The sequence below is a fragment of the Ascaphus truei genome, chromosome 8, assembly GCF_040206685.1.
Source record: "Ascaphus truei isolate aAscTru1 chromosome 8, aAscTru1.hap1, whole genome shotgun sequence".
In the NCBI taxonomy this organism is placed as follows: domain Eukaryota; kingdom Metazoa; phylum Chordata; class Amphibia; order Anura; family Ascaphidae; genus Ascaphus; species Ascaphus truei.
The window spans coordinates 74428678-74500766 of record NC_134490.1 but is presented as its reverse complement, the minus strand read 5'-3'; the positions used below and the strand labels follow the sequence as shown (position 1 = coordinate 74500766).

Genomic DNA, 72089 nt, shown 5'->3' with positions numbered 1-72089 from the left:
CAGGACAGGAAATATCTCCTTCTGCAGGCGAGCGCGCGTTGGACCGAGGAGCGCGGAAGCTGGCGCGTTCCTCTAGGGACGCAGCCTGTACATTATTTTAGCGCTGTTTATGTACAATACAAATGAAAGTGCTTAGGCTCTGTTTCCTATACGGTTTCATATACTGTTCCACAAGTGAGTCTTGCAATATCTCTGCTACAATTAACACTTCGAAAAGCTGTGCTCCTGACACAATGACAAACACGACCCTTACAGCAAAAATGATAATAGATTATAATTGATTATCAACAAGCTGCTCTTATTAAACTACTTACCTGTAGGTCACCATTAGTCAGTACAAGGTTCAGGACCACCTGGTTTGACTCTTTTGTGCTAATAAGTACTCTATACAGTTTAAGTTGTTATAAATTAAAGTTTCCCAGATATAATGGTGCCAACAGCACCCACATAAACAAGAAAAAAATACATGGAAATCATTTTCACCCCTTTTCCCCCACAAATCTGGTAGTGATTTTTTTAACTGGGTTTGCAGCTGAGAGATTTTGATAAATAGTCTCCCCTCAATAGTAAACAACAAGATTAATTTTCTGTTTCATTTTAAGGTTAAAAGAAGACATTTATGTGTTGCTTTTCTGATGTGATTCATTGTTGCAGGGCTTGTGTTCAGATTACTGCTCAATGACTGGACATGAGCTCCCTCTACTGAACATCAGCAGGTACTGCAATCATTTTGTTGCAGATTTCATTTGCTATAATTGACAGTTAATTTAAAAATGGACTAAATAGTAATGTACTTATCAAGAAGCCTGGAAATGCAAAATTACAGTGGTGTGAAAAAGAAAGTACACCCTCTTTGAATTCTATGGTTTTACATATCAGGACATAATAACAATCATCTGTTCCTTAGCAGGTCTTAAAATTAGGTAAATACAACCTCAGATGAACAACAACACATGACAAATGACACCGTGTCAAAATGGAGAAGCCTTTTTATGAAAAACTAAGTATACCTTATGATTCAATAGCTTGTAGAACCACCTTTAGCAGCAATAACTTGAAGTAATCGTTTTCTGTATGACTTTATCAGTGTCTCACATTGTTGTGGAGGAATTTTGGCCCACTCTTCTTTACAATGTTGCTTCAGTTCATTGAGGTTTGTGGGCATTTGTTTATGCACTGCTCTCTTAAGGTCCCGCCACAACATTTCAATCGGGTTGAGGTCTGGATCATTGCAACACCTTGATTCTTTTCTTTTTCAGCCACACTGTTGTAGATTTGCTGGTGTGCTTGGGATCGTTGTCCTGTTGCATGACCCAATTTCGGCCATGCTTTAGCTGTCGGACAGATGGCCTCACATTTGACTCTAGAATACTTTGGTATACAGAGGAGTTCATGGTCGACTCAATGACTGCAAGGTTCCCAGGTCCTGTGGCTGCAAAACAAGCCCAAATCATCACCCCTCCACCACCGTGCTTGACTGTTGGTATGAGGTGTTTGTGCTGATATGCTATGTTTGGTTTTCGCCAAACGTGGCGCTGTACATTATGGCCAAACATCTCCACATTGGTCTCGTCTGTCCAAAGGACATTGTTCCAGAAGTCTTGTGGTTTGTTCAAATGCAACTTTGCAAACCTAAGCTGTGCTGCCATGTTCTTTTTAGAGAGAAGAGGCTTTCTCCTGGCAACCCTTCCAAACAATATCAGCTTGTAGGTGTCCTGTATGTTTTACAATCCTTCTTCAGCTGGTCTTGGCTGATTGGAGGGTGGCTCCTCCTTCCTAGTTTGAAGCTCACCCCCTCCCACTTTCAAATGGTTAAAAGCTCACTCCATTGCATCTCCCTCTCTCAGGGGAACTTGCTTGCTTACAGTGTGATTGTGACAATTCTATTACAGAGTGCTTTTCCTGGTAATGTACAGGTTAATAAAAGCTTCAATCAGACTTAGAACTTTGCAACTAATTTTGACAGATTTATTATAAATCATTCTTCCTGGTAATGCACAGGTTATTAAGAATTTATATTAGTGTTAGGTACCCTTGAGATGTGGTCTGCCGTGTAAGGGCTCAAGGGCTTACAACACTTTGGCCAAAGAGTTAAACTAAAAGACCATTTTATTCAAAAGATATATATATATATATTTAGGCCCTGTATAAGTTTCATTGGATGTAGCACTGAGCTCTGTCTGTGTTTCATGTTCTGTCTCTGGTTTTAAATATATATTGCCATGCTCAGTAGCACTCCTCTATGACACTTCTACACTAATATATATGTTGTGGATATTTTGGGGGTTCAATATGAGCTTGTAGGTGTCCTGTATGTTTTACAACCCTTCCAAACAAACTATACTTGTTCAGTCTTTTTCTAATTGTACTGTCATGAACGTTAACATTTAACATGCTAACTGAGGTCTGTATAGTCTGAGATGTAACTCTTTTTTTTGCAATTTCTCTGAGCATTGCACGGTCTGACCTTGGGGTGAATTTGCTGGGACGTCCACTCTTGGGAAGATTGGCAACTGTCTTGAATGTTTTCCACTTTTTAATAAATCTTTCTCACTGTAGAATGATGGACTTTAAATTGTTTGGAAATGGCCCTATAACCCTTCCCAGATTGATGGGCAGCAACAATTGCTTCTCTAAGATCATTGCTGATGTCTTTCCTCCTTGGCATTGTATTAACACACCTGAATGCTCCAGGCCAGCAAACTGCTAAAACTTTGGCTTTTATAGAGGTGGTCACACTTGCTGATGATCAATTAATCAAGGGCATTTGATTAACAGCACCTGTCTGCTACTTAGCATCTTAATTCCTATGAAAGCAGTAAGGGTGTACTTAGTTTTTCACACATGGCTTCTCCATTTTGGCTTTATTTTTGTTAAATAAATCATGACAGTGTAATATGTCATGTGTTGTTGTTCATCTGAGGTTGTATTTACCTCATTTTAAGATTGTTATTATGTCCTGATATGTAAAACCATAGAATTCAAAGAGGGTGTACTTTCTTTTTCACACAACTGTGTCTGTTTCTAAACAACAATGTGCACTTGTTTTTTTAAAGAAAATATGCTGGGCTCGTCTAAAAGAGAACCAGCACTCAAATATAACGGATAATGCTTTGTGTGTTTAGCTATTCATCCATATAAAGCATTTTAATGTAACATTTCTGAACAATAAAAACAGAGCAAAATGCAATTTTCCCAACACTACAAGAAACAATCAGAATAGCAATATTATTTCAAGACGTGCAGCCAGCACTTTGTTTGCTTTATATTATAACTAAGCCCTGATGAGGTACAACACATTTTTATTGCCCATTTTAATGAGATTCTATGAATTAATTAATTAATGGTACACAGGGAGCCTTACAAATCCCCACCAACACACAAACACTGCTATAAAGTCCTGCAATAATTAAACTATCTCTTTTTTATGGTTTAAGTGCCAGTGCTGAATTTTAAATATTATGTCCAGCATTGTGTTCCCAATGTGGCAGCTACCAATTAAAAAGCAGCGTTTCAGTGGTTCATTAGATTAGTCACTCGTTTGGAACTGTCGAAACAATGTGAAGGGCTGTGGCAGAATAGCTTCGCAATACTGTACATAACTGGTCCACTCAGCATTGATGGAGTCCCACATAATAGAATCACATTGCACCTGCATTAACATTACGGGCTTGCTTACGTTCTGTATGCCGTATACCAACAATGAGTAAAACAGGCAGTAATAACCTACCATAAATCACGGAGACACTGATTTATCTGTATATAGATATTTGTTTTTATTCAAGATCTCTCTAAACGCCTGTCACAAAGATGTCACCCAGTAAAAGAGTGTCCAGGCCAATAGTGTTTAACAACCTAGAATCAATGCAGAACAGCAATTCATTAGACCCACAGTTGATGCCCAGAAGGATGTAATATGCAATAGACCATGCTGTATGAATGATGATAGCATAACAAAGAGGGTGAAGTTATTTTTAGAAGTCAACGTGTCCTTTTAAATCAAAGCCTTTTGAAAATTGGGCTAGAGTCCTAAACAAATGAACACTTGCATGCCCAGTTTAAAGCACAGAGCTCCCTTGTGTTGCAGCTAAACAGTTAATGATATACACGTTTAAATATTTTAGTGTGAAGGGCTGAAAATTAAAAAATAAATTAGACGTAAGAGCATGCTATTAGGGTATTTAAATTCAAATTAAATATAGATCACATTATGCAAATCTATTCTTAATATTTTATGCTCAAATGATTTAATAATACCTTAAGAAAAATGCTTGGTTACCTTGTGGCAATGGTGTGGTTAAGCAAGGTTAGAGGAAGTTTAACGACAGAAAAACCTTAATTATACTTATTTAATAATTGTATAGCTGTAGAAATGTTGGGGGAAAGGTATTTTGCGCTTTCATACATATTTTGTCAAATTGGAGGATGGAAGAATAAATATCCTATAAAACTGTTACATTTCTTGATGCCTCAGGGGCACTTTATGCTTTTCTCATTTTTTAGTGTGATCCCAGCTCTCCAGTATTTATTCTGGTGAAGCCCAGGGGGACAATAAAATACATTTGCACTAAACATTTTTTTGTGGCGTCTTCTCCAACCAGTTAATGTTTACAATGGTGTAATACATTGGGGTTTGTACATTAATTTGCGTACTCAGATGTTTTATGACTGTTCCACCTCTTGACATTCCCGTATGATGAGATCATTTGCTACTTTGATTCCAGGTATTCCTGTTGTTGCTAGTGTATATAAGTGAGGCAATGAAGGCATTTGGTTACAGTGTATAGTACAGGTCCAAATTGCGGGGGAAACCGTTTCAGGCGAGGAGAATCCGGCTTGTGCAGCCAACACAACACAGACAAACACATTCCTCAAAATGTAGGTCTCCTCCAGGACAAGTTCATAATGCGATTCTTCATTTATTGTAGAGAAGGAACAACGTCACAGGTCCCATATGGATCTTTCATCAGGTGTTCTTGGCTGTCACAATAAATGAAGAATCGCATTATGAACCTGTGAGTAGAGCTCTATTTTGTACCTCCGTCCTAAGGAGAACTTCATTGTTTGGTTACAGTGTATTGAATTACAGGTAGTCCTCATTATCCAACGTTTCACTTTACAATGAGTGGCGCATCCAACGCTTTACAATGCAACCCTATGGGACGTTTTTCGACGCCTGAATGCGTTATCCAACGCTCACCGCCACTGATTAACATGGAACTCACTTTACAGCGGTTTCACTATCCAACGCTACTCCCAGAACCGGTTCCGTTGGATAACCGAGGACTGCCTGTAGTTAGTTATGGCCTTTCTATTACAGGCAGTCCTCGGTTATCCGACACAATGCGTTACTCAAAATGGCGTTGTAAAGCGAAACGTTGTAAAGCGAAACACGTTTTCCCATAGGAACACTGTTTAAGTGAAAGGTTCCGTTCCTGAAGGCATTTTTAACACTAAAATACACCAAATATTTTATGCAGGCAATAAGATATGCAGCACCCACATAAATTATATAGTGTATATACTGTATTATATATATAATATAACATAATAAATAATATATTATATAGTATAATATAATATTATATAGTATAATATTATATATATATACGCTCTTACGACGCTTTGCAACGTTGTTAATGTGAATGTGTATATTATATACACATACACAACGTTGCAAAGCGTCGTAAGAGCGTTGGATAAGCCATTTTGGCGTTGTAAAAATGAATATAGGTATGCATTGCACAGCGTTGGATAAGCCATTCGTTGTAAAGCGAAGCGTTGTAAAACGAGGACTGCCTGTACATACATAGGTTTATAAAGGAATGTCTATACAAAAAAAAAACAATGCGACGAGGAGTTGAGTGCAGAGTAACCTTCCAATGTGCCTCACTGGTGTGAATCCTGTACATCTTTCTTTTAGATTTGTAATAAATACATATTGGCCAAAATTCACTTATACAGTAGCATGAAGCTGGGGTTACTCATAGCCAGGACACAGTGAGAGAAAGGGGAAGCTAGAGGAATAAAGAGTATTACTACATCCCAATAAATACAGTGACAAGTGGTTCATATTATTTGTTATACTATGTATTATTATATTATTTCTATTACAATATTTATAACACGTAGGTTATATTAATTATATTATAACATTTGTATCATTTATATTTTAATATTTATATCTGATTATTTCTATTACAATATTTATATTATGTAGGTTATATTAATTATGTCATATTTATATTCTATTGTTTGTAGTATATTTAAATCATACATAAATAATATTATTTATATGATATTTATTATATCGTGTTATTTATATTACTTATATTAGGCTATTTATAATTATATTATAGTATATTAGAAATATAAAACATATACATCTAAAAAATATATAATATAATTTAAATAATATAAAATAATATAATTTAAATGACATCATATACATTATATATGAAAAATATAAATAATATGGATGAATATGAATAAGAAAAATGTAAATAATATAATATGGATAAATATAAATAATAGGCAACATATAAACAATCCAGTATAAATAATATAACATACAGATGTAGCCAACGGTATATATGTATATCTTTAGTTATATAGCGCCAATAGTTTGCTCAGCGCATTATAAAGACAATACAGTACAGGGAATTATCTTAATATATAAAATCGAAAGGTTGGTACTAGCTGCGGTGAATCCGATTGGTCCTCAGCCTCTGGCCAATCAGATTGGTGGCTCTATGACGTCACCCGGCTCTATGACGTCACCCAACTCTCTCTCTCTCTCCCCCTCCCTCCTCCCCACCGGCTCCCAGACGGAGGTGAAGCGCGGCGCGGCCCTCCTGCCCCAACCGCCAATGCTCACTTCCCTCCCCGGCGGGGGGACAGGCAGTGGGCAGGCAGCCTCCGGAAGAACCCCCTTCCTCCTGCAGCTGCCCCGGCAAGATGGCGACGCACAGCGGACAGGCGGGGGGTGGTATTCAGTCAGGGGAGAGGGGGGGGGGGTTAGTCAAGAGAGAGGGGGGGGTTGGTCAGGCGAGAGGGGGGGAGGGAGTCAGGAGAGAGGGGGGGAGAGAGTGAGTCAGGAGAGAGGGGGGAGAGAGAGGGAGTCAGGAGAGAGGGTGGAGAGAGGGAGTCAGGAGAGAGGGGGGGAGAGGGAGTCAGGAGAGAGGGGGGAGAGAGGGAGTCAGAAGAGAGGGGGGGAGAGGGAGTCAGGAGAGGGGGGGAGAGAGGGAGTCAGGAGAGAGAGGTGGGGGAGGGAGTCAGGAGAGAAGGGGGGAAGCCTGAACAGCTGTGAAGAGGGGGTGAAGGGAGTTGAGAGGGAGGATGGGGGAGGCAGAACATTACATCACGGGCAACGCCGGGTATATCAGCTAGTAATAAATATAATCATCGCAGCAAAGTCAGACAGCAGGAAAGGAAATCCCTGCCCCGAAGAGCTTACAATCTAAGAGGTATGTTGGGAGACTTACAGAGACAGCAGGTGAGGGAATAAGTGCAGTAGATGGCAGTGCTTGGCCACAATGGTTAGTAGGAGTGACTGTGGGTGTGAGACAGTAGCCATGAGACCAGGCTATTGGGATGCTTCTTTTCCGAGGCGAGTTTTAGGGTTGGTCGGTAATAAATTAAAGGTTAACACCATTAGGGAAAGAGGTGGGAGGGAGGCGTGGGTGAGAGCAGCTGTGTATTATTATATTATTGCAAATCTAAATGCGCAAAATAATGCTGTAGTACAGGGACGGCCAACTCCAGTCCTCAAGGGCCACCAACAGGTCCGGTTTTAAGGATATTGTATTGTTTGTCTTTATTTATATAGCGCCATTAATGTACATAGCGCTTCACAGCAGTAATACACTTGGTAATTAAATTAATAACAGATAATATAAAGAGGTCATGGGAATAAGTGCTTCAGACATAAAAGTAACATTAAGGAAGAGGAGTCCCTGCCCCGAGGAGCTTACAGTCTAATTGGTAGGTAGGGAGAACGTACAGAGACAGTAGGAGGGAGTTCTGGTAAGTGCGTCTGCAGGGGGCCAAGCTTTATGTATCACTAGCTGATATACCCGGCGTTGCCCGTGATGTAATGTTCTGCCTCCCCCATCCTCCCTCTCAACTCCCTTCCCCCCCTCTTCACAGCTGTTCAGGCTTCCCCCCCTCTCTCCTGACTCCCCCCCCCCCTCTCTCCTGACTCCCACTCCCCCCCACTCTCCTGACTCCCTCTCTCCCCCCTCTCTCCTAACACCCTCTCTCCCCCCCTCTCTCCTGACTCCCTTCCCCCCTCTCTCCTGACTAACTCCCCCCCCCTCTCTCCTGACTGAATACCACCCCCCGCCTGTCCGCTGTGCGCCGCCATCTTACCGGGGGCATCTGCAGGAGGAAGGGGGTCCTTCCAGAGGCTGCCTGCCCACTGCTTGTCCCCCCGCCGGGGAGGGAGGGAAGTGATCGTTGGCGGCTGGGGCAGGCAGGCCGTGCCGCGCTTCCCCTCCGTCCGGGAGCCGGTGGGGGAGAGAGAGAGAAAGAGAGTTGGGTGACGTCATAGAGCCAGGTGACGTCATAGAGCCACCAATCTGATTGGCCAGAGGCTGAGGACCAATCAGATTCACCGCAGCTAGTACCAACCTTTCGATTTTATATATTAAGATGTGTTCAGTATTATCCACAGTGCTATTCATATGCTTGTTCAAGCAAGTTGTGAAGCAAGATATCCCTGCTTCAGCACAGGTGGCTCAATAAGAATGACTGTATATACTGTATTTGATACATATACGTGTGTGTGTGTGTGTGTGTGTGTGTGTGTGTGTGTGTGTGTGTGTGTGTGTGTGTGTGTGTGTGTGTGTGTCTGTGTGTGTGTATAAAACCGTATGTACACCTTTACATATTTGGTATCGATGTACTAAGGAGACGCAGACAAATAACATTTTGTATTTGTGTGTAAGATTACACTAAGCAGGTTAGAGGAATTTTTTGCAAAGTTTTAAGTTGGTGTTTTTTGAGATTATCCTCATACATTTACATTGTTTTCTCCCCGTCTCTCCAGTACAAACAAATTGGGAACTAAGGCTTGCCCAGTTGGGGTTAGGACAACAGTTTCAACAAATTGGGCTCCCGCTCCTACAAGGCTCTCTGCTCTCCTCCTCACAGCAGTTATCTTTGTCCTACCAGTCAAGGGGGTAGGTTCCCTCCTCACAAGTGCTCCTCAGGGGAAAAGAAGACTTGCCCGAAGTTCCCAAATGCCATGATACGCTCATTTGGCCAGTGGGAAGCAAGCAGGTGTGAGTTTACCCATGGCCCTAGCCATGGTGCTATTCAGGGACAAGATTGCCCTCCTGTTTACCTGAAGAGTCTCTCACTGAAGTCGGAAGATTTCGCTACTGTCTTTTAATGCTTCTCCTGTGCGGAGTTTAAGGGCGGTGAGTATGGAGTCAGGCAGTATACTCTTCGCTACAGTTCCATCTGCAGTGCTAGATGGACCGTAAATTGGGGGAAGAAGGTTAACCCCTTCACGCAGGATAGCCCATATTAACTGGTCACTTGGAGCATACGGCAGAGGAGAAGCTCCACTAGATCTAGTCATCAATATCCAAGCACCGAGTAGTGGGATAAAAGCTAGCTCTTTTCCTCAAAAGGGTAAAATGTCAGGCGCTAATATGCAATATGTGCCCGAGTTTCCAAATTCTAAAATTACTCCAAGTTACAATGCCCCTTGTTAAGTGGATAAGGAGTAGAAGATCTAAACAAAGAAAGGACAAGCTCTTAAGAACGATCGCCTCCAGACACATGCAGGGCACAAAGGCACAATGGTATGCATGAAAAGTTTCAAGTTCAGGTTTAAAATATTTTCAGCAGGGATGGTTGGTTTCATGCGGCCCCCCACAGTTAGGGAGCTTGGGCTCTACTTGTGGTGCAGGCAGCAGAGGTCGTAACACAGCGGGAGCCCACCCATGCAGTCCTAGCACGAAAGTTAGGACCAACCAGAAGTCGGGCTCAACTTCCGTAATCACCACCTGGATGGGCCCCAGCTGCCCCGTAAGGACCCGTGTCCGGCCGGGATGGAGGGAGAAGAGTGAGAGAGAAGGGGAGTGAGGGGGGGGGGGGTAGAAGTGTTAGAGAGAGGATCTGGGGAAGAATAAGAGAGGAGAACAGAGATGGGGAGGATTAAAAGAGGAGGAGAGTGAAAAAGAAGGGGGAAAATGAGAGAAAGGGAGACGGAGAGAGGGCTAAGAGTGAATGAAAAGAGAAAGGGTAAGGGAGGTGCAGGGAGAAACTAGGGAGGGTAGCATGTTGGGGTGTAGATTCTACATAAGTGTGAGGCCTGCAAAGCTTACGAAAACTTGTCAAGTGACCCTCCAGCCCAAATAATTGCTCACTCCTGGCTCAGAGAGTGCTAGATACTGAAGGGTTATGAATAGGGCGGCATATTAGGATTAGTGTAAACAAGTTTTGTATTTACCCGGCTGCCAGTACATGAGACCCAACTAGTCCCATTTTTTCCTGCTGCTGATTAAATACGGCTGAACAAGTGCGTGATAAATGTGGCTGGCCGGGTAAATGGCCTCTACCATAGGATAAATGGCCTCTACCATAGGATAAATGGCCTCTACCATAGGATAAATGGCCTCTAACATAGGATAAATGGCCTCTAACATAGGATAAATGGCCTCTACCATAGGATAAATGGCCTCTACAATAGGATAAATGGCCTCTACCATAGGATAAATGGCCTCTAACATAAGATAAATGGCCTCTACCATAGGATAAATGGCCTCTAACATAGGATAAATGGCCTCTAACATAGGATAAATGGCCTCTACCATAGGATAAATGGCCTCTACCATAGGATAAATGGCCTCTAACATAGGATAAATGGCCTCTAACATAGGATAAATGGCCTCTAACATAGGATAAATGGCCTCTACCATAGGATAAATGTGGCTGGCCGGGTAAATGGCCTCTACCATAGGATAAATGGCCTCTACCATAGGATAAATGGCCTCTAACATAGGATAAATGGCCTCTAACATAGGATAAATTGCCTCTAACATAGGATAAATGGCCTCTACCATAGGATAAATGGCCTCTACCATAGGATAAATGGCCTCTAACATAGGATAAATGGCCTCTACCATAGGATAAATGGCCTCTACCATAGGATAAATGGCCTCTACCATAGGATAAATGGCCTCTACCATAGGATAAATGGCCTCTAACATAGGATAAATGGCCTCTCCCATAGGATAAATGGCCTCTACCATAGGATAAATAGCCTCTAACATAGGATAAATGGCCTCTAACATAGGATAAATGGCCTCTACCATAGGATAAATGGCCTCTAACATAGGATAAATGGCCTCTACCATAGGATAAATGGCCTCTAACATAGGATAAATAGCCTCTAACATAGGATAAATGGCCTCTAACATAGGATAAATGGCCTCTAACATAGGATAAATGGCCTCTACCATAGGATAAATAGCCTCTAACATAGGATAAATGGCCTCTAACATAGGATAAATGGCCTCTACCATAGGATAAATAGCCTCTAACATAGGATAAATGGCCTCTAACATAGGATAAATGGCCTCTACCATAGGATAAATGCACAATCGCAAAACTATACACAAATGAATAAAACATTTTCCAAAATTGCAATACAAAGGGAAACACAATCACAAACTAAGAAATGTCCCATTCACGTGAACTAACATCAGATCCGCAAGGTGAAATAGTCCTGCCGGGGGACGTTCCAGCACAACGCGGCGTCTTCACGTTCACGGAAACTGCGAAATGATTTTATTTACTTTCCTGTTGTAGACCACGCCAAGACGAGTCGGTAAAAAAAAAAATCTACAGTACAGTAATAAATCTTATTTTCAATAAAATAATTGTAGAAAGTGAGGGATTTTATTAAACGTTGGGGATAAAATACTCACAATGAAATATAGCATTGCAGACTTCTATTACAGTGTAAAATAACTCCGTTTATATTCCAGCGCCTGGTTTGTTTGTTTCTTCAGTTTTTTTTATATTCAGCAGCTCAAACGGGGAGAGAATGAAACCCACCCACCCATGGATATTTATATTGTATATGTTTATATTCATACACATCCCACAGTGTGCAAACACATCCCTGCATCTGGCGGAGCACAAGCAGTTTATATCTCCAATCCCTATAATAACAATGACTATTTACATGGCTGCCGGGAAATGTTGTGCTGTGTGTCACTGGTGAGATGGAGCCGCCATTTCTCCGGCCACGGCTCTCCGGTGCGGCGGCGGCTGAGCCGCTCAGTGACCCTCTGATCTTGTGATATCAGTATGTCTCTGCTTCTCTCTCTCTGTAATATCTTTGGCTGCAGGTTTATCCCAGGTACTGCTGTGTATAAAACCCCGTGTCTGCTCCCGGCTGCTCTCAGAAGATGTGTTGGGAGCACTGAGTGTATTCAGCACAGGAACTGCTGAGTGAGACATAAAATGCCTGCTGTGTCTCCTGCTGCCGCAGGAGAAGTGTTGAGTGTCCTTAGTGCCGGGGCCACAGTGCAAGGTGCATGTGGCTAGTCACTTCTCCAGTCTGCTCCCTCGTTCACATCAGTGGACAGGGGTGCCCAAACTGGGGGGCACGAGATTTTTCTGGGGGGCGTGTGACTGTTGCAGAGGCCCCCCGCTCTTCCCTATGGCATTTACATTAAATGCCGGGGGACCGCACGAGGCCCCAGCAACTCAACTTCCCAAGATTCAGCCGACTTCGGGACGCATCTCCATGGCAACGCAGCCGCGGGGTCATTTCAAATGACGCTGCGGGGCACGTGAAGTGATATGACCCCACGGCATCCTTTGAGGCCTCACTAAGGTATTAGGAGGGAGGGGGCGTGAGCACCAGGGGGCAAAGCCGGCAGGGGGGCGCAGCAACAAAAGTTTGTACACCCCAGGGAAAAGGCTCCTGTGTCTGTGTGGGCTTTCTAACTACTCAGAAATTCATGCGGCGATAGAATAGACATGACAGGGAACTCGCACAACCTGTAACAAGTGTCATCTGAGCTTCAATTTCCTTCTTTATGTCCATCTCATTACTTCCTTCAATATAAAAATAGAGAGACCTATTTTCCTTGAGTTGGAAGTGATAGATATAGATTTAGATATAGATATCCCCTCATACCAACGTTCAAACAACACGGGGAGAGACACCTAGGCTCAAAAAGGTGCAGACCTGGGATACATGTGTAACGGGTTTTGTGAACTGGCCTGACCCCCCCCCCCAATCTCATATTGGCCCCTGTGGTCTAACCAGTCCCCATTACAGTGTGGTTGTATCTGGTGGTGCACCTGTTGGCTACAGGACTCCTGAGTCTCCCGCATGATGGTGTATGGGGAGGACCCGTCCAGACAGGCAGCTGAGGTAGTGTGCTGAGTCCTACCTAGATCCAGTGCAGCACCTCCACCTCATCAGGGTCCCTGCGTCCGCATGGGGATGGTCCTGGTGAGGAACTCCTCTGTGGTGCTCCTCTCTGTGCAATTACTCCACACATGCACACGAGAGGGTTGGTAATCAAGAGCATCTTTATTGCTTGAGGTGGGCTAGCTGCCCCTCGCAGTAGTCTCTTTAGCCACACATAATCATTAGTGCTTCCCTTTGAAAGGTATGTCCTTGTCTTAATTGGTGGGTTCCCTATCTCCCCTTCATGGAGATATCCCTGTGCCAGGTCCCTGGTCACAGTCTTATAAGCTGTCTCCTCCCAAGCCTGCACTCAGACTTGCTCCTTGTCTCATAGTTCTTACATCAGCCACCAACAGCTTTTCTCTGTCTGCTTTGTGCTGCCAGACTCACAGCTCTGCATCAGACTACCGCAACAATGTTGCAGACCTCCATGTGCCTCTTACTGACAGAGGCAACACAGCAACAGGAATTCACTCTAACAACTCAGCAACCACCCACTTTTGATCAGTGCTGTGCCTTATGTATACTCTGGAGGCTGACACACCTCTGACATCACTAACCATGGAGTCAGAGCCTGTGACCACTCCCATCCATACATAGGGCACCTCACCAGGGTGTGAGGGCAAACCTCCATAATTACTGCTGGCATGCCCACAACTTACCAGGCCTTACTGTCAGCAGGAGAGATGACTGCAGCCATTTTACATGCCCGCTACATTCTCCCCCTGGTGAATCCCACCGTCCCCGGCTGGGACCTAAATTTGAACATCTTCCATCAGGAAGCACTGTGAAACAAAACACACATTAGTCACAACACTATAGTACATATAATAGCCGATACATCCTAACCTAGACGTAACACAACAAGGATTACTCGGTTATAGAGTATCCATTAGAGGTACTACCATACCCTTTAAGGTGGCCTACGCACAGCATGGTCCACTGGGCTTAAAGCAGCAATGCCGTAACCCTCTGGTTGACACTTCTCATCTAACCCGCCAGGATCCCAATCTTCTTCCCCTGATCCTTCCTCCTCATCAGTGCCATATCCCCTATCCTCACCAGTGGAACCCATTTTAAACTCAATTTCTCCCTCCATGAGGGGTTCAGGGACATACAGGTTCTCCAACCCGTGGGACGCCTTGTATTTGGCAATAATGGCCCTCTCGGCCCGGCTACACCGGGTTAGCTCAGCATTCCCTGCCCGTCTGGGCAGCACCCATGATAGGGGCTCATCAGGGTCTACTGGGTCTGACAGGATTTCAGGACCCATGGGCTCTATTTCCTTGCACTCAATTTTGAACCACCTCTCTTGCAGCTCCCTTTCCCTCTGCGCGGTTGTGAACTCTCCTACTGCCAAATCGGTTACATTAGGCACCCACCGGTCCACCGATGCCATACCCAGTTGCCCTCCACCCCTGGAACCCCCCTCTGAAGTGTAACTGTTCAGTCTCTCCCCAGTCCGTTCCTCACCGGTTCCCTGGGACCCTCCCGACATTCCCAAACTGGACGTGGACCCACGGGAAAAGGTGACTGGGACAGGGGCTTTATCTAGGGCACGGGGTTGGGCATAGGGACAGGAAATGGGCATCCGCGGGGTTCCGACCCGCTCTCTGCCTTCGGATAGTCCCATATCATTGTGCGGACGTGCCGCTGGTTGGGCCTCACCAGTCTCAGCTCTCCTCGCAGCCTGCCAGATCTTTGTTGTCACAGGTGATCGTTGTGGTGAGCGTTGTGGTTCTCTCTCTGGTCGTTCCGCTACCTCCGCCGGAAGTGACGTCATCACCGGAACCGGATACTCCGCCATCTTGCGATGGATCCCCATGCGGGATCTCTTCCTCCACAACGACATCCGCCGCCGGAAGTGATGGTTCTGCTCTCCGCTGCGCTCGGGCCTGGGCTAGGCCTTCCTCCGCCGCTGCCACCACCGGCGCCTGGGGAGGGTAAGGATGTATCTCACCGCTCCGTCGGCTCAGGATGGAATCTTCTCCTCCTTCCGCGCTGTAAGTCACCACGGCCGTGGGACTCCGCCGCTCCGGTTGTCTCCGCACAGGCGATCTCGGCACCTCGAGACTCCGCTCCGCTGCGACATAGGTAAGTGCTGGTTCTTTTGCAGCACCGCTGTAGTGGTCCGCCGGTAGGCGCATCACCACCGATGTCGGGCTTGCCTGCTCCTCGTCCGATGAAGCAGACTCCGACACTAGTAGTGGCACTTCCACAGGGGACCGACAGTGAGGTTCCGGGTTCTCACCGTGGTTGTAGACCCCTTTCTCTCTAGGCTCCGTTGCGATCATTAGAAGCGATCCCCATTCTCCGGGATCAACTGGTTCGGTGCAGGCCGCACGCGGGACTTCAGCCGTCAGCATGGCTGTGTCCGCTCCCGACTTGACTACCAGGGAGCCTCCTGGCAACAAATAGGGATATACCCCAATGTCCATCTCGCTCTTTGTTGTGCTGGTTACGGGAGACACTTTGCACAATGGTCTCTCCTGTTCACCAGCTCGCAACTGTGGGCCAGGAAGCTCACATCCAGCTCCTCCCTCAGACAACTCGGGTCTTGCCTGGCAGAGATAGAGACCCCTCCCCCTGGTGAATATTTGGGGAGGGTCCCACAAGTTAATTGGATGCCCCGGCACAGGGGCTGAACTTTTCACAGTCCTGGGGGGCGTGGCTTCAGGTTTCGCGCCATACCTCCCCGCAGGGTGGAATTTTTCTTTTGGCGCCAATCCCGGACAACTTTCTGCAAGTTTTGCATTTGCAGCATTTTCTGCAACTGGCCCACGCGGTCTCCCCGGGTAGCGGGAACCGCCATTTTGGATCGCTCTGCCATCCATATTCGCAGCAGCTGCAACTTCATATTCCTCTATCTCACCCAATAGCCTCCCTAAGGACAGGGGGTCACCCCGCATCCAGGAGCACCGCATCTTAGCCACGACAGGATGGTCAGGTCTCGCTCCTCTCAGAATTTGATCACTAAAGTACGCCTCCACCTCAGTGGCCTTAATATAATCCCCCTTTCGCATCTCCCGTAAGGCGATTCCAATCCGCAGGAGGAACCCAGGTAGATCCTCTCCGTCTTTCTGACGAAGACTGAAGTACCGCTTCATCAATTGTCCCATGTCCTCATCACACACAACGGACTGATTGCGCATTACTACTGACTCCAACGCCGTCGCCATCTTGCGTTGCGGTGTTTGTTCTGCTTGTATATGGGGCTCCGCTCTGCGGGGCAGCCACCACACCGATACAATAAAGATTGCCCTGATGCACCACCTTGTGTACCTAATGTAGGCTGGACTCATGTTGCACTACCTCAGGCTAGGCTCACTCTCTCAGTGTCTGCTGTATCTCCTTCCTCCCAGTCTGTGCTCCCTACGGTAAGAGGTCTGGAATGGGCTAGAGTACTCTGGGGCTTCCATGCAGTACTTGGGGCGTCTACCTGTCTTGGTCAGCCTAGCGCAGACCCTCTCCAGGATTCCTGACCACGTTAACAGGCTATCCCTTCTGGCATCCTACCAACTAGCGCTACCTCAAGGTGACTAGGACAGCTATAGCCCGGCTCCAAACCCCCAACTCCTTTCAGGCCCCTAGGTCGTCCCTGCGAACTGACAATACCCTGTCAGCCCCTGACCACCCCTAGGTCCGTCCCAACGCAGCACAGAGTGGCAGCAGACACTCTCCCTGTTTCCCAGTGTGCCTAGCTAGAGCCTGTCCTGTTGACAGATCTGATCTCAGCAGCTCGCCTCCAAATGTAACGGGTTTTGTGAACTGGCCTGAACCCCCCCAATCTCATATTGGCCCCTGTGGTCTAACCAGTCCCCATTACAGTGTGATTGTATCTGGTGGTGCACCTGTTGGCTACAGGACTCCTGAGTCTCCCGCATGATGGTGTATGGGGAGGACCCGTCCAGACAGGCAGCTGAGGTAGTGTGCTGAGTCCTACCTAGATCCAGTGCAGCACCTCCACCTCATCAGGGTCCCTGCGTCCGCATGGGGATGGTCCTGGTGAGGAACTCCTCTGTGGTGCTCCTCTCTGTGCAATTACTCCACACATGCACACGAGAGGGTTGGTAATCAAGAGCATCTTTATTGCTTGAGGTGGGCTAGCTGCCCCTCGCAGTAGTCTCTTTAGCCACACATAATCATTAGTGCTTCCCTTTGAAAGGTATGTCCTTGTCTTAATTGGTGGGTTCCCTATCTCCCCTTCATGGAGATATCCCTGTGCCAGGTCCCTGGTCACAGTCTTATAAGCTGTCTCCTCCCAAGCCTGCACTCAGACTTGCTCCTTGTCTCATAGTTCTTACATCAGCCACCAACAGCTTTTCTCTGTCTGCTTTGTGCTGCCAGACTCACAGCTCTGCATCAGACTACCGCAACAATGTTGCAGACCTCCATGTGCCTCTTACTGACAGAGGCAACACAGCAACAGGAACTCACTCTAACAACTCAGCAACCACCCACTTTTGATCAGTGCTGTGCCTTATGTATACTCTGGAGGCTGACACACCTCTGACATCACTAACCATGGAGTCAGAGCCTGTGACCACTCCCATCCATACATAGGGCACCTCACCAGGGTGTGAGGGCAAACCTCCATAATTACTGCTGGCATGCCCACAACTTACCAGGCCTTACTGTCAGCAGGAGAGATGACTGCAGCCATTTTACATGACCGCTACACATGCTAATAGCTCAAGTCTATTTTAATGGCTCCTATTAGCATATAGATCACGTACCCCAGGTGCACTCCTATGTGAGCACGGGTGTCTCTCACACTCTGTCTGAAGGTTGGTGTTTAGGGGATATATATCACTTGGGACTCCCTCCCCCAAAGAGTGCGAATGTCACTTTTTAAACCCAAGCCATGAATATCCGTGTCTGCAAAGAAATGCAACATTCGCAGCGATTTCGCTACTCCGCCCATCTCTACTCTTTTTCCCCCATTATTTCCCCCTCATTTTTCTGTTTCCTTCTTGTCTCGCTCTCCCTCTCCCACAGAGACTCAGCAAATCATTGTAGTATTCTGCAGTTACATCCCAGGCTTCTGATTGGCCACAATTCAAGGTCTTCCATTTGCTGCCGCCCTGGGAAGCAGCAAAGGTTATGATTAGCTGGTTTGGGCTCTTTATCCTGACCCTGCGGTATAATTGTATCCAGTACCATGAAGACAAGCTAGAAAAGTCTTACCTTCTATCTGCCTTCAAGATCTGTTATTTCCTCTATCTATCTATCCTCTAGCATAAGGGTTTTCTTGTCTATCTACCTCTAGCTTTCTCTGGTATTTCATGTCTGTCTACATTCAGTTCTCTACGGCAGAGGTTCGGAACTTCAGTCCTAAAGGACCACTAATAGTGCAGGTTTTAAGGATATCCTCTCATTAGCACAGATGGTCCAATCATTTTTATGGAACCACCTGTGCTCAATCACGGGCATCATTAAAGCACTGTTAGTGCTCCTTGAAGACTGGAGTTGGGAACATCTGGTCTGCGGTATTTCCTGTCTGTCTACTCCAGTCTCCATTATATTTCCTTTTCTGTTCATAAAGTAGTCTCTATGGTTCTCTGTTCTATCTATCCACACAGAACGATCTTTGGTACTTGATGGTTACCATGGGTACACAGCTGTCTGTGCTTCCTATTGTGCAGATTCAACACTATAAACATCAGATAACAGATTAATAAAAGGAGAATTATTACAGATATTATTGACTTTAAAAAAATAGTTAATACAGATTGAATAAAGAATTATTAGGAAGTTGAGAATATTGTAGTCAATTAATACAAAGTTAACTGATAATTAATAGGACATTAATAGTAAATAGAGAATGTAAGTGTTTATTAAAAATAGAAATAAATAAATTGTTTAAAATTTAAGAGCATTCATGGGTATTATCAAGTACTTTAAGTGTTTTTCAACCAGGGTTCCCCAGGCATCCCTAAAGGCTTCCCTGCAATTGTGAGGTCATTTGAAAATACCATATAGAGAAGAATTTACAATGCATCTGATCACAGACGCATTATTAGAGAGGGTTGGGGTTCCTTACAATGTATCTGATCTCAGACGCGCTATTAGAGAGGGCTGGGGTTCCTTACAATGCATCTGATCTCAGATGCGCTATTAGAGAGGGTTGGAGTTCCTTACAATGCATCTGATCTCAGACACGCTATTAGAGAGGGTTGGGAATTTCACAATATAATTATAGAGTTTCTGAACCAAAAACAAAGTTTGAAACCACTGACCTACTGTAGATATCACCACCACCACATATGACATTGTAATAAAACAATACACATTGCACCCGCAGTACCTGAATATTACCACCAGATGGGATATTGGAATAATAAAATAAATGTTGCCTACAGTACCCCTGTATTACCACAAGATGGCGGATAGTATATGTGTGTGTATATACAGTGTGTGTATATACAGTGTGTGTATATACAGTGTGTGTATATACAGTGTGTGTATATACAGTGTGTGTATATACAGTGTGTGTGTGTGTGTGTGTGTGTGTGTGTGTGTGTGTGTGTGTGTGTGTGTGTGTGTGTGTGTGTGTGTGTGTGTGTGTGTGTGTGTGTGTGTGTGTGTGTGTGTGTGTGTGTGTGTGTGTGTGTGTGTGTGTGTGTGTGTGTGTGTGCTGAGTTAAGTTATGGTGAGTAAAAAAAGTGACAAAAACCCTCCACAGCAAAGCAAATATGCAAATGTAAATACAACTGTATGCTCATCTGCATGTCTTAGACAGGTCTGCAACCCCGCCTTTCCCCATTATCACCCAGCACACAGCACTTCCACTGCAGCAAGGGATTCTGGGAAATGACATGCAAATGAGCACACAGTGCCACTTTTTGCTTCAAAAACCATTTTATACATGGTTCCCTATAGGCTTAAGCTTGCTGCATGGTCATTTCATGTAAACCCCCAAATATTACATAGAGGAGGGAATCCGGCTAAATGTATACATAATACATACTAACTAATTAACTTGAGTGATCTGTATTAACCCTTTAATCTTTTAAGCAGATATGCTTTTAAGTATATATGTTTCAAGTATTTATGAAGTTTAAAAAGGAAGTTCAAAAAGAAGTGGAAAAGTGGACATCACCTACTGCTTCTGATTCCTGCTTTTGATCTACGTTGGAAAGGAGGATATCATCTATCTAAGACTGCACATCTCAACACTTAACTATTGCTGTGATGCCGCCTTTATTTTTTATATTTGCTGCAACCGCACTTATTTTCAAATTATGCACTTCCTTCCACCAGTCTCCTTATGTCTCTAACTCTATTCATATATCTCCATCTCTCCTTTCTTCCCCACTTCTCAGTTCACATGAACTCCTTTCTTACCTGCGCCCTCTGTCACCACACCGCTATACCCCTGCACTAAAACACACCCCTACAAATCAGCCTCACATATTCTCTTTCTTTCCATGCTTCTCCTCCTTGCTTCTGGGGATATCTCTCCCAATCCTGGTCCCTGCCTTATTTCTACTTGCTCTCGTCCTCGCCTCCCACATACAACTTCTACTCCTTCTGGTGTTAACCCCTCCAACCTCATACCCATCCCCTGCCACCCTCCCTCCTCTCTCCCTTTCTCCTGTGCCCTTTGGAATGCTCGCTCCCTCTCTAACAAGTTCCTCTCTGTGCATGACTTCTTTCTCTCTCACTCCCTGCTTCTCTTTGCTATAACTGAGACCTGGCTCACTCAGTCGGACTCTGCTCTGGAAGCTGCCCTCTCTTATGGTGGCCTTTCCTTCTCCCACACTCCGCGCCTTGATGGCAGGGGTGGAGGTGTGGGGCTCCTGCTCTCATCTCTCTGCCGTTACCGAACTATTCCTATTCCCCCCTCTCTTGCCTTTCCCTCCTTTGAGGTTCACACTGTCCAGATCTTCTCTCCTCTCCCTGTTCATGTGGCGGTCATGTATCGCCCACCTACCTCTACTCATCCCCCTTCTGCCTTTCTCTCTCACTTTGAATCCTGGCTCTCTTTCTTCCTCTCTTCAGACTCCCCTGTTCTTCTCCTTGGGGACTTCAATTGCCACATTGATGACCCCTCTCTCCCTTGGGCTTCCCGCTTTCTTTCTCTAACCTCTTCTTTTGGCCTTCAACAGTGGACTGCAGCCAGCACCCACAAGGATGGCCACTACTTAGACCTGGTTTTCACTAAAAATTTCTCTCTCTCTGATTTCTCCATTTCCCCTTTTCCTCTCTCTGACCATCACCTCATCTCATTCTCTCTATCTCGCTTCTCAACTTCTCCACCTCCATCTACACCCCGGTTCTGCAGAAACCTGCGCTCTATTCACTTACCTGACTTTGAGTCCACGTTACACTCCTCCCTCTCCTCTCTTAGATCTGCTACAGACCCTGACAAACTGGTCAGGAACTACAACTCTGCCTTGTCCTCCTCTCTTGATCTACATGCCCCGCTTTCTCTCTGCCGCACTCGCCCTTTTAACCCTAGACCCTGGCTAAATTCCCACACGCGCATGCTGCGTTCCTCCACTCGTTCCTCTGAACGCCTCTGGAGGAAATCTCATACTCTCGCAGACTTCCTTCACTACAAATTTATGCTATCCTGTTTCAACTCTGCCCTCTCGCAAGCTAAACAAGCCTACTTTTCTTCACTAATCAACATGCACAAGTCTAACCCACGCCGACTGTTCTCTGTCTTTGATACTCTACTCAAACCACCCTCCGCTGCCTCTCCTTCCTCCATCTCCGCTCAGGACTTTGCTGACTATTTTAAGGAAAAGGTGGAATCCATACGTCAGAACATCCCCTCTGTTTCTTCCTCCCATCCTACACCTCTTCCTAACTCTCCTCCTGCCTTCCTTGACTCTTTTTCCACTGTCTCAGAGGAGGATGTGTCGCTGTTGATCGCCTCTTCTCCCTCTACCACTTGCCCTCTTGACCCCATTCCCTCCCATCTCCTAAAACCTCTTGCTCCTACTATAATCCCTACGCTAACGCACATTTTTAACTCCTCCCTCTGCTCTGGAACCTTTCCATCCTCCTTCAAACATGCAACAGTCATACCATTACTCAAAAACAGCAAGCTTGACCCTACCTGTCTTTCTAACTATCGGCCTGTCTCCCTCCTGCCTTTTGCCTCTAAACTCCTTGAACGTCTTGTATTCGCTCGCTTGCTCCATTTTCTCAACACCTATTCTCTCCTAGACCCTCTACAATCTGGCTTCCGTACTGCTCACTCCACGGAAACAGCCCTCACTAAAATAACTGACGACCTCCATGCTGCCAAAGACAGAGGTCATTACACTCTGCTCATATTACTCGACCTCTCTGCAGCATTTGACACCGTGGACCACCCTCTTCTCCTTCACATTCTCCATACTCTTGGCATTCGGAACAAAGCTCTATCCTGGATCTCATCCTACCTCTCCCATCGTACTTTCAGTGTCTCTTCTGCTAATACCTCCTCCTCCTCTATTGATCTCTCTGTGGGGGTACCCCAGGGCTCTGTCCTGGGACCTCTTCTCTTTTCTCTGTATACACTCTCTCTAGGTGACCTAATAACATCTTTTGGGTTTAATTATCACCTCTATGCTGACGACACACAAATATATTTCTCAACACCCGACCTTACACCTACTGTACAAACCAAAGTTTCTGAATGTCTCTCTGCTATATCATCCTGGATGGCCCTCCGCCGCCTTAAACTCAACATGGCTAAAACAGAGCTCCTCATACTTCCTCCCAAACCTGGCCCTACTACCTCCTTCCACATTACTGTTGGAACTACGATCATTCACCCAGTAGCCCAAGCACGCTGCCTTGGGGTCACACTCGACTCCTCTCTCACATTTGCCCCTCACATTCAAAACATTTCTAAAACCTGTCGCTTTTTCCTCCGCAATATAACAAAGATACGCCCTTTCCTCTGTTGCTCGACTGCTAAAACTCTGACTCAGGCCCTCAATCTCTCCCGTCTTGATTACTGTAACCTCCTGCTGTCCGGCCTTCCTGCCTCTCACCTGTCTCCCCTACAATCTATCCTAAACGCTGCTGCCAGAATCACTCTACTCTTTCCTAGATCTGTCTCAGCATCTCCCCTCATGAAATCCCTCTCCTGGCTTCCGATCAAATCCCGCATCTCACACTCCATTCTTCTCCTCACTTTTAAAGCTTTACACTCTTCTGCCCCTCCTTACATCTCAGCCCTAATTTCTCGTTATGCACCATCCAGACTCTTGCGTTCTTCTCAAGGATGTCTTCTTTCTACCCCCTTTGTATCTAAAGCCCTCTCCCGCCTTAAACCTTTTTCATTGACTGCCCTCACCTCTGGAATGCCCTTCCCCTCAGTACCCGACTAGCACCCTCTCTATCCACCTTTAAGACCCACCTTAAGACACACTTGCTTAAAGAAGCATATGAATAGGACTGTGGCTATTCTGAACACATGGCACTTAAAGCTTGGCCCCCTGCAGATGCACTTACCAGAACTCCCTCCTACTGTCTCTGTACGTTCTCCCTACCTACCAATTAGACTGTAAGCTCCTCGGAGCAGGGACTCCTCTTCCTTAATGTCTAAAGCACTTATTCCCATGATCTGTTATTTATATTATCTGTTATTTATTGGATTACCACATGTATTACTGCTGTGAAGCGCTATGTACATTAATGGCGCTATATAAATAAAGACATACAATACAATACAATCTATTCTCGTTCTTATGTACATAATTGGTATATTTCCTTGAACGAGAATTTGTCTGCATGATCTGACCACCAACACGAGGAGGGCTCTAGTGGACATCTACCCCCATCAGGCTGCTATATATCTATAGCCATGCATAATAATGGTATATTGCTTTCCACTCTGTTGGCAGTAAGTCCTGGTAAGAACAGGTATGCCAGCAGTAGTTATGGAGGTTTTCCCTCACACCATGGTGAGGTGCCCTATGTATGAAGGGGAGTGGCTGTATGCTCTGAGTCCCTGGATAGTGACATCAGGGATGCGCCTGCCTCCTGAAGTATATAAGGCACAACACAGTTAGTTTCAGTGTGTTCCAGCAGCTGTGGAAAGCTGTTGGGAAGTTGTATTGTCCTGCATAAGGGATTGTATGAACACTTTGTGACCCTAGTGACGTAACTAGAGGTCCAGATTGACCAATCAGCCTGTCTAAAGCCACTCTGTGTCCAGGGACCTGGCACAGATAGGATCTCCCTAGGAGAAGAGGGAATCCCACTCCAATTTGGGAGGGCGTACCTGGCAAAGGGACAGCACGGAGAGATGTGCGGCTAGAGCCGGCAGCTGCATGGGGCAGTCTGCTACATCACCGTCTACAATAAAGATGGCCTTGTTAACGATACCCCCACTGTGTGAGTGTGAAGTTACTCCGCAGTGGCAGTCACCACCAAGAAGGAATTCCTCACCAGGACCATCTCCCTGCGGATGCACAGACCCTGATGAGGTGGAGGCGCTGCACATGATGTAAGTTGAACTCGCACCCACTACCTCAGCTACCTATCCTGTTGGATATCCCCTAATACCATCAAGCGGGAGACTCAGGAGTTCTGTTGCCTACAGGTGCACCACCAAACACACGTAATGGGGGTTGGTTATTAAAGTACCCGGGCCAATGTGAGATTGGGGGGGGGGGGGAAACCCGTTACATATCCTTTTTTGGTGATCCCCTATTTGTCATCTCCTGGGGCCCAGCGCCATTGATATAACATATCTTGCATCTGTCTCTTCTGACCGTGGGTGTCAGAGTTATATCTCAGGCTGCGGGCCATTACCAGGTTATTTTATTAGCACTACCTTTTTTGTTTTGTTTGGAAAGGATGGGGTTTACCATACTGAGTTAAGTTATGGTGAACCCCATCTTTTCGCTTCATTGCATAGCGTGTTAACCAACCCCACACTGATGAGACCCATTAAGGTCGAAACAGCTGTCTGTGGGTGGCTTTTCTGGCGATGCATCTTAACCCTGGCTGTGCTCAAAGCTGTGACCATGCAGCAAGCTTAAGCCTATAGGGAGCCATGTATAAAATGGTTTTTGAAGCAAAAAGTGGCACTGTGTGCTCATTTGCATGTCATTTCCCAGAATCCCTTGCTGCAGTGAAAGTGCTGTGTGCTGGGCGATAATGGTGAAAGGCGGGGTTGCAGACCTGCCTAAGACATGCAAATGAGCATACAGTATATTTACATTTGCGATATATATATATATACAGTGTTCGACAAACCTATACATTTGCACGCCCCGGGCGAGTGGATTTAACATTGTGGCGAGCTCCTATTGGCCCAAGCAGCACACGTGTGGTACTAGGTGGCGAGTAGATTTTTTTGTTCAGCGAGTAGATTTTTTGGTGATTTGTCGACCACTGTGTATATATATATATATATATATATATATATATATATATATATATATATATATATATATATATATATATATATATATATGATAGAAAATCACTGGCACTCCTATATAAATGTTAATGATTACCTGGTGTACATCCCATAAAGTCAAATAGAGGTATACATTACCAGAAGCGGCAAGGAGGCGACAGCACTCAGAGGGTGAATATCAAAACTTATGTATTAAACATAGCACAAAACTCCAGCGTTTCGATCTCTCTGGGGGGATCTTCCTCAGGGGTGGTGCAGAGAACAAGTGACTGTCAGTGACCTTAAATACCCATCACCCCTTTGACATAAACCACACCTACTAATTAAAAACATCATTCTCACGAGCAGATACAGGTGGAAAAACACATAATCAGGGAGAATCAGCTGAATCCATGCTGCCCGATTCCTATAGGTCTAGTCCGATCCCCTGACCCTGTTCCAAGAGAGATCTCCGTCACTGGTAGGCTTCCCCCGGTGTTCCGTATGATGTCCTCGGTTGACATTTATTGCTGTCCATGGTCCTAACATATTTGTGACCTAGTCTCCTTGGGGGCCGTTATGTGTATCTTTAAATACTCCATTCTCTTGCATGATTGGACTCTATTATGCCTCACTACTGCTGTTATACAATGTTTATTAGCAGCTTCACATGAGCTCTTTTCATGCAGCACACTATTTGTGAATGGAGGTGCAGGGATCATTAGAGCAGCAATACACGAAGAATGCAGGATTACGTCATGCGCATGCGCCGTTGCCTTGACGATCGCGGACGCCGTGTGAAGCCCTAGAGCGGTGGATTGGACTCACGCGCATGCGCGGTTGCCATGTCAACCGAGGAAATCATACGGAACACAGGGGGGGGCCTACCAGTGATATGGACTATTCATCGCAGTTAAAAATGTGACATGTCTGTCCGTTTACTTTAATTGTATTTTTGCGTTAATTGTTCTATCCATCCTGTCCATTGCTTCCCTCTTTTATTTATTTATTAGTCACTCATGATGTGTTATGATTATGTTTTTATTTTTCTCTTTGGTTGGGGTACTGCTGTTTACTTTGTTAGTCAATATTTTTGGATATGCAGTTGGAGAGTTTAATGACATCGATTGAACCAAGCTTGGAGATGGTTTGTCCACTCCTTACTTTCAGCTGAGGGTTGTTTAGTAATTAAGGGTAGCATATGCTAATGGGTGATGTATACACGGGCTCTGATTGGCTGTATAGTTAAGCATCAGTATATACACAGCTGCTGGGTGTTTGCAATCTTGTTCTCTATGGTTGTTCTTCCTATATATTCCACTTTCTTGTCATTGACAATACAGAGCTTGAGAAAAGACCTTGTGGTCAGAAACGTACGTCGCCCTGCTGGAGTGTCTGTGACTGCCTGATGTATATCGTGGATTAAACAACTTTTCATTTTGAGTGTGCTGCGGATTCTATCGTTTTGTTACTATTTGTATGAGTATAGTTCCTTTCTTGTGTGCACCCAGCTTCAGTGTGTATGTGTATGTATGTATATATATATATATATATATATATATATATATTAATATATATATTAAATAGTATGTCTTGTGTGTGAGCAGTAACACAGTTAATTACAGTATCTGTCTATTAGACCAGGGGAGCAAAATCTTTTTCCCCTGCACCCCCCGGCCGGCTGTCCTCCTCTCTGTGCGCCCCCCTTCTTCCTCCTTACCTTGGTTCCCTGCGTCTGGGCATCATGACGTCACGCCATAGCAACGCAACGTCACATGACCCTGTGGCATCATTTGACGCCGCGTTGCCATGACGACACGTCTCCAGATGTCGGCAGAACCCCGGTAAGATTTACAGAGGCCTTCGCCGCTTTCCGGCACTTCATTTAAGTGCCTTCAGGAAGCGCGCGGGGCCTCTGTAAACCCCCCGCCCCCCGCAGTTAATCTCGCGCCCCCCATTTTGCGCACCGGTGTATTAGACTATAAAGAGGTACTGTGTATGTGTGAGCAGTAACGCTGATCATTACAGGATCAATGTGATATTAGACTATAAATAGTTGGGGGGGGGGGGTGTGTGTGTGTGTGTGTGTGTGTGTGTGTGTGTGTGTGTGTGTGTGTGTGTGTGTGTGTGTGTGTGTGTGAGCAGTAACACTGATCATTACAGGATCAACGTGATATTAAACTATGAATAGTTGAGGGGGGGGGGGGGGTGTTTCCCTTCCTGCATTTCCCTTTGGGGTTTGCTTCCCCATTTGATCTGTGAATCTCACTAAAGAGCACAGACAAGGTCAATCCGCTGCAGCTGGAGGGTCTCTCAGCAGGATGTGGAGGGTCTCTCAGCAGGATGTGGACGACACAGAAAGAAAAGGGGATTTTACATGTGAAGTTGGTCGGTTACAGAGAGAACTAATTTCTGAGCAGGGACATTGTGATCAGAGGAATGTAACAGAACCTATTAATCGGTTTATTCCCGGTGTTTGGGGAAACCGAGTTGTCCTGCACTGGGGCTTTTCAGCTGGGAACTGTAAACACCTTTTTTAAGCGAATCAGTTTAGTTGATAGGAGGAAGGAGCGGTTGTGGGGTCCTGAATCAGACCTATACAGAAGGGGATGAAGGAGTTGCTCTCGAAATGCTTTTGGGTCTCCAAGGCCCAGATCCACAACAGGGTGCTATAACTTTAGTGCGCCTTTTGTGGGTTTGGACCTCAGTGTGATCATTCATTTCCTAACTGTGAAACATATTACTTGGTGTGTTTTTATAGCAATAACAATGAAATAACAAACTGTGCATATGTAATACCCGTTCCTTACATTAATCACAATTAAGTTTTGTTTCTTGTAGAAAAATTACTTTAGAAAAGTTTTCTTAGGGGCCCAAAACAATCCGGTCGAGTAGGGCCCGAAAAACTGGGATATGTCTCACGAGCTGACATACGGTACTGTCTATAGCGGAGATTAACACTAAAAATGAATGTAATGTATACTGTATTCTGTATCACTTGTTTGGAAAAATGCAATAAAATCTAAGTTACAAAAAAAAGAAAAGTTTTCTTACGTTGCTCCTCCAGGTGAGTATTATATCATAAACTCAAAGAGCGGGAGTATCGAGAAATACATTTTCAGCTAATTATGAGGAAAATTCCCTTATGAAAGCCACAGGGCACTTGGAATCTCTCCATCTCTACCTTTTTGGAGGCCTGACTGGTTTCTGGGGAATTGGAGCCAGAAAGGTATTGGAAAGTTACCAGGTAGAGAGTCGCTCGCTCTCCGGGGTGAGCCTAATTTAGAGGATTTTTAATGATAAATAAGGGATTGAGGCAGTGTGTGGGGGGTCACTTCACTTACCTGAGAGTCGTCCTGCAAGGTATCCCCCGAACCTCCCTGTACATTTTGCTTGTGTTGTATCGCTGTGCATTATATTGCAACTCTCCCTACCCGGCTCCTACGGCATTTACATCAGTGTCTCTTATAGTGGCTACTCAGGAGGCGTTGCCTTACTCGGGGTGCAGGCTCCGTGCTGCTGGGTGATGAGGTACCAAATGCAGAAATGATGGGCGCCATGAACTTTTGTAGTACAAACAACACTCTATATTTGCCCTCTTTTACCAGGGCTCTTTTCATGCATACACAGGGCACATAGTTACTGATGTGATCAGTTCCATTTGGTTTGCTTGTACTCTTGACTATTGCATCCCCGGGTGCCCTCATTTAACACACTGAGGTGGTGTGGACACTTGTCTGGTTTCTGACTAACTAACCTGTTCCGTTCTGCATAACGTTCGTTACGCTCTGTCACTAGGGGCCCCTTCCCAGGTCCTGGCCGACTCAATATGGATAACGGATCTACAGCCTGCTCTGAACTATCCCTCCTAGACAGACTATGACTGAGGCCTGTGCGGACCTGCCTGTAGAGCTGGTCCAAGTACACCCTGCTGCCTCCCTCATGGGGACCTCTGTAGAGTGCATACTGTTCTGTGAGCCACTGAGTTCACCTTGGCCATATTTTGGGACCTTATCTGAAGGGGCACTGTCCCTAACTAGAACATAACAAACTGGGACTGGTCCTTCCTATATACTCAGGAACATACTTCTTAACTATATACACTGAGGCTGCTCCACTCGCACCCCCCCAGGAACCTAAATTCTAGAACCTTCTTCATATATATCTCCTGTATCGTCCGTCTCCAGGCAACACTGAGCGGGGCTTAGCATCTGCTGACCCGCCCCCAGTCCCATGTAATAGAAAAAGGCTTCACTCTCTCTGTAGGTCCGCACTCGTACACTTCCCATGCGTTGGTGAGTGTACTGTACAAATAAATACTTCAGTATTAGGTGATACCTTATTTATTTGGACTAACAATTGTACAAATAACAAAGCATCTGACATTTTTTGTTAGTATGCAGATATTTGACAGATTTTTTTTAATTAACTTTCAGTTTAGGTGATTTATTTTTTATTTTTAAGCATATATATAGCATGTTATGTACTTTATGATCATTATGCATCACAGCCAACATTATTCAATGTGTATAAAAATAAATTGTCACTGGCATTCAATGGAAGAACCACACAAATTACTGTACACCGTATATTAAATTTTTATATCATATTAAATGTTGTCTGCATTAGCCAACTCTCACCACCATATGGCACACATTATAATAACACTAATGTACAGTAAATGTTATGTCTGCAGTACATGAATAACAGCACCAGATGGCACATTATAAGAACTATAAAATACATTCAATACAATGTTTTTAATCACCTAAATATCACCACCAGGTGGCAACCATACATGTTTTATTCTGCACATAGGGTTTCCAGTTCTAATTTCTAACCGCAAATGACCGGAAAAACACGACCAACAAATAAAGACCAGAAATCACGTGTCATTTCCTGTTGCGCTTCACTTCCTGTAACATTTACAGCCCAGAGCCAGAGGCAGGAAACCGTAAACACAAAATCCAGGAAAACTTCCCAGATAAACACTGAATTCAAATGTCTCCATTTTTTTGATGAATTCAAAAGGAACACCCACATGAATTCAGCTGTAATCTGCTACATGAGCTCAGACCTCCACAGAAAGCTGTGTTCGGATGAGAAAAGCAATAGCTGGCACTCCAGAAGACTTCGTATAAACGTGAAGGTTTATTGTGGGACACCATAAACCTTCAAGTTTATATCAAGTCCTCTGGAGTGCCGGCTTTTGCTTTTCTCATCCATTTAATTATTGACACATATCTATATATATTTTTCTCCAAGGATGTCTGCACATCCTTCGTGTTGGGCTGTCACTCACCCAGCGACAGCAAATAAGACTGCACATCTCTCCCCCTCTGTGTTAGACTGAGTGGCCTCTTACTCATCCAGGAAACACTGGGGGAGGGGATTTTAATGGCAGTGGGGTACAGAGGGAGAGGGACAGGTGTTAATGTCCTAATTAATGTAATCTATATATCTAAGGATGTCCGCACATCCTTCTGTGATAGGCTGAACAGCCTGTCACTCACCCAGGGACAGCCAATGAGACTGCACATCCTGTGTAATGAGACTGCCCATTGGCAGTGTAACATATGAAGTGCCTGTGGAGTTCACATTGGAAGTGAAGAATACAAGAACTGGAGTTTTCACTTTGGGTAGGGATTTCTTTTCCTACTGTCTGACTTTGCTGCACTTGTATTATAATTCTCTGTACAGTATTGTCTTTGTAAAGCGCGGAGTACACTGTGGGCTATATAAAGATATACATACATCCCGCTCTGTGTAGATTGAGTGGCCTCTCACTCACCCAGAAAAAACTTCTGTGGGAGAGGATTTTAATGGCAATGGAGACAGCAAGAAGAGACAGATGAGAAGTAGGAGAGGGAGTGTAGTGTGCACAGAGAGGGGCAGACACAGTAAGAGAGGGAGGGAGTGCACAGAGAGGGGAGGAGAGAGTGCAAAGAGGAGCCGGGCATGATGGAGGAGACAGTAAGGTGAGGAAGAGGAGACGAGAGAGCACGGCATTACAGGGAGGGGTGAAAACAAAGCGCAATGTTTCATTAATAAACTTTCAGATCCCCTAGATCGGCGTATGTTTGCTGGGTACAGCTAGTATATTTTTAAAACAAGAGGGAAACAGTGGGGGGGAAATAAATATATATTGTGACAAGTCAGCCACTTTGCAGGGTATTTTCTCTCAGATGAAAGGCAGGAAACCTAGGGTTCGCGTATCAGGTTTATTATCAACATGACACAAAACACAAACAAGAACAAAACAAAATACCTAGCCCCTCTCTGGAGCACGAACACTTTGTTAACGATTATCTACAAGCTGGAGAGCTCTTTACCAACACAGAGCCCTGTACCTGTGTAAGCAGCAGCAGCAGCACCTGAAGTTCTCTCGCTGTCCAGAAAACAGCAGGGAGAAGGGAGCTGCTTGATCTGCAGCCCATTAACTAGCACCCAGGCGAGGAGAAAGGTGCACTTCACCTTTGGCCACATCTATCTATTTATATATCTATTTCCCCCAAAACACAAACCAATACATGCTGATTGTATCAGTAAAAGCTTCGTTTATTAAGCAGGAAATAGAAAAGAAGTTTATTCACCCGATGACACAATACTGAGAGACTAGTACAGATGTACTGACACGTTAGCACAAAGTAGTTTCACGGTCTTATTTCAGTAAATGTTTCGTGTTTTTTTTAATGAAATTTTTTTAGTAATCGCATGTGAAACAAAGTCAGGAAGCCGAGGAGAAGCCTCCAGTAACACCCGGGCTGTTACCTTTCCCCTCCACACACACATTGCACATATTACTTTATTTTTTTTTATAAAACTCTATTGTTTTGGCGCGACTACAAAACACAAAACGGACTCTCCGAACTGAAACACACATTCGTTGTTAAAGCCCCGTAGTGCGTTTACAGATATAGGTCCTGTATTTTTTGTAACACAACGACCGGTGGGGCAGGTCATTCCAATACACTCAACCCCCAACAACATCGCTCCCAGCGGTCAATACAATGAGTACCCAACATTTAGCCATTATTTCTCTAACCCAATACTAACAACACATATCCGTCAAGCCATCCAGACACACAAGATGAACAGTACAAAATGCTGATACACACACACACACACACACACACACACACACACACACACATTCTCTATAACTAAGAAGCAAATGCATATTTTCACGGTAACATGTGATTCTGGGATACAGATGTGCACACAGTGAGGGATTCTGGGAGTTACAAGCACTCCTGGATCTTCTCTATACACCCCCCCAACTCCATGTCCCTCAACACTCTGCAAACCAAGTCCTTTGTGGCCCCTGAGGGACCAACACGGAGCATCCAGACGCGTAGCATGTCATACTGAGCATCTCGGTAACGTTTGTTCTCCTGTTCAGAATTCTCAATGTCATTGTCACTAAGACCCAGACGCCTGACAAACTCCTTCCAGCGGCCTAACGGGATGCTCTCTATGAGGGTATAAAGCTCTGCTGGGTCTGAGAAAAGAAAGATGTACAATGTGATACAATACAGAGACTGAGATATAGATATATATATATACATACATACACACACACACACACACACACACACACACACAGTGACACACACACACACAGTGTCACACACACACACAGTGTCACACACACACACACACACACACACACACACACACACACACACACACACACACACACACACACACACACACACACACACACACACACACACACACAGTAAACCCTTTGCTTGCTTTATTCATTGTAACATCGCCGGAAGAAGAGATCAGTGTATCTCGAAAGCTCGCACAAATAAAAGCATTTCGTTAGCCACAGAACAGTATCATCTATTTATTTTTGATTATATATCTATATATCTGGGGAGAGACATTGAAAAGATAGCATGTGAAGGACAGATAGTATAGTAAAGTATGGATACATATACACAGGATCATAGACAGATATAAAGACAGTGGTGTTAACACCGGGACATCCCGAGGACAGACATAGAAAAAGGCCACTCGTCAAAACACCTACCCGACCCCCTTCTAGTGCTCCATGTAACCCTTTAAAATAATGCATTTTAAAACTCCATATAAAAGCTCCCTATAAATCCTCCCTGTGCTCCATATAACAGCTCCCTATAACTCCCATTATTCATATAATCTCTTCCTATAACTCCTATTGTTTCATATAACCGCTCCCTATAACTCCTATCGCTCCATATAACCCCTCCTTATAACTCCTCCTATTGCCCCATATAACCCCTCCCTACAACTCCTCCTATTGCCCCATATAACCTCTCCCTATTGCCCATATAACCCCTCCCTATAACTCCTATTGCTCCATATAACCTCTTTTGGCTCCATATAACCTCTCCCTATAACTCCTCCTATGGCTCCATATAACACCTCCCTATATCTCCTCCTATGGCTCCATATAACCCCTCCCTATATCTCCTCCTATGGCTCCATATGACCCCTCCCTATATCTCCTCCTATGGCTCCATATAACCCCTCCCTATATCTCCTCCTATGGCTCCATATAACACCTCCCTATATCTCCTCCTATGGCTCCATATAACCCCTCCCTATATCTCCTCCTATGGCTCCATATAACCGCTCCCTATCTGTGACACAGAATGAGCGCTAGGTCTGCGCCTGTCTATTTTAACTCACTGTGCATCCTCTGGGCTCGTGGTTCAGATATGACGCAGTCCGGTAATGGAAGGCCCCCACCTAGTGGCACTAGATCTGTGTGGGTATCGCATGATGCAGGGACCACGTGCCCTGGGAGGGGAATCAGGGACCGTAAAGTCTCGGACGGAGACATCTAGGGAGAATATCACACAGATTGTAAGTACGTTCACCGAGTATGCAAATGAGGAGCCTAGTGAGCAATGCGACATATATTGGGGCCGTCTTTACTGTGCGCTTCAGATTACTGGGGGTGTCCCACCATTTAACACATTTGCAGGGAAAAAAGGCTTTAACTATGCAAAAGGAATCACAGAGTAACAAGGGGAGAGCAGCAACGTGTGTGTGTGTGTGTGTGTGTGTGTGTGTGTGTGTGTGTGTGTGTGTGTGTGTGTGTGTGTGTGTGTGTGTTCCTTGATAAAACCCAAAGCATTTGTTCCCATCATGCCTTCCTTACGATCTTTGTTTTCATCTCATACAGTGATTGTTATTTTTTTATTTGGTTTAGTGATTTGTGTATGTGCAGTGTGTTATATATCGAAGAGAGAATGCCATACTACACTGGGCCGTGAGAATATATAGCAGGTATAATGCCATACTAGACTATGCAGTGTGTATTTATAGCAGGTATAATAGTGAGTATATATAGCAGGTATAATAGTGAGTATATATAGCAGGTATAATAGTGAGTATATATAGCAGGTATAACAGTGAGTATATATAGCAGGTATAATAGTGAGTATATATAGCAGGTATAATAGTGAGAATATATAGCAGGTATAATGCCATACTAGACTATGCAGTGTGTATTTATAGCAGGTATAATAGTGAGTCTATATAGCAGGTATAATGCCATACTAGACTATGCAGTGTGTACTTATAGCAGGTATAATAGTGAATATATATAGCAGGTATAATAGTAAGTATATATAGCAGGTATAATGGGATACTAGACTAGGTAATGAATACTGTATATATTGAAGAGATAATGGGAAATTAGACTATGCAGTGAGTACTGTTTATATGGCAGTGTTAATATGCATTGAGTATATATTATTAATAACGACTTACATTTTTCTATTGAAAATTCAGCCATTACCTTCTATCCCTGGCTATACCCCCAAAATAAAGCCTCCATTTTGATAAAGAAGACCTGCTTAGACTCAACGTGGTATGTCTCATGTATCTGTATCGTGGTTGTTTATCATTCTTTTACTCCAATTGCAGCTTTAAGTGAAAGTGATAATTGACGAACGCCTCTTTAGGGGGCACATTAAACCAGGGGGTCTCCCAAAGCAGTCACATAAATGAGACTACGTTATTACTCACCAAGGGAGTTTTCTGTGGCAGAGCCTCTGCAAGAGATTAAAGAAAAAGACAGTCAGATATATCTCTTATAGCGTTTTTTGTTATGGTGTTTAATATCTATTGTGTTCCCATGATAACATCTCACGGGAACGTTGTGTGTGAAATGCAATAAGATGAGTTATATGAAGTATTATTATCGTTGATTTATAAAGTGCCACATATTCCAACAGTGCGGAAAGTGAGCATTACAGAAAGATGCAGGTAGTGGGAAGTCCCTTGGGACGAAAGTCACTGTGATATGTTTGTGCAGTGAGGTTCCAGCATTAGCCCTCACTCTGATTACTTGTGTCATGTGACACCGGGTTACCATGGCGACGCGTCGCCGAAGACAAGGTAGGCGAAAGTCACAGAGGCCTCGCGCAGTCCCCCGGCATTTAATTTAAATGCCTTGGGGGAGAGCGCGGGACCTCTGTAACTACCGCGTCCCCCCTGGAAAATCTCACGCCCCCCAGTTTGTGCACCCCTGCTCTAAAATATAGCACTCTCAGTACTTTAAAAACCCGAACCCTCCTTCCTACTTCAATTTCGTAGCCATGCATTCACATCTATAAGATCCAGCTGCCTCCCTGGGATAGCGTATGGCACCGGTAGTAATTTTGCCAATACTCCTTTGGAGGTCCTTGCCTTATGCATGCTGCTTCGATCCCTGAAATCCCTGTGTGGGACCTTCCACCTTCCTCTAACTTTGTCATTGGTGCCAACATGTACTGTACCAAGACCGCCGTGTCATACCCAGCCCCTCCCAACCACCTATCCACACGCTCCATAATATGCCGAACCTGAGCACCAGAGAGACAAACTGGTTCTCGTGGTCACAGCAGAAGATTGTCCTCTCTGCCCTTGTAATGATTGAGACGCCCTCACCACAACCTGCATAGCTCTCGGAGTATCCCAAGTCCCCTCTGTGCTGGAGGGACTATTCCCTTGGCTGCTAGAGGAATCAGTCTGCCCCAGTCTTCCCTTTCCTGCCCTGACTCCCCCAATACTTTCATTCAATCCGGCAAATCTATTGAAATAGGCCAGCTCAGAACCTTCCTCTTGTTACCAAGCTGCCCATCTGTGCCACCTCCTCTGCCACAGTTGTACCCGCCGTACAAATAGTCCCAGCCAGGCCCTGCTAAGTGAACAATAAGCCCCTTTTGAGATGGTTAAGAGCGCTGTTGCTTCTCCAGATCAACAATCTCCAAATAAGTCACCTGCTCACAGAGGTACAGCGGACTCCCAGGATCGGCTACACATACTGTACATGTCGCACAATGTGCATTCTTAATTCTGCTTAAACCCTCTATCTGTGCACTCAGGTTGTGTAACATGTAACGTTGAAGCGATTAAAAGCACGTCTAATTTAAACCCAGAAAAAACATGAAAATAAAAAGGTTTGGAGACATACAGTAATGTTAAAAGAATTACAAACACCCTTTTACGTTGTGATTTACAACTTTATCAAAGAAAAAGCACATTAATACCACATTTGCTATTTACTATATTTTAAGGACCAGTATTTAGTATGTTTGCCTTTAATTGTTTCGTTGTAGAAGTGATATGTTTGACATTTGTTATATTTAATGTACAGCAGTTCATAAATGCTAATATTACAGTAACATTTGTATTTATTGAATGTTTTATTCTTGCGCAGGTTACTACAGTATTTTGCAAAAATGAAAATAATTTCTGTGCAGCCTGACCCTCCCCTCCTCTGTGCAGTCTGACCCTCCCCTCCTCTGTGCAGTCTGACCCTCCCCTCCTCTGTGCAGTCTGACCCTCCCCTCCTCTGTGCAGTCTGACCCTCCCCTCCTCTGTGCAGCCTGACCCTCCCCTCCTCTGTGCAGTCTGACCCTCCCCTCCTCTGTGCAGCCTGACCCTCCCCTCCTCTGTGCAGTCTGACCCTCCCCTCCTCTGTGCAGTCTGACCCTCCCCTCCTCTGTGCAGCCTGACCCTCCCCTCCTCTGTGCAGCCTGACCCTCCCCTCCTCTGTGCAGTCTGACCCTCCCCTCCTCTGTGCAGCCTGACCCTCCCCTCCTCTGTGCAGCCTGACCCTCCCCTCCTCTGTGCAGCCTGACCCTCCCCTCCTCTGTGCAGCCTGACCCTCCCCTCCTCTGTGCAGCCTGACCCTCCCCTCCTCTGTGCAGCCTGACCCTCCCCTCCTCTGTGCAGCCTGACCCTCCCCTCCTCTGTGCAGCCTGACCCTCCCCTCCTCTGTGCAGCCTGACCCTCCCCTCCTCTGTGCAGCCTGACCCTCCCCTCCTCTGTGCAGCCTGACCCTCCCCTCCTCTGTGCAGTCTGACCCTCCCCTCCTCTGTGCAGTCTGACCCTCCCCTCCTCTGTGCAGCCTGACCCTCCCCTCCTCTGTGCAGCCTGACCCTCCCCTCCTCTGTGCAGCCTGACCCTCCCCTCCTCTGTGCAGTCTGACCCTCCCCTCCTCTGTGCAGTCTGACCCTCCCCTCCTCTGTGCAGCCTGACCCTCCCCTCCTCTGTGCAGCCTGACCCTCCCCTCCTCTGTGCAGCCGGACCCTCCCCTCCTCTGTGCAGCCGGACCCTCCCCTCCTCTGTGCAGTCTGACCCTCCCCTCCTCTGTGCAGTCTGACCCTCCCCTCCTCTGTGCAGTCTGACCCTCCCCTCCTCTGTGCAGTCTGACCCTCCCCTCCTCTGTGCAGCCTGACCCTCCCCTCCTCTGTGCAACCTGACCCTCCCCTCCTCTGTGCAACCTGACCCTCCCCTCCTCTGTGCAGTCTGACCCTCCCCTCCTCTGTGCAGTCTGACCCTCCCCTCCTCTGTGCAGCCTGACCCTCCCCTCCTATGTGCAGTCTGACCCTCCCCCCTCTGTGCAGTCTGACCCTCCCCTCCTCTGTGCAGTCTGACCCTCCCCTCCTCTGTGCAGCCTGACCCTCCCCTCCTCTGTGCAGCCTGACCCTCCCCTCCTCTGTGCAACCTGACCCTCCCCTCCTCTGTGCAGTCTGACCCTCCCCTCCTCTGTGCAGTCTGACCCTCCCCTCCTCTGTGCAGCCTGACCCTCCCCTCCTATGTGCAGTCTGACCCTCCCCCCTCTGTGCAGTCTGACCCTCCCCTCCTCTGTGCAGTCTGACCCTCCCCCCTCTGTGCAGTCTGACCCTCCCCTCCTCTGTGCAGCCTGACCCTCCCCTCCTATGTGCAGTCTGACCCTCCCCCCTCTGTGCAGTCTGACCCTCCCCTCCTCTGTGCAGCTTGACCCTCCCCTCCTCTGTGCAGCTTGACCCTCCCCTCCTCTGTGCAGCCTGACCCTCCCCTCCTCTGTGCAGTCTGACCCTCCCCTCCTCTGTGCAGCCTGACCCCCCCCTCCTCTGTGCAGCCTGACCCTCCCCTCCTCTGTGCAGCCTGACCCTCCCCTCCTCTGTGCAGCCTGACCCCCCCCTCCTCTGTGCAGCCTGACCCTCCCCTCCTCTGTGTAGCCTGACCCTCCCCTCCTCTGTGCAGCCTGACCCTCCCCTCCTCTGTGCAACCTGACCCTCCCCTCCTCTGTGCAGTCTGACCCTCCCCTCCTCTGTGCAGCCTGACCCTCCCCTCCTATGTGCAGTCTGACCCTCCCCCCTCTGTGCAGTCTGACCCTCCCCTCCTATGTGCAGTCTGACCCTCCCCCCTCTGTGCAGTCTGACCCTCCCCTCCTCTGTGCAGCCTGACCCTCCCCTCCTCTGTGCAGCTTGACCCTCCCCTCCTCTGTGCAGCTTGACCCTCCCCTCCTCTGTGCAGCCTGACCCTCCCCTCCTCTGTGCAGTCTGACCCTCCCCTCCTCTGTGCAGCCTGACCCCCCCCTCCTCTGTGCAGCCTGACCCTCCCCTCCTCTGTGCAGCCTGACCCTCCCCTCCTCTGTGCAGTCTGACCCTCCCCTCCTCTGTGCAGCCTGACCCTCCCCTCCTCTGTGCAGCTTGACCCTCCCCTCCTCTGTGCAGCTTGACCCTCCCCTCCTCTGTGCAGCTTGACCCTCCCCTCCTCTGTGCAGCCTGACCCTCCCCTCCTCTGTGCAGTCTGACCCTCCCCTCCTCTGTGCAGCCTGACCCTCCCCTCCTCTGTGCAGCCTGACCCCCCCCTCCTCTGTGCAGCCTGACCCTCCCCTCCTCTGTGTAGCCTGACCCTCCCCTCCTCTGTGCAGCCTGACCCTCCCCTCCTCTGTGCAACCTGACCCTCCCCTCCTCTGTGCAGTCTGACCCTCCCCTCCTCTGTGCAGTCTGACCCTCCCCTCCTCTGTGCAGTCTGACCCTCCCCTCCTCTGTGCAGTCTGACCCTCCCCCCTCTGTGCAGTCTGACCCTCCCCCCTCTGTGCAGCCTGACCCTCCCCCCTGGAACTTTTATCTTGCAATCGCACGGTTACACCGTACATCCCCCCTTGCAATCGCACGGTTACACCTGACGTCCCCCCTTGCAATCGCATGGTTACACCTGACGTCCCCCCTTGCAATCGCACGGTTACACCGGACATCCCCCCTTGCAATCGCACGGTTACACCTGACGTCCCCCCTTGCAATCGCATGGTTACACCTGACGTCCCCCCTTGCAATCGCACGGTTACACCTGACGTCCCCCCTTGCAATCGCATGGTTACACCTGACGTCCCCCCTTGCAATGCCTTATTGAACCTTACCTGATTCATCACGGGAAACTATGCGTTTCTTGCGAAATTTCCAGACAACCCCAATCCCAACCAATAGCACAAAAACCGCTATCAACCCAATGAACACAAAGAGCAGGGGGCTTTGTCCTGTAATGACACATTGTTACATTCTTATTATTTATTTACAAACGCCAACATATTCCGCAGCGTAGTACAATGGAGTCAGACAGCAACATTCACATATCACCATGAACATACTCGTGTACAGCAGGTAATGAGAGCCCCGCTGCCAGGAGCTCACAGACTAGAAGGACAAGAGAATGGAAACAGAGGGCAGCGGGGCGAGAGGGGTGGTGTGTCTCTAAAAGGTACTTTCTCACCACTGAGCGGTACAAGTAGGAAAGTAGGAGATGGCAAGTGATGGACCTCCCAGGGCGGCCAACTACAGTACTCAAGAGCCCCGTGTTTCCAATATATCCCTGCTTCAGTCGAGGACTGAGAAACTGATTGAGCAACCTGTGCTGGCCCCTTGGTGGCCCTGAGGACTGGAGGTGGCCGCCCGTGCACTAGTGTTTCTATAGTGATATTGAGGGGAGGGAGAGCTCAGTGTGTAGTATGAGGGGAGGGAGAGCTCAGTGTGTAGTATGAGGGGAGGGAGAGCTCAGTGTGTAGTATGAGGGGAGGGAGAGCTCAGTGTGTAGTATGAGGGGAGGGAGAGCTCGGTGTGTAGTATGAGGGGAGGGAGAGCTCAGTGTGTAGTGTGAGGGGAGGGAGAGCTCAGTGTGTAGTATGAGGGGAGGGAGAGCTCAGTGTGTAGTGTGAGGGGAGGGAGAGCTCAGTGTGTAGTATGAGGGGAGGGAGAGCTCAGTGTGTAGTATGAGGGGAGGGAGAGCTCAGTGTGTAGTATGAGGGGAGGGAGAGCTCAGTGTGTAGTATGAGGGGAGGGAGAGCTCAGTGTGTAGTATGAGGGGAGGCAGAGCTCAGTGTGTAGTATGAGGGGAGGGAGAGCTCAGTGTGTAGTATGAGGGGAGGGAGAACTCATTGTGTAGTATGAGGGGAGGCAGAGCTCAGTGTGTAGTATGAGGGGAGGGAGAGCTCAGTGTGTAGTGTGAGGGGAGGGAGAGCTCAGTGTGTAGTGAGAGGGGAGGGAGAGCTCAGTGTGTAGTGTGAGGGGAGGGAGAGCTCAGTGTGTAGTGTGAGGGGAGGGAGAGCTCAGTGTGTAGTGTGAGGGGAGGGAGAGCTCAGTGTGTAGTATGAGGGGAGGCAGAGCTCAGTGTGTAGTATGAGGGGAGGGAGAGCTCAGTGTGTAGTATGAGGGGAGGGAGAACACATTGTGTAGTATGAGGGGAGGCAGAGCTCAGTGTGTAGTATGAGGGGAGGGAGAGCTCAGTGTGTAGTGTGAGGGGAGGGGGAGCTCAGTGTGTAGTATGAGGGGAGGGAGAGCTCAGTGTGTAGTATGAGGGGAGGGAGAGCTCCGTGTGTAGTATGAGGGGAGGGAGAGCTCAGTGAGTAGTATGAGGGGAGGGAGAGATGTGTTCTTGGGATATTCTTGATATGAGAGAGCCGGAGTTGTGAGGCAGGGCAGTGAGAGCAGGGGAATCAGATTATGGAGGGGGAAAGGCTTCATTATACATTCATAACACGATAACATCAGGAACAGCAAGGAATGGCAGCAAAAGGCAGCACCCTTGGGACTTGATTATACCCGGTCCGGCAGTGCGCGCCCGCTCCCTCGTGACGTCACAAGGCGATGCGCAGCACCTGAAACCTGCACTGCAGACAGGAGGCAGCGGGAGGCGTCAGGGAGGCGTGGCCATGAGTGGTTCACCCTCATAGGCTGAACCGCTCACGTGACGCGGCGAGCCAAAATCTAAATTGGAAATCTGCTTGGGAAAAGCATGGGCGGTCGCTCTGCAGCGCTCGCGAAGTATGTGCTGCTGCATTGGAGAACATTCATTTGTTCCGGCGGCGAGCGGTTTGCATGTCCTTAGTCTGCTGCCTTTCTGCTGTCAATCCTAAGGAAGTCTGAGGTCAAGTGAAAACCGCTAAACAGCAATCAGACACCCAAAACACATTGGTGCAGGGGAGGAGGGAGAGGGAGATTCTCAGGTCTTCAAAGCCATGCCTACTTTTTCCTAATGTTAACCCTGTCCACATTGGGTTGGTGGACAGGAGCAGGAAGAGTGAAGATGAAGGTGAGGCGCTGGTGTTAATTCTAAGAGGTGGTAGTTGTGTGTAAACATTTTATTTACACAACCACACAGCAGAACCTCAAGAATGTAAAGCATCAATAATCTACAACAAAAACACAATGATGGTCTCTGTAAGAACACAACTCCAATTCTGTATACTCAAGGACCCGCATTCTGGGCTCATTACACCACAAATACTACCCGTACACTAAGAAATTAGGAACAAAACAACCCCTACGAACAAAAGAACGTTGCTTACACATTAATGACGCAAATACACGATCACACAGAACACGGAAGAGAAGCCTTCGGAACAAGACTTACCCTGCAACTCTAATGGATTTTGAGAGAGTCCGGTGGGAGGACAGTGATCACGACAACGGGAATGGTCACACCTAGAAGAAACAAAAATGATAGTGTTAAGTATACACAAATGGTCTCCCAATGTATTTATCTGCTAAAAAATACGGAGGGGAGATGGCCTGTGCATCTACAGCCTCCTTATAACAGAGAGAGGAACAATCTGCAGGTCACTATCACAGACAGACAGATCTGCATATAGTTATTACATTATAATACAGACTAAAGGGGAGTAGTCACTTGAATTGACAATAGGAAGAGGGAATCAGTTCTCCAAAGGACTAGTCATTGAAGTGGTATGTTGCAGAACATGCAGGGTTGATGTAACAATGTAACAGCATCAGGAATATCAGTGCATAGAGGGCGAGTAAGCGGATTCCCGGGGTAGTTCATGTTTTCCAGGCAATTTAAATGGCGATCTTTATATATAAGTGTTTAGGAGCATTGCTAGGACGGAACTTTTCAGACCGTTAGTCCTCCTTGTGCTGGAGAAGACCTTGGTTTCATTGGCCACCCCTGGCCTTGGCTGTTCGTACAGGCTGTTTCTCCATGTATGTGAGGTGTGCGGATGTTTGCTGGTAATGTGTGAGATCACATAAGGTCTGGAAAGAGGGATACGTGTTTGAAGCGTGGGGGAGGGGTTGTCCTACATGGAATGTTGCTAAAGGGGATATACTACGGACATACCACTGACATGCAGTACGGACATACCACTGATATGCAGTACGGACATACCACTGATATGCAGTACGGACATACCACTGACATGCAGTACGGACATACCACTGATATGCAGTACGGACATACCACTGACATGCAGTACGGACATACCACTGACATGCAGTACGGACATACCACTGATATGCAGTACGGACATACCACTGACATGCAGTACGGACATACCACTGATATGCAGTACGGACATACCACTGACATGCAGTACGGACATACCACTGATATGCAGTACGGACATACCACTGACATGCAGTACGGACATACCACTGACATGCAGTACGGACATACCACTGATATGCAGTACGGACATACCACTGACATGCAGTACGGACATACCACTGATATGCAGTACGGACATACCACTGACATGCAGTACGGACATACCACTGATATGCAGTACGGACATACCACTGACATGCAGTACGGACATACCACTGATATGCAGTACGGACATACCACTGACATGCAGTACGTGACCCAGGGTTCAGATCTGGTGCTTAAGTACTTTCATTTGGTTTGCAAAATATTCCTTTCCACGAGACCATGAACATGAGGTCCGGAACCAGAGGGACTTGCAGATGCCTCTCACCATGACACCACAATATTGATCGTCTCGCAGACAAGGAAGTGGCCAATTCCAAACCTGAGCAATTAAAATAGCTCGAATATCAGAGAGAGCTGTCACAGGTTTAATCTGGAGAGCCCTGGTTCAGGTTTATATGCTGTACTCACCCCTCACAAGAGAGACACTTTCTTTCTGTTGCATCAAAGAAAAAACCATGAAAACAGTTGCAGAAGGTGTCATTGTATCCACGACCTAAGAGAGAGCGAGAGTGTCAGTGTAACCACGACCTAAGAGAGAGCGAGTGTCAGTGTAACCACGACCTAAGAGAGAGCGAGTGTCAGTGTAACCACGACCTAAGAGAGAGTGAGAGTGTCAGTGTAACCACGACTTGAGAGCGAGAGTGTGTCAGTGTAACCACGACTTGAGAGCGAGAGAATGTCAGTGTATCCACGAGCTGAGAGCGAGAGAATGTCAGTGTATCCACGAGCTGAGAGCGAGAGAATGTCAGTGTATCCACGAGCTGAGAGCGAGAGAATGTCAGTGTATCCACGAGCTGAGAGCGAGAGAATGTCAGTGTATCCACGAGCTGAGAGCGCGAGAAATGTCAGTGTATCCACGAGCTGAGAGCGCGAGAATGTCAGTGTATCCACGAGCTGAGAGAGAGAGAATGTCAGTGTATCCACGAGCTGAGAGCGAGAGAATGTCAGTGTATCCACGAGCTGAGAGCGAGAGAATGTCAGTGTACCCACGAGCTGAGAGCGAGAAAATGTCAGTGTATCCACGAGCTGAGAGCGAGAGAATGTCGGTGTATCCACGAGCTGAGAGCGAGAGAATGTCAGTGTATCCACGAGCTGAGAGCGAGAGAATGTCAGTGTATCCACGAGCTGAGAGCGAGAGAATGTCAGTGTATCCACGAGCTGAGAGCGAGAGAATGTCAGTGTATCCACGAGCTGAGAGCGAGAGAATGTCAGTGTATCCACGAGCTGAGAGCGAGAGAATGTCAGTGTATCCACGAGCTGAGAGCGAGAGAATGTCAGTGTATCCACGAGCTGAGAGCGAGAGAATGTCAGTGTATCCACGAGCTGAGAGCGAGAGAATGTCAGTGTATCCACGAGCTGAGAGCGAGAGAATGTCAGTGTATCCACGAGCTGAGAGCGAGAGAATGTCAGTGTATCCACGAGCTGAGAGCGAGAGAATGTCAGTGTATCCACGAGCTGAGTGCGAGAGAATGTCAATGTATCCACGAGCTGAGAGCGAGAGAATGTCGGTGTATACACGAGCTGAGAGCGAGAGAATGTCAGTGTATCCACGAGCTGAGAGCGAGAGAATGTCAGTGTATCCACGAGCTGAGAGCGAGAGAATGTCAGTGTATCCACGAGCTGAGAGCGAGAGAATGTCAGTGTATCCACGAGCTGAGAGCGAGAGAATGTCAGTGTATCCACGAGCTGAGAGCGAGAGAATGTCAGTGTATCCACGAGCTGAGAGCGAGAGAATGTCAGTGTATCCACAAGCTGAGAGCGAGAGAGTGTCATTACATCTACAACCTGTATGAGTCAGAGTGTCATTGTATCTACGACCTAAGAGAGCGAGAGTGTCAGTGTAACCACGACCTAAGAGAGAGCGTGAGTGTCATTACATACACTGCCGGTACAGCACGATATTCATGAACGGAAAAACTCCCATTCATTTTCTTAGATAAATTCTGTGCTGTTTTGCCCCAGATTTGCAGCTTGGATATTTTAACAAATTGCTCTCTGTCTCAATGAAGACATAAGGTATTTTGTTTGTGCTTAGCCTACAGGTCCTATTCACCCTGCCTGGCAGGCAGCCCTTGTTAGATGGGGTGTGCGAGGTGTATTGGGGCGGGGGTATTGGAAGTGGGTGATGGGGGTAGGCATCACGGCGTGGATGGTGGGGGATATAAACTACTTGGATGCCATAACAATTCGGAAATCATTACATGCCTATCTGCTTTGGCATTTTTTGGGTGGGTTGTTCAGGTGATGTGAAAGTTTGAGGGCTATTAACCCCTTAGTTACCATAAACCTGTATTACCACTATAGGGTTATTACGACCCCATAAGGTATCTATTGCTTTTTGGACTGGATGACGTTTTTTCCCCCTGATGAAGTGGGTGTCTCTTTCGAAGCCCCATGCGCATGCTTCTTATCACGGCGAATTACCAGTATTTTGTGCGTCATGTTAGGGGGAAGAGCCACACAGGCATGTATTAAAGTACTGTTTATTAAAAGCAACAATACGTCTAATACATTTGGAGCCTCCGTATATTAGAGCAGGCGGGGTGACATGGCGCCGAGAAGAACCACAACAGAATTGGCGATGTCTAAGGACGACGAATTGCGAATCAGAGGTAGATACAGGCGTTCCGGCGGCAGGTGGTAATACCGGAAACCTGCAGAGTAACAACCGCTGGTGCCACCAGTGCAGACTCCTATGGTGCACAACGTGGCAGGACACCGGAGAAAAGAAGCAAAGGGAGGCGCTGAAGACCGCAGGATACCACACAGTGAATTTAATTTTCATTATACTTTCTCCTGTCTGCTGCGCCACCGGTCACGGCCGTGCGCGTCCCATCTTATACAAACGGATGCCAAACACAGCCAACTATGATTGACGCTCGCGCACGGCGGAGGAAGTGCGAGCACTATAGAACAAGCCTAAGATGAGAGAGACAGAGAATTGGATAGTGAGGGAGAAGCATCTTACATGGGATGAGTGCCGTCCCGTTCTGGCAGAGGCTGCAGTTCTCACATTTGAAGGTTAGCCCCATACGGATCTGGTACTGATGCAAAGGACATCCACACACGGTATCTTTATCGGGAGAGCAGGAAGACAGCTCCACTTGCCGAAGCGCTGAGAGAGAGAGACACAGACATGCACACATCATGATCTGGTCTGCAGAGAAGACCGCAGAACCTGACAGTGCTCTAGGACACCCAGTACCAAAAGGATTAAAGAGTAAATGGGGGAACAGTAGTATTCTCTAATTTTAACGGCCCCAAATCTAAATAAATCGGCAGGAAATAGACAGTCTGAGTGGGAGCTGTGATACTTACATGATTTGCACTGATTGCAGCTTTTGCACTTCTTTGCATAGTTTGAGATAGCCGTGAAGGTGCGTTTACCACAAGCCACACAATTTGTAATATGCCCATCCGCAGGACAGTGAGAATGCATCCGGAACCCTGCAACAGAGACATGTTATGTAAAGAAGAGACAACCTCTGTACCCTGGAAAAGAGACATATTATATAGAGACAGACACCTCCCTGTACCCTGCCAAAGAAATATATTATTGTGAGGTCCCGCTTGGCTCAAACCTCAGTCACCAGTTCTTCAGCCCACCTTGCTTAGCCTCTGCACCACTTCGCAGCTGAAAGTACATCTGATCTACTGGTCATTGGCTGATAAGAGCTATAAAAGAACATCAGGAATAAGGGGGTTGTCTGAGCACCTGTTATACCAGGTGAAGCTCTGACCCCAGCTGTTACATCACTTCCTGTGACAAAGACGCTTGGGTATTAGGTTTATCTAAACATGGGTCCCTGCTCCAGTCCCTGTTCTGGGCCTGTTCCTGCTCTGATCGAGTCTCTGTTCTTTCCCCGATCCTGATCCATGCTGCTATCCTTGTTATGCTCCTGTCTCTGTTCCTACTCCAGCTTTGCTCCTGCTCTGGACCAGATTATATTCCTGTTCCAGTCTGAACCTCACCTCGGACCAGAAGTGGTGTATCTGATCCCTGGTTCCTGACAATTACAGTATATGGAGAGAAGGAGACATCACATATCTTCGTATGACCATATCACAGTCTCCAGTATCATAGTAGCACAACCATGAATTTGGTCTTGGAGTCACTGTATGAAACATTATACACTGATACACATTAACCCAGAGGTTCTCAACTCCAATCCTCAAGACCCACCAACAGGTCAGGTTTTAAGGATATCCCAGCCTCAGCACAGGTGGCTCAATCAGTCCCAGCATCAGCACAGGTGGCTCAGTCTCTGACAGCCACTGTTTGAGCCACCTGTACTGAAGCAGGAATATCCATAAACCTGACCAGCTGGGGGGGGGGGGTTCTTGAGGACTGAAGTGGAGCCCCCTGATTTCCTCTTCAGAATGACATGGCTGCACGCATGAAGATCTTATACTGTACCTGGGAAAACACTGCACATTTGCAACTCATAGATAATCTTTCATATGGGGCCCAAGAAACTAAGTGTTACATGGGAATATGTCCTTCTACAATGTCATCTTGCAACATTGTAAAAGCATCTTAACAAAACAATAGTGTCAGTAATAATGACATCTTATTGCAGTTCAGTCAATATCCTGCATATGTGTTTTTTTTTAATAAATCAGTTCTGTATTAAGAAAAAATACTTTTAGCATTTTCTGTTTTTAAAAAAAACAACTTTGAAAGACCAATTTTCTTGTATTCTATTTTAACAGCCGTTTGCTAAGGCACTGCCCCTTCATGTCCTGTCACAAGCCCTGGCACACCCCTTTGTCAGCACTGCCCTCCCTCTAGCACATGTCAGTGCAGGAGTGCTCATGAATATTCATGAGCTTCCACTGACTGACAGAAGCAGAAGAAAAACAGATCCCTTCTCTAATGATGTTACCAAATTTCGCCGATCAATACATGGAGAACGAATTGACCGGCAGCTATGCAGTTCTTTAGGTAATTAGAGATTGCACACATAAAACTATTGAAGTAAAAAAAATTAAAAAAAATAAAAAAAAGACTGAACTGCAGCTTTAAGAGAAGACAAGGCATTTAATTCAAATAGAGATTTTAAGACACCTATCGCTGGTTTGTTTTTTTTTTAATTTTTTTAAATCTCAAATGGGATGGGGTTGTAGATCAGGATTAGGTTCATATGAGGGGTTGGTTCCTTTAGATCCGAGTGAAGTGTAAGAAACTTCATATACACGCTTTCTATATTCCATGTGGCATATGGAAAACATGCTAAATACTTGGCTGGAAGTCCCTGTATTCAATGCTCGTTTAAAAGGGCAACCCCTTCTAGAACTAAAGAGAACTCATTCCAGTGACATGTTTAAGGGGTCTCATTGGGGTAATGTGTACCTTTTTGTACCTAAATCTCACATCTATACGTATTCTTAATTTATTTAAACCCCGCGAAGGGGTTTGATTTCCCTTGGCTACTCTCTCTCCCATTCATCCCCCCTCATCCTCCCTCTCTCCCATCCCCCATTACCTTCCCCCTCTCTCCCATCCCCCCTCCTCACCTTCCACCTCCTCATCTTCCCCCTCCTCACCTTCCCCCTCTCAACCATCCCCCTCTCAACCATCCCCCTCCTACCTTCTTCCCTCCCCCTCCCCTAATCACTCACCTCTCAGGCATTTCTTGCAGCAGTGGTTATCGTATGGGTGTAAGTATTCATCTCCAGCACAAGTCACAGGCTCCGAGACGTTTTCTAGTTCTGCTCGTCTGTGTCTATGTGGAGACTCGGAGAAGCCCAAAGGCTCTCCCCTCAATAACAGAGCAGCTGGCAAAGGGATATCGAGGTGCTGGCAGAAGCTAGGAATTGCCCAGAATAACAAGACCTACAAATAATGACAGAATGGATGAGGTATATGGGATAATTAAGACACAGAACGCTGCTTTATTGTGAAACCACATTTTATATGTTTAGAACATTTCCCAGCTCCAATTAATACAGAACACATATTGTGTACATATACGTGCACAACACTCTGCATATACTGTCCTGTAATATACTGTGTACATATACATGCACAACACTCTGCATATACTGTGTACATATACGTGCACAACACTCTGCATATACTGTCCTGTAATATACTGTGTACATATATACGTAAACAACATTGCATATAATGTACGGTAATATACGTGCACAACACTCTGCATATACTATACATATATATATATATATATATATATATATACATACATACACACACGAAAAAAAAGGGGATGACCGGCGCCAAAAAAAGGTAAATACCAGACCAATGAAAAGTGTGACAGTCCAAATGCAGTCCTTGGGATGATGAAATGTGATGGTTCTCACCTCAGCAGGATATATGTGGAAAAAGAAAAAAGAAGAAAAACAGATAATAGTGCAGTAAATCAACACAGGGGGGGTGCACAGGTACTAACAATACGAAACATACAAGACATACAAACGTAAAACACTAGCACGGCCTAAATATTAATAAAAAGCAAATTTATTGTGGTGTGGAAGGTGCATAAACCGCATCCGGAGGGGAAAAATTACAACCCTACTCACAAGATGCTGGAAAGGTATAAGCAACGAACTGGTGCATGCAGCTTGGCTCTCAAGATGGCGACCGGAGCACTTTGCCTGGCGTCCACACGTGACCGGGATGAAAGACAGATGACTCAGATGACGGGGCCTCCGGGCGGACGTGACGTCTCCTCCGCTGTAGTTCCACCACAGGCTCACAGGACTCCAGTCCTCCAGTCCTCCTCAGCAACCGCGATACCGCCGCAAATCGGTTTAAGCACTTTGAAGACTGCAGATTTCTCCTTTTGGGACTGCAGACTTCACCACGACCTGGAACACTCTAAAAACTCGAAACTTCCCGACGCGTTTCGTACGCATGCGCGTACTTCTTCATGCGTACGAAACGCGTCGGGAAGTTTCGAGTTTTTAGAGTGTTCCAGGTCGTGGTGAAGTCTGCAGTCCCAAAAGGAGAAATCTGCAGTCTTCAAAGTGCTTAAACCGATTTGCGGCGGTATCGCGGTTGCTGAGGAGGACTGGAGGACAGGAGTCCTGTGAGCCTGTGGTGGAACTACAGCGGAGGAGACGTCACGTCCGCCCGGAGGCCCCGTCATCTGAGTCATCTGTCTTTCATCCCGGTCACGTGTGGACGCCAGGCAAAGTGCTCCGGTCGCCATCTTGAGAGCCAAGCTGCATGCACCAGTTCGTTGCTTATACCTTTCCAGCATCTTGTGAGTAGGGTTGTAATTTTTCCCCTCCGGATGCGGTTTATGCACCTTCCACACCACAATAAATTTGCTTTTTATTAATATTTAGGCCGTGCTAGTGTTTTACGTTTGTATGTCTTGTATGTTTCGTATTGTTAGTACCTGTGCACCCCCCCTGTGTTGATTTACTGCACTATTATCTGTTTTTCTTCTCTTTTCTTTTTCCACATATATCCTGCTGAGGTGAGAACCATCACATTTCATCATCCCAAGGACTGCATTTGGACTGTCACACTTTTCATTGGTCTGGTATTTACCTTTTTTTGGCGCCGGTCATCCCCTTTTTTTTCGTTTTGTCACCCTGACTGGTTGTACTACCAGTCATTCACCTGGCTGCCTGAACATTTTATTTGATATTATTAGCGCTGTTTTGCACCTATCTTTTTTCTGTGATACATACACACACAACACTCTGCATATAACCCTAATACACTGTGTATATATACGTGCACAACACTGCATATTACTCCAATATATTGTGTGCACTCTGCATATATTGTAATACACGTATACTGTGTATATACAGTTATGTGAAAAAGAATGTACACCCTCTTTGAATTCCATGGTTTTACATATCAGGACATAATAACAATCATCTGTTCCTTAGCAGGTCTTAAAAATTAGGTAAATACAATCTCAGATGAACAACAACACATGACATATTACACTGTGTCATGATTTATTTAACACAAATAAAGCTAAAATGGAGAAGCCATGTGAGAAAAACTAAGTAAACCTTATGATTCAATAGCTTGTAGAACCACCTTTAGCAGCAATAACTTGAAGTAATCGTTTTCTGTATGACTTTATTATTCTCTCACATCGTTGTGGAGGAATTTTGGCCCACTCTTCTTTACAACATTGCTTCAGTTCATTGAGGTTTGTGGGCATTTGTTTATGCACAGCTCTCTTAAGGTCCCGCCACAGCATTTCAGTCGGGTTGAGGTCTGAACTTTGACTCGGCCATTGCAACACCTTGATTCTTTTCCTTTTCAGCCATTCTGTTGTAGATTTGCTGCTGTGCTTGGGATCATTGTCCTGTTGCATGACCCAATTTCGGCCAAGCTTTAGGCTAAGGCCCCGCTCCCTCAGTCAGCACGCCCGCACTGCAGACAAGCGGCGCGCTGACAGGCACAGACCACGATATGTGGTCTGTAGGGAGCCGGGAGCGGGGCGTGGCAAAAATGGGTGGGGGGGGGGCATGGCCATGATGTGAGGGGGCGGGACCATCACACAGCCCCATAGCACAGCGCTGCAGCCCCTCAGCCCCACAGCAGCCCTCAGCCCCTGCAATTGACCGCTCCCTGCGGTCTGTAGGGAGTGGGAGCTGGGGGCGTGGTTTGAGCGGGAGGCTCTCGTGCTGCCCCCCCCCCAACCTGTCGGTCCCTCTCCCCCGTCGGTCCCTCTCCCCCTGTCGGTCCCTCTCCCCCCCCCTCCCGGAGCCCCCCTCCTCTCCCCCCCTCCCGGAGCAGGGGCAGCCTGCAAAACGGGTACCATAGATGGGGGGCGGCGCTATACACGGCTGCACAGACAGGGTGGCCGCCTCCCTCCCCGTAGCCGCCTCCTTTCCCTCCTCATTGGCTGACTGCTGCACCACGTGATGCGTCAGCGCTTCTGATCACAAGAAGCTTGCAGCATCGGCCGGCTGACGCGTCCCAGCACGCAGTCAGCCACGTCTGAAGGAGCCAGAGGGGACCTTCAGACTGGAGGAAAGGAGCTGGTGGCCTGCGGCCGCGCGCCGCCGGCCGCAACAGGTTCGCAGCCTTAGCTGTCGGACAGATGGCCTCACATTTGACTCTAGAATACTTTGGTATACAGAGGAGTTCATGGTCGATTCAATGACTGCAAGGTTCCCAGGCCCTGTGGCTGCAAAACAAGCCCAAATCATCACCCCTCCACCACCGTGCTTGACAGTTGGTATGAGGTGTTTGTGCTGATATGCTGTGTTTGGTTTTCGCCAAACGTGGCGCTGTGCATTATGGCCAAACATCTCCACTTTGGTCTCGTCTGTCCAAAGGACATTGTTCCAGAAGTCTTGTGGTTTGGTCAGAGGCAACTTTGCAAACCTAAGCCGTGCTGCCATGTTCTTTTTAGAGAGAAGAGGCTTTCTCCTGGCAACCCTTCCAAACAAACCACACTTGTTCAGTCTTTTTCTAATTGTACTGTCATGAACTTTAACATTTAACATGCTAACTGAGGCCTGTAGAGTCTGAGATGTAACTCTTGGGTATTTTGCAATTTCTCTGAGCATTGCACGGTCTGACCTTGGGGTGAATTTGCTGGGATGTCCACTCTTGGGAAGATTGGCAACTGTCTTGAACGTTTTCCAGTTTTGAATAATCTTTCTCACTGTAGACTGATGGACTTTAAATTGTTTGGAAATGGCCCTATAACCCTTCCCAGATTGATGGGCAGCAACAATTGCTTCTCTAAGATCATTGCTGATGTCTTTCCTCCTTGGCATTGTGTTAACACACCTGAATGCTCCAGACCAGTAAACTGCTAAAACTTCGGCTTTTATAGAGGTGGTCACACTTGCTGATGATCAATTCATCAAGGGCATTTGATTAGCAGCACCTGACTGCTACTTAGCATCTTAATTCCTATGGAAGCAGTAAGGGTGTACTTAGTTTTTCACACATAGCTTCTTCATTTTGGCTTTATTTGTGTTAAATAAATCATGACATGGTGTAATATGTCATGTGTTGTTGTTCATCTGAGGTTGTATTTACATAATTTTTAGACCTGCTAAGGAACAGATGATTGTTAATTATGTCCTGATATGTAAAACCATTGAATTCAAAGAGGGTGTACTTTCTTTTTCACATGACTGTATATAATATACACACACACACACACCACTGCATATAACCCTAATACTCTGTGTATACATGTACAGAACACTTAACATATAACCAATATACTGTATATTGTGTAGATCTTTTTGTTAAACCTGCCTGTAAGTAATTACAATTCTGTGTAATGGATGCACATATGTGCAGAGCAATGTATATAGGTGATGTGTGCGTTGCAGGGCAATGTATATCTATCTGAGGGATGTGTGTGTGTAGAAAGCAATATAAATTTGTCAGGGATGTGTGCAGACCAATGTATATTGATGATGTGTGCAGAGCAAATGTATATCTAAGATGCACACAGGCAGAGCAATTTATCTCTGAGGGATGTGTGCGTTTTCAGAGCAATGTATATTTGTGAGGGTGGTGTGCGTGTCCAGGGCAGTGGAAATTTGTGAGGGTTTTGTGCACAGAGCATTATACATCTGAGAGATTGCGTGTGCTGAGCAGTGAACATATGTGAGGCGTGTGTTTGTGCACAGAGCAATAAATATCCAAAGAAATCCATGTGTACCTGGCATAAGAATGTATATGCATGTAATATGCATACAACGTATGTATACCTGTGTAATGTGTAAGCAGTGTACCTATATTATATGCAGTGATGGCCGAAAATGTCAAAATTGGGCCCACGGTTTCTACACAAACCCGCAATAACTGAGCGAAAGCATGCTATTCTGTCCAAGTCTCTACTGCAGTGTGTTTTCACGTGTGTTACTACTGTAAAGCTCTATGTACATTAATGGCGCTATATAAATAAAGACGTACAGACATACACTGCAAGGTTTGTTTTTTAATACGTATGCTAAAATGGATAAGAAGCAAAAAGCGACACACTGTGAGAGTGTTCATGTGCATGTCATTACCCAGAATCCCTGGCTGCCGTGGGAGCGCTGTATGCCAAGAGATAATGGGGAAAAGCAGGTTTGTGCACCTGTGTGAGACGTGCGAATGTGCTCATAATTGGTATTTTATTTTTTCATGCGAAAAAGACAAGCCCAAAAGAGACCTTAATCATGTGATACTGTATATTCCACTGAGCGCACATGGGAAGTATTACACTCACATGGAACACAAGTTAAAGCAGCTCATCGACGGAAGCAACAGGATCTCGCTGTCCCTAGCAAGGTCCTTTGTATTTTATTTTCTTATTTATAAAATGTGTTACCAGGAATTAATACTGTACATTGAGAGTTACCTCTCGTTTTCAAGTATGTTGTGGGCACAGAGTTATGATAATACGTGGTTGCATTAAATGAACAGTGATAATACATTCAATTTACAGACATTTCATGCACAGTCAGAGATAATATAATAATAATAATAACTTATTTTCATATTTTCTCCCAATAGGGACCAAAAGCCCTTCACAATTTTACACAGCCCATAGGATGTTACAGACTCGGTCCCTGCCCAGATGAGCTTACAATCAGTTTTTTGCTGCCTAAGGGTAAGTCCATGCTGCCGCAGACTGCGCGGAGGCACCAGCGCGCGGCGTGATCACATTGCCTTAAGGCATTGATCGCGCCCATAGACGGCGCGTGACAGCAGGAAGGGGCGCGCGTTTCGCGAGGAATCAGTTGAAACTGATTTCTCAGCGCGACAGGCCGGTCACAGGAGCGGTTTACCCAATGAGGGCGAACCAGCTCCGTGACGCCACTGACACGCCCCCCGATGGCACGTATAGCATGTCCGAAGGCTGTATGGACTCAGCCTAAGGTACAGGGAGTGATTTGCCCAAGGTCACAAGGAGACAACACCGGAATTTGAACAAGGTTCCCCTGTTCCACACTCGGTGAGCCACTCCTTCAGCCCATATATGAAGAGGGGCTCATGTAACTGTTACAAGATTCAAGTAGTGTTAGAAAAGGTAGGATAGACCCACAATGTGTTGTGTTAGTTGTGTAGTAGGGCAGACTCAGGGCTGTCAACAATAGCCCATGGCAGCACGGATAGGCCGTCTGTGTCGTCAGTGGACGGAAGCCCAGAAGAAGTGACAGACAGAAAATCTGGATACAACCACTTCTCGTTTTCTTGTTCTGCTTTTCCTTGGTCACCATTACTGTGGCTCACTTTTTCTGTTCTAAGTTTTTTCGAATCAAAACTGTTTACGTTGTGTAAAATTGAAAGCATTTTTTCCCTTTTGCTTAATGGAACGTTCGGAAAATTGAGCGAATTTTCACGTCCGCTCAGTGGTATTTTTCGCGTGGTTAAGTGCATTTTTTCTTTTGCGTAAATCACATAATTGAGCGAGTTTGCACTTTCGCCTAGTTTCGCTTGCACATAGTTACCGCAAGTTAATGTTTTTCACTTTTCCATATAATCAAATGTTAAAACAAATGATATATTTTTACAGAAGCAGCTTTTAAAAAAACAAAAGAATTTTGTGAAAGGTCGTGCTTGCAAAGAAACACCATTTTCGCAGCAGATTCGAACTTTGGCAAAATGTGAGCCCATCTCTAATTATATGTATTTGTCCATAGGGTCTTCCTTAATATCTGAGATGTCTATACAAAATAATGTAGGCCTACTGTATATCTATGACACTATTGTTTTTGTATGGGTACATAAATGCCCTAAGGAAAAATTGTGTGCTGGAACTATTCCCATGGAAAGGGTTAATGAGATGCCCCCCTCTCTTCTGGCTGTGGTGGAGTAAATACTTATTTATATAAGTATATATGATATGTAATGTGGTATATTTGGTGGTTTCTTGTGCTTTCCTTGGTAATGACCAATGAGGTGCAGCGGTGTGAACTCTTGCTAAATCCTCACCCCTACAACCACAGGTGCTGGTTCAAAATGCTTATCTCAGCAAGACACCCCCACGCGCGGTGGGCACGTGTAATACGGACAGAGGGATATAAATGTAATGTAGGGTACAGAGAGCGGACCAGTTTATATCTGTGTATGTGCAGAAAGGGATCTCTGTGTGACGTTAATGTGCATCTGTGTGCAGAGCAGTGTCAGTCTGTCATGTGCAGAGCAGTGTCAGTCTGTCATGTGCAGAGCAGTGTCAGTCTGTCATGTGCAGAGCCGTGTCAGTCTGTCATGTTCAAGTCTATATGCAGAGCAGTGTCTCATGTGCAGGTCTATATGCAGAGCAGTGTCTCATGTGCAGGTCTATATGCAGAGCAGTGTCTCATGTGCAGGTGTATATGCAGAGCAGTGTCTCATGTGCAGGTCTATATGCAGAGCAGTGTCTCATGTGCAGGTCTATATGCAGAGCAGTGTCTCATGTGCAGGTCTATATGCAGAGCAGTGTCTCGTGTGCAGGTCTATATGCAGAGCAGTGTCTCGTGTGCAGGTCTATATGCAGAGCAGTGTCTCGTGTGCAGGTCTATATGCAGAGCAGTGTCTCGTGTGCAGGTCTATATGCAGAGCAGTGTCTCGTGTGCAGGTCTATATGCAGAGCAGTGTCTCGTGTGCAGCTGTATATGCAGAGCAGTGTCTTATGTGCAGGTGTATATGCAGAGCAGTGTCTCATGTGCAGGTGTATATGCAGAGCAGTGTCTCATGTGCAGGTGTATATGCAGAGCAGTGTCTCATGTGCAGGTGTATATGCAGATGTGCAGGTGTATATGCAGAGCAGTGTCTCGTGTGCAGGTGTATATGCAGAGCAGTGTCTCGTTTGCAGGTGTATATGCAGAGCAGTGTCTCGTGTGCAGGTGTATATGCAGAGCAGTGTCTCATGTGCAGGTCTATATGCAGAGCAGTGTCTCATGTGCAGGTATATATGCAGAGCAGTGTCTCATGTGCAGGTCTATATGCAGAGCAGTGTCTCGTGTGCAGGTCTATATGCAGAGCAGTGTCTGTCATGTGCAGGTCTATATGCAGAGCAGTGTCTGTCATGTGCAGGTCTATATGCAGAGCAGTGTCTGTCATGTGCAGGTGTATATGCAGAGCAGTGTCTCATGTGCAGGTGTATATGCAGAGCAGTGTCTCATGTGCAGGTCTATATGCAGAGCAGTGTCTCATGTGCAGGTCTATATGCAGAGCAGTGTCTCATGTGCAGGTCTATATGCAGAGCAGTGTCTCATGTGCAGGTCTATATGCAGAGCAGTGTCTCGTGTGCAGGTCTATATGCAGAGCAGTGTCTCGTGTGCAGGTGTATATGCAGAGCAGTGTCTCGTGTGCAGGTGTATATGCAGAGCAGTGTCTCGTGTGCAGGTGTATATGCAGATGTGCAGGTGTATATGCAGAGCAGTGTCTCATGTGCAGGTATATATGCAGAGCAGTGTCTCGTGTGCAGGTGTATATGCAGAGCAGTGTCTCGTGTGCAGGTGTATATGCAGAGCAGTGTCTCGTGTGCAGGTGTATATGCAGAGCAGTGTCTCGTGTGCAGGTGTATATGCAGAGCAGTGTCTCGTGTGCAGGTGTATATGCAGAGCAGTGTCTCGTGTGCAGGTATATATTCAGAGCAGTGTCTGTCATGTGCAGGTCTATATGCAGAGCAGTGTCTGTCATGTGCAGGTGTATATGCAGAGCAGTGTCTCATGTGCAGGTGTATATGCAGAGCAGTGTCTCATGTGCAGGTCTATATGCAGAGCAGTGTCTCATGTGCAGGTCTATATGCAGAGCAGTGTCTCATGTGCAGGTCTATATGCAGAGCAGTGTCTCATGTGCAGGTCTATATGCAGAGCAGTGTCTCATGTGCAGGTCTATATGCAGAGCAGTGTCTCGTGTGCAGGTCTATATGCAGAGCAGTGTCTCGTGTGCAGGTGTATATGCAGAGCAGTGTCTCGTGTGCAGGTGTATATGCAGAGCAGTGTCTCGTGTGCAGGTGTATATGCAGAGCAGTGTCTCATGTGCAGGTGTATATGCAGATGTGCAGGTGTATATGCAGAGCAGTGTCTCATGTGCAGGTCTATATGCAGAGCAGTGTCTCGTGTGCAGCTGTATATGCAGAGCAGTGTCTCGTGTGCAGGTGTATATGCAGAGCAGTGTCTCGTGTGCAGGTGTATATGCAGAGCAGTGTCTCGTGTGCAGGTGTATATGCAGAGCAGTGTCTCGTGTGCAGGTGTATATGCAGAGCAGTGTCTCGTGTGCAGGTCTATATGCAGAGCAGTGTCTGTCTGTCTGTCTGTCTGTCATGTGCAGGTCTATATGCAGAACAGTGTCTCATGTGCAGGTCTATACGCAGAGCAGTGTCTGTCTGTTATGTGCAGGTCTATATGCAGAGCAGTGTCTCATGTGCAGGTCTATACGCAGAGCAGTGTCTGTCTGTTATGTGCAGGTCTATATGCAGAGCAGTGTCTGTCTGTTATGTGCAGGTCTATATGCAGAGCAGTGTCTGTCTGTCTGTCTGTCTGTCATGTGCAGGCCTAAGTGCACATGGGAAAGAGGAAGAGATCCCAACCTCCGGGGATCAGTGACATTTCCTGAGCGGACAGGCTGGGGGACGATCCCCGCTGAGATGTGCTAGGAAGGATCTGTGCTGTCATTGTAGTTTCCCGGAGGAGGGGACAGTATGAGGCTTGGCACTCGCCTCTTTAACCCGTTGTGTCTGTACTGTGTGGGCGAACCAAACATCCCATTAACATAAGTCTTGGGAGCACACATGACACTAGTGGTATCTGTGATGAGACAGGTTTGGTGACAGTCACTGCCGTGTGCCGGGGTGTAATAAAAAGTGTGACGAACGCTGTTACTCTACAAGAAATCTGCAGCCCCTACACCTAACCCCACCCTGCTGTCTGCTCTCTGCATACTCTGCTCTCTGTGCTCTGCATACTCTGCTCTCTGTATGCTCTGCATACTCTGCTCTCTGTATGCTCTGCATACTCTGCTCTCTGTGCTCTGCATACTCTGCTCTCTGTATGCTCTGCATACTCTGCTCTCTGTATGCTCTGCTCTCTGTGCTCTGCATACTCTGCTCTCTGTATGCTCTGCATACTCTGCTCTCTGTATGCTCTGCATACTCTGCTCTCTGTATGCTCTGCATACTCTGCTCTCTGTATGCTCTGCATACTCTGCTCTCTGTATGCTCTGCATACTCTGCTCTCTGTATGCTCTGCATACTCTGCTCTCTGTATGCTCTGTGCTCTGCATACTCTGCTCTCTGTATGCTCTGTGCTCTGCATACAGTACTCTTCTCTGTGCTCTGCATACTCTGCACTGTTCTCTATGCTCTGCATACTCTGCTCTATATATGCTCCACATACTCTGCTCTCTATGCTCTGAATACTCCGCTCTCTGTATGCTCTGAATACTCTGCTCTGAATACTCTGCTCTCAATTCTCTGAATACCCCGCTCTCTGTGCTCTGAATGCCCCGCTCTCTCTGTGCTCTGAATGCCCCGCTCTCTGTGCTCTGAATGCCCCGCTCTCTCTGTGCTCTGAATGCCCCGCTCTCTGTGCTCTGAATACCTCGCTCTCTGTGCTCTGAATACCCCGCTCTCTGTGCTCTGAATACCCCGCTCTCTCTGTGCTCTGAATACCCCGCTCTCTGTATGCTCTGTATACTCTGCTCTCTGTATACTCTGCTCTCTGTATACTCTGCTCTCTGTATACTCTGCTCTCTGTATACTCTGCTCTCTGTATACTCTGCTCTCTGTATACTCTGCTCTCTGTATACTCTGCTCTCTGTATACTCTGCTCTCTGTATACTCTGCTCTCTGTATACTCTGCTCTCTGTATACTCTGCTCTCTGTATACTCTGCTCTCTGTATACTCTGCTCTCTGTATACTCTGCATACTCTGCTCACAATGATGTGTTATTTCCTGGTACAGGAAATTTCCCAATTCAGGAAACAGCAAAGGCAGCTAAAACCGTGTAACCCTGGGAGGCACACACAGCACGCAATACACACACACGCGCGCGCACACACATACACACACACACAGCACGCAATACACACACACACACACAGCACGCAATACACACACACACATGCACATCCCCTGCAGTAAATCGTGACCATGTTCTCCAAAGGTCATGGTGAATGAGCTCAGTGATTCGTGATCAGTGGTCGTCAATTATGTCATTATGTATGTATGTATGTATGTATGTATGTATGTATGTATGCATGAAAAGAAACAAAGTGCTTTTAGTGCAAAAGAGTGATAAGCCAACTCAAATTTGAAATCATAATAAATAATGTGCCAAAAAAAAGTAGTGCAAAAGTGCTTACCAAAAAAAAACAGTATAGTGTAATAAATATCAATATCAGTGAACAATAACACAATAGGTCAAATTAATCTAAAGAAGAAAGGATCCAAGATGTCACAGAGTTCAAGGGGTTAATAGAGTAAAGGTTTTGAGTAACCCAGTCCCAATAGTCCTTGCGCTACAGGAGACTCTGGGAGCTCGCAAATGGATGAAACTACACCCAGAAACAAATCTAAAAGGAGAAAAAAGAAAGCGCACACTCCATAGTGTAATAAAGTATAAACAATGTCATTTAAAAAATGGAGTATAAATAGAACTCGCAAGTGTAGGAGACTTTAAAGCATTCAGGTAGACTATAGTCACCAGCCGGTTGCAGGAGATGAAGACGAGTGGTCTCAGCTAGTTGCAGGACTCGCATACTCCTGTTGGTACAGGGGGGATCCGATATGTCCCAAAAGCTGATCAGCCTCTCACCATCCAAAACCGGCCTAAGTGTCTGCATTACGGAGGGTATATCAGCTGTAGAAGAGGCAGCTGCAGCTCGAGAGTTGACAGCTGGTGACTATTGTCTACCTGAATGCTTTTAAATCTCCTACACGTGTGAGTGCTATTTGTACTCCCTTTTTTAAAATTAAATTGTTTATACTTTATTACACTATGGAGTGCGCGCTGCCTTTTTATGTATGTACAGTGGTGTGAAAAAGAAAGTACACCCTCTTTTAATTCTATGGTTTTACATATCAGGACATAATAACAATCATCTGTTCCTTAGCAGGTCTTAAAATTAGGTAAATACAACCTCAGATGAACAACAACACATAACATATTACACCGTGGCATGATTTATTTAACAAAAATAAAGCCAAAATGGAGAAGCTACAGCTCAACCCCCTTATAACGCTGTGCTTGGGGTCCAAAGAATCACATCGCGCTATAAGGGATCGCGTTAGAAATAACGTACAATTGTATGCATTGTGCAATAAAGTATTTAAGATACCAATAATCGTGTTGTAAAGTATTCATAAATACGAAAATTGGGAGCCGCGCTTGCATCGCATTCTAAGCGGATTCGCGTTTTAACGGATCGCGTTACAGCGGGGTTGAGCTGTATGTGTGAAAAACTAAGTACACCCTTACTGCTTCCATAGGAATTAAGATGCTAAGTAGCAGACAGGTGCTGCTAATCAAATGCCCTTGATTAATTGATCATTAGCAAGTGTGACCACCTCTATAAAAGCCGAGGTTTTAGCAGTTTGCTGGTCTGGAGCATTCAGGTGTGTTAACACAATGCCGAGGAGGAAAGACATAAGCAATGATCTTAGAGAAGCAATTGTTGCTGCCCATCAATCTGGGAAGGGTTATAAGGCCTTTTCCAAACAATTTAAAGTCCATCAGTGTACAGTGAGAAAGATTATTCAAAAGTGGAAAACATTCAAGACAATTGCCAATCTTCCCAGGAGTGGACGTCCATGCAAATTCATCCCAAGGTCAGACCGTGCAATGCTCAGAGAAATTGCAAAAAACCCAAGAGTTACATCTCAGACTCTACAGGCCTCAGTTAGCATGTTAAATGTTAAAGTTCATGACAGTACAATTAGAAAAAGACTGACCAAGTATGGTTTGTTTGGAACATGGCAGCACAGCTTAGGTTTGCAAAGTTGCATCTGAACAAACCACAAGACTTCTGGAACAATGTCCTTTGGACAGACGAGACCAAAGTGGAGATGTTTGGCCGTAATGCACAGTGCCACGTTTGGCGAAAACCTAACACAGCATATCAGCACAAACACCTCATACCAACTGTCAAGCACGGTGGTGGAGGGGTGATGATTTGGGCTTGTTTTGCAGCCACAGGACCTGGGAACCTTGCAGTCATTGAGTCGACCATGAACGCCTCTATATACCAAAATATTCTAGCGTCAAATGTGAGGCCATCTGTCTGAAGAAGAGTGGGCCTAAATTCCTCCACAACGATGTGAGAGACTGATAAAGTCATAAAGAAAACGATTACTTCAAGTTATTGCTGCTAAAGGTGGCTGTACAAGCTATTGAATCATAAAGTGTACTTAGTTTTTCACACATGGCTTCTCCATTTTGGCTTTATTTTTGTTAAATAAATCATGACACGGTGTAATATGTCATGTGTTGTTGTTCATCTGAGGTTGTATTTACATAATTTTTAAGACCTGCTAAGGAACAGATGATTGTTATTATGTCCTGATATGTAAAACCATAGAATTCAAAGAGGGTGTACTTTCTTTTTCACACAACTGTATACCAGTTTAACCGTTATCCTACTATTGCAGCCTATCCCTAATATGCCAGCCTGACCCTTACCCTAATATGCCAGCCTAACCCTAATATACCAGTCTAACCTTTATTCTACTATTGCAGCGCAATTCTAATATGCCAGCCTAACCCTAATATGCCAGTCCAACTTTTATTCTACTATTGCAGCGCAATTCTAATATGCCAGCCTAACCCTAATATGCCAGCCTAACCCTAATATGACAGTCCAACCTTTATTCTACTATTGCAGCGCAATTCTAATATGCCAGCCTAACCCTAATATGCCAGCCTAACCCTAATATGCCAGTCTAACCTTTATTCTACTATTGCAGCGCAATTCTAATATGCCAGTCTAACCTTCATCGTACTCTTTCAGCCTAACCCTAATATGCAGCATAACCTTTATCCTACTATTGCAGCCACCAGTATTAGATCACTTGCCTTGGAAAATCTGGGGCAATTTCACAGTAAATGCTTCAACATTTCAGTGAGATTGCAAATGGCCCATGGGATTAGCACAGCGGGGGGTCCCTGCAGTCCCATTCACACTGACTAACATTCCACTGAATGGGACTGCAGGGACCCCCCCCGCTGTGCTAATCCCATGGGCCATTTGCAATCTCACAGAAATGTTGGGGCATGTTGAGACATTTACTGTGAGAAGCCTTAGGCTGGGGCCATGGTACCGCAGACCTAAGCGAACAGACTGCCTTAAGGCAGTGTTCGCGTCCATGCGGCGTGCGGGTGCGAGTTGCGCAAGAAATCAGTTCAAACTGATTTCTTGGCGCGACAGGCCAGTCAGGTGAGCGGTTCGCTCAATGAGGGCGAACCAGCTCTGTGACATCACTGGCCCGCCCCTAGACACGCTCACGGACGGCGCGCGTACCATGGCCGAAAAACGCACCCACTTCAAGCGGGTGATGTCACGGCCGCGTGCGCCTCTGCACGGGCGAAGGCACCGTGGCCCCAGCCTTAGTTTTTACCCAGACAAGTGATCGGATAATGGTGGCTGCATCTGTAACTCTAATATGCCAGTCTAAGGCTAAGGCCCCGGTAACCGCGAAATTGGCGGCGCGTGCAGCCGATTCCCTGGTCTGCAGCTCACTGCAGGAAGAGGGACCGGGGGGGGGGGGTGTGGCGGGGGAGTGACGGGAGCGCGGCCATGACGTCACCCGGCAGGTTCGCCCTCATTGGCTGAACCGCCGGGGGGCGTGCCGTATCGCTCAACGCGAGTCCTGCTCTCAATTCTATAGAGAGCAGGAGCAGCTCTCGCCCCAGCGCTGCGGCCCCCCCTCGCAGCGGGCCCGGCGCCATTGAGGGGAGGGCTCTCGTCCATGCAGCGTCCGCCACAGCGGACGCTGTAGTAGGCAGTGGGGTCAAGGCCTAACTCTTAACCTAATATTACAGCCTAACCATGTTAGCCTAATGTTTAACCCACATATGCCAGTCTAACCCACATATGCCAGTCTAACCCACATATGCCAGTCTAACCCACATATGCCAGTCTAACCCACATATGCCAGTCTAACCCACATATGCCAGTCTAACCCACATATGCCAGTCTAACCCACATATGCCAGTCTAACCCACATATGCCAGTCTAACCCTAATATGCCAGTCTAACCCTAATATGCCAGTCTAACCCTAATATGCCAGTCTAACCCACATATGCCAGTCTAACCCACATATGCCAGTCTAACCCACATATGCCAGTCTAACCCTAATATGCCAGTCTAACCCTAATATGCCAGTCTAACCCACATATGCCAGTCTAACCCACATATGCCAGTCTAACCCACATATGCCAGTCTAACCCACATATGCCAGTCTAACCCTAATATGCCAGTCTAACCCTAATATGCCAGTCTAACCCTAATATGCCAGTCTAACCCTAATATGCCAGTCTAACCCTAATATGCCAGTCTAATCCTAATATGCCAGTCTAACCCTAATATGCCAGTCTAACCCTAATATGCAGTCTAACCCTAATATGCCAGTCTAACCCTAATATGCCAGTCTAACCCTAATATGCAGTCTAACTCTTACTGTAACTGTATCCAGCACTTCCTGACCTAGAGGCACAACACAGTGCAAAGCTTTAGCACAGCTCAGTTCATAAAAATGGGAGTACGGGTGCGGTCCCAGGCATGTCTGTGACGCACGCGCCCGGCTGGGGGGGGGGGGGGGCGCGCGTGCACAGCGCTAACCACGATCTGCGGTCTGTGAGGGAGAGGAGAATATTGCGACGGGAGGGGGCGTGATCGGGGATTTGCGGGGGCGTGGCCATTACGTCACGCGGCTGGTTCGCCCTCATTGGGCGCCTCCGTCGCTAGGAGTAAACTCAATTTGATTGGGTTGGGAAAAACCCTGCAGCACGGCGCGGCTGCACCTTCTGCGTGACGGTGCGTACCGGGGCCCAGCCCCATTGAGGGGCGGTGCTTACACGCATAGTGCACGCCGCGCCGTGCGCACAGACTGTACTGGAACCGCAGCCTAAAGTTGAGCACCTTACTGTACATGTATGTGGATCTGGTAAAGTTGAGCACCTTACTGTACACTGTATGGGGATCTGGTAAAGTTGAGCACCTTACTGTACATGTATGTGGATCTGGTAAAGTTGAGCACCTTACTGTATATGTATGTGGATCTGGTAAAGTTGAGCACCTTACTGTACACTGTATGTGGATCTGGTAAAGTTGAGCACCTTACTGTACATGTATGTGGATCTGGTAAAGTTGAGCACCTTACTGTACATGTATGTGGATCTGGTAAAGTTGAGCACCTTACTGTACATGTATGGGGATCTGGTAAAGTTGAGCACCTTACTGTACATGTATGTGGATCTGGTAAAGTTGAGCACCTTACTGTACATGTATGTGGATCTGGTAAAGTTGAGCACCTTACTGTACATGTATGTGGATCTGGTAAAGTTGAGCACCTTACTGTACACTGTATGGGGATCTGGTAAAGTTGAGCACCTTACTGTACACTGTATGGGGATCTGGTAAAGTTGAGCACCTTACTGTACATGTATGGGGATCTGGTAAAGTTGAGCACCTTACTGTACATGTATGTGGATCTGGTAAAGTTGAGCACCTTACTGTACACTGTATGGGGATCTGGTAAAGTTGAGCACCTTACTGTACACTGTATGGGGATCTGGTAAAGTTGAGCACCTTACTGTACACTGTATGGGGATCTGGTAAAGTTGAGCACCTTACTGTACATGTATGGGGCTCTGGTAAAGTTGAGCACCTTACTGTACACTGTATGGGGATCTGGTAAAGTTGAGCACCTTACTGTACATGTATGGGGATCTGGTAAAGTTGAGCACCTTACTGTACATGTATGTGGATCTGGTAAAGTTGAGCACCTTACTGTACACTGTATGGGGATCTGGTAAAGTTGAGCACCTTACTGTACACTGTATGGGGATCTGGTAAAGTTGAGCACCTTACTGTACACTGTATGGGGATCTGGTAAAGTTGAGCACCTTACTGTACACTGTATGGGGATCTGGTAAAGTTGAGCACCTTACTGTACACTGTATGTGGATCTGGTAAAGTTGAGCACCTTACTGTACATGTATGGGGCTCTGGTAAAGTTGAGCACCTTACTGTACACTGTATGGGGATCTGGTAAAGTTGAGCACCTTACTGTACACTGTATGGGGATCTGGTAAAGTTGAGCACCTTACTGTACACTGTATGGGGATCTGGTAAAGTTGAGCACCTTACTGTACACTGTATGTGGATCTGGTAAAGTTGAGCACCTTACTGTACATGTATGGGGATCTGGTAAAGTTGAGCACCTTACTGTACACTGTATGGGGATCTGGTAAAGTTGAGCACCTTACTGTACACTGTATGGGGATCTGGTAAAGTTGAGCACCTTACTGTACATGTATGGGGATCTGGTAAAGTTGAGCACCTTACTGTACATGTATGGGGATCTGGTAAAGTTGAGCACCTTACTGTACACTGTATGGGGATCTGGTAAAGTTGAGCACCTTACTGTACATGTATGGGGATCTGGTAAAGTTGAGCACCTTACTGTACACTGTATGGGGATCTGGTAAAGTTGAGCACCTTACTGTACATGTATGGGGATCTGGTAAAGTTGAGCACCTTACTGTACACTGTATGGGGATCTGGTAAAGTTGAGCACCTTACTGTACATGTATGGGGATCTGGTAAAGTTGAGCACCTTACTGTACATGTATGTGGATCTGGTAAAGTTGAGCACCTTACTGTACATGTATGTGGATCTGGTAAAGTTGAGCACCTTACTGTACATGTATGTGGATCTGGTAAAGTTGAGCACCTTACTGTACATGTATGGGGATCTGGTAAAGTTGAGCACCTTACTGTACATGTATGGGGATCTGGTAAAGTTGAGCACCTTACTGTACATGTATGGGGATCTGGGCCTCTCTGCCCTAATAATCTGGTAGAAAGCCAATGCTGGCTGAATAATGGAGAGGCAGGAGGTCCCAGAGCCGGATACATATACACTTACATACAGTACCATATACCCCCTCTGCCCAGCTATATACAGGATCTTTAACCCCATACTCACCGTGATATGAAGCCCAGTCATGATCCCGGTGTCTCTCTCCCATACCAGGCGCTTTAGCTCACACGGACTCTCTCTCCTGAAGTGTCAGACATTTCTGTGTGTGTGTCTCTCTCTCTCTGTGTGTGTATGTGTGTGTCTCTCTCTCTCTGTCTCTCTCTCTGTCTCTTTCTTCCCGTGCCTCTCTGACTGCCCGGTTGTCCTCCTACTCTTTTGCTGACTGTTCCTCTCTCTGGCTGTCTCCTCTGTGTCTATGGCTGTCTTCTCGCTGTCTCTCTGGCTTTCTCCTCTCTGGCTGTCTCCTCTCTGGCTGTCTCCTCTCTGGCTGTCTCCTGTCTGGCTGTCTCCTCTCTGTCTCTCTGGCTGTCTCCTCTCTGGCTGTCTCCTCTCTGTCTCTCTGGCTGTCTCCTCTCTGGCTGTCTCCTCTCTGTCTCTCTGGCTGTCTCCTCACTGCCTCTCTGGCTGTCTCTCTGGCTGTCTCCTCTCTGCCTCTCTGGCTGTCTCTCTGGCTGTCTCCTCTCTGTCTCTCTGTCTCTCTGGCTGTCTCCTCTCTGTCTCTCTGGCTGTCTCCTCTCTGTCTCTCTGGCTGTCTCCTCTCTGTCTCTCTGGCTGTCTCCTCTCTGCCTCTCTGGCTGTCTCCTCTCTGGCTGTCTCCTCTCTGTCTCTCTGGCTGTCTCCTCTCTGTCTCTCTGGCTGTCTCCTCTCTGTCTCTCTGGCTGTCTCAGGTAACAAACTTCCTGAAAGTCGGTAAGAAGAAACCTCAGGAAGTGACTGAACATGACGTCACTGAGTGACGGAGAGAGAGGGAGTGACAGGGGGAGTGGCAGAGAGAGAGGGAGTGACGGAGAGAGAGAGAAAGCAACAGAGAATAGGGAGTGACAGGGAGGGAGAGTGACTGACACAGAGAGAGAGAGAGGGAGAGAGAGAATGGAGCATAGTGTATATTCCCTATAGTTTCCAGATGTCCGGTCACATAATTTCCCCTATAGACCCTGATGTCAGGTCACATTAATTCTCTATAGATCCTGGTGTCGGGTTTCATTAACTCCGCTATAAATGCTGGTGCATTGTCACATTATTTCCCCTATGGATCCAGGTGTCGTCCCATCGATTCCCCTATAGAACCATGTGTTGGGTCACATTCATTCCCATATAGATCCAGATGTCCGGTCGCATTAATGTTCATATAGATCCAGGTGCCCTGTACAATTACTTTCCCCTTGAATCCAGGTATCAGGTCTCATCCACTCACCTACAGATCCTGCTTCCAAGTCACATTATTTCCCCTGCAGATACAGGTGTCTAGTCACATTCAATCGCCTATTGATCCAGATCACATTACTTTACCTATAGATCCAAATGCCTTGTACCATTCATTTCTCCATGGAGCCAGGCATCATGTCTAATTCATTCCCCTATAGATCCATGTGTTGGGTCACTGACGCCCCAAGAGACGCATGGGTTGAGTTACATTGATACCACTATAGACCTAGGTGTCTGGTCACATAATTTCCCCATAGTTCCAAGAGTTTGGTCACATTAACTCCCCCATTGATTCAGGTGTCAGGTCTCATCCATTCCCTTATAGATCCACGTGTTGAGTCACATTAATTCCCTTATAGATCTAGATGTCGGGTCACATTAATTTAGTGATGTATTTTACTTCTGTCTGAAAGCACAATGTGATTTTTAGACTTTTTTACCTATTGTATTTATTAACAGTGTGACATCGGGTAGTGTCAGGTGGTGAGGGCACTCACACGTGCAGTGGGAAGGGGTCTGATGGTGAGGGCACTTACACGTGTAGTGGGAAGGGGTCCGATGGTTTGGACACTTACACGTGTAGTGGGAAGGGGTCCGATGGTGAGGACACTTACACGTGTAGTGGGAAGGGGTCAGATGGTGAGGACACTTACACGTGTAGTGGGAAGGGGTCCGATGGTGGGGGCACTTACACGTGTAGTGGGAAGGGGTCCGATGGTGGGGGCACTTACATGTGCAGAGGGAAGGGGTCTGATGGTGAGGGCACTTACATGTGCAGTAGGAAGGGGTCCGATGGTGAGGGCACTTACACGTGTAGTGGGAAGGGGTCCGATGGTGAGGGCACTTACATGTGCAGTAGGAAGGGGTCCGATGGTGAGGGCACTTACATGTGCAGTAGGAAGGGGTCCGATGGTGAGGGCACTTACATGTGCAGTGGGAAGGGGTCCGATGGTGAGGGCACTTACACGTGTAGTGGGAAGGGGTCCGATGGTGAGGGCACTTACATGTGCAGTGGGAAGGGGTCCGATGGTGGGGGCACTTACACGTGTAGTTGGAAGGGGTCCGATGGTGAGGGCACTTACACGTGTAGTGGGAAGGGGTCCGATGGTGAGGACACTTACACGTGTAGTGGGAAGGGGTCCGATGGTGAGGACACTTACACGTGTAGTGGGAAGGGGTCCGATGGTGGGGGCACTTACACGTGTAGTGGGAAGGGGTCCGATGGTGGGGGCACTTACATGTGCAGAGGGAAGGGGTCCGATGGTGAGGGCACTTACATGTGCAGTAGGAAGGGGTCCGATGGTGAGGGCACTTACATGTGCAGTGGGAAGGGGTCCGATGGTGAGGGCACTCACACGTGTAGTGGGAAGGGGTCCGATGGTGAGGGCACTTACATGTGCAGTAGGAAGGGGTCCGATGGTGAGGGCACTTACATGTGCAGTAGGAAGGGGTCCGATGGTGAGGGTACTTACATGTGCAGTAGGAAGGGGTCCGATGGTGAGGGCACTTACATGTGCAGTAGGAAGGGGTCTGATGGTGAGGGCACTTACACGTGTAGTGGGAAGGGGTCCGATGGTGAGGGCACTTACATGTGCAGTGGGAAGGGGTCCGATGGTGAGGGCACTTACATGTGCAGAGGGAGGGGTCCGATGGTGGGGGCACTTACATGTGCAGTAGGAAGGGGTCTGATGGTGAGGGCACTTACACGTGTAGTGGGAAGGGGTCTGATGGTGAGGGCACTTACATGTGCAGTGGGAAGGGGTCCGATGGTGGGGGCACTTACATGTGCAGTGGGTAGGGGTCCGATGGTGAGGGCACTTACATGTGCAGAGGGAAGGGGTCTGATGGTGAGGGCACTTACATGTGCAGAGGGAAGGGGTCCGATGGTGAGGGCACTTACATGTGCAGTAGGAAGGGGTCCGATGGTGAGGGTACTTACATGTGCAGTAGGAAGGGGTCTGATGGTGAGGGCACTTACACGTGTAGTGGGAAGGGGTCCGATGGTGAGGGCACTTACATGTGCAGAGGGAAGGGGTCCGATGGTGAGGGCACTTACATGTGCAGTAGGAAGGGGTCCGATGGTGAGGGTACTTACATGTGCAGTAGGAAGGGGTCTGATGGTGAGGGCACTTACACGTGTAGTGGGAAGGGGTCTGATGGTGAGGGCACTTACATGTGCAGAGGGAAGGGGTCCGATGGTGAGGACACTTACATGTGCAGTAGGAAGGGGTCTGATGGTGAGGGTACTTACATGTGCAGTAGGAAGGGGTCTGATGGTGAGGGCACTTACACGTGTAGTGGGAAGGGGTCTGATGGTGAGGGCACTTACATGTGCAGAGGGAAGGGGTCCGATGGTGAGGGCACTTACATGTGCAGTAGGAAGGGGCCTGATGGTGAGGGTACTTACATGTGCAGTAGGAAGGGGTCTGATGGTGAGGGCACTTACACGTGTAGTGGGAAGGGGTCCGATGGTGAGGGCACTTACATGTGCAGTGGGTAGGGGTCCGATGGTGAGGGCACTTACATGTGCAGTAGGAAGGGGTCCGATGGTGAGGGCACTTACATGTGCAGTAGGAAGGGGTCCAATGGTGAGGGTACTTACATGTGCAGTAGGAAGGGGTCTGATGGTGAGGGCACTTACACGTGTAGTGCGAAGGGGTCCGATGGTGAGG

At 46.8% G+C, this 72089-nt stretch overlaps 1 protein-coding gene across 2 annotated transcripts; it reads right to left on the bottom strand.

Moving 5' to 3' along the window:
• Positions 1–30126: 30126 nt before the first annotated feature.
• On the bottom strand, positions 30127–68912 carry TNFRSF1A (TNF receptor superfamily member 1A). 2 transcript variants are annotated; one of them, XM_075612703.1, is made up of 11 exons: positions 68779–68912; positions 68158–68405; positions 49683–49896; positions 47379–47507; positions 47029–47175; positions 44469–44553; positions 42966–43036; positions 40480–40596; positions 35829–35854; positions 34482–34635; positions 30127–33300 (listed from the first exon to the last, which is right to left on the bottom strand). In XM_075612703.1, the coding sequence occupies exons 2-11, from the start codon at positions 68176–68178 to the stop codon at positions 33041–33043; spliced, it is 1224 nt and encodes a 407-aa protein (XP_075468818.1). In that variant the 5' UTR covers positions 68179–68405; positions 68779–68912; the 3' UTR covers positions 30127–33040. The 2 variants fall into 2 exon arrangements, with proteins under 2 accessions (XP_075468818.1, XP_075468817.1); XM_075612702.1 differs by having other exon boundaries at positions 68158–68912.
• Positions 68913–72089: the final 3177 nt, after the last annotated feature.

Bases quoted from the DNA above. Each gene is read 5' to 3' on its own strand.
- TNFRSF1A (XM_075612702.1), bottom strand. From the start codon at position 68,178: ATGACTGGGCTTCATATCACG. The intron at 47,176-47,378 runs GTAAGTATCACA...TCTCTCTCTCAG, and splicing joins CTGCAATCAGTGCAAATCAT to CGCTTCGGCAAGTGGAGCTG. The intron at 44,554-47,028 runs GTAAGATGCTTC...GCTCTCTCTTAG, and splicing joins CGGGACGGCACTCATCCCAT to GTCGTGGATACAATGACACC.